The sequence below is a fragment of the Triticum aestivum genome, chromosome 7B (genome assembly GCF_018294505.1).
Source record: "Triticum aestivum cultivar Chinese Spring chromosome 7B, IWGSC CS RefSeq v2.1, whole genome shotgun sequence".
Classification (NCBI taxonomy): domain Eukaryota; kingdom Viridiplantae; phylum Streptophyta; class Magnoliopsida; order Poales; family Poaceae; genus Triticum; species Triticum aestivum.
The window spans coordinates 384,871,029-384,943,117 of NC_057813.1; the positions used below are offsets into that span (position 1 = coordinate 384,871,029).

At 44.2% G+C, this 72,089-nt stretch overlaps 1 long non-coding RNA gene across 1 annotated transcript; it reads left to right on the top strand.

Annotated features, from left to right (window-relative positions):
* Positions 1–11,389: 11,389 nt before the first annotated feature.
* LOC123157522 (uncharacterized) lies at positions 11,390–14,114 on the top strand. Its single transcript, XR_006479021.1, has 2 exons — positions 11,390–11,583; positions 12,137–14,114. It is a non-coding gene; the product is annotated as an uncharacterized lncRNA (long non-coding RNA).
* The last annotated feature ends 57,975 nt before the right edge of the window (positions 14,115–72,089 follow it).

Consider the following 72,089-nt stretch of genomic DNA (forward strand, 5'->3'; position numbering starts at 1 on the left):
GTTGTACTAGTACTTACTAGTACTAGTAGGAGTACTTTTTACCTTGGAGGACACGTATAGCTAGCTAGGCCCTTGAAGACTTGAACCCACTAGCTGCCACCATTTTTGTTTTTCCATGTCCTACTATCTCATCCATGTAGCCAAGAGTGGCTATATATAATAAGCCGGTTATTTTACTTCCTCTATACCGGAGTAGTACTATTTGCTGCACAGTATTACTGACCGCCATATTTGAGCACAACATTATTATGCATGGACCTTGACTATGTACGTCACCATGTGTCCAGATCTGAGATGCCGCGTGTACCAGATGAATGGCGCCGAGTTCAACCCCCGTGATGCTACATGGGTGCCGAGGAACACTCTTGGAGAGTACTCGCTTTTCATTGGGGACAGCTACCCCATTGTGAAGCGGATGCCACCTTCCGTGCATGACACGGAAGGCCTGCCGTTCATGAAGCATGGTTGTGTCTTCAGTGTGCACCATCGGATGAACGACATGCTGGGACACGCTATGCCTGATTTATGCCACTTCAGCTTGGATGAGTCTCCATCGTGTGGAACCGGACTAGAAAGCTGCGACAATGATTCCCGTTGCCCACCACTATGGATCGTGCCATCCATGAAGAACACCTGGGACTGGAACTTGGAGGAGGACATGTAGCCCATCTATAACGTATAAGTGGAGTACGGTAAATTGTGAACGGTAGCGCTGTGAATATATGTAGACTAGTCGTGCACAAATTTATCACATGAATTGAAGATGAACCTGTGTGTCATACTGGCATTTTTCCTTTAGAATTTATTACTAGTAAATGTGTTATATGTACGTGCAACTTGTGTGGTTGTTGCATGGGCTCCAACACGCTCTTTGAGAAAAAAAGGTGGCACAACTTTGGATATACATGACATGGCGGCATCATACAGTAGCATCGTTCGCTATAGTTGTAGTACACTCCTACTAGGACGACAACTCCTATAAAACCTTGCGCTTGGCTCTTTGCCTCTTCGGGAGGTTCAATAGTTCGTACTCGTGTGAACCTTGCACTTGGATCTTCGCCTCTTCAGAAGGTCCAACAATGATGATACTACAGTACAATATGCTTCTGGCAATCTGACACCGATTGAACTGCTGCACGTCCACTGCGAGGGCGAAGGAGAGGGAGAGGGAGAGGGTGCTGTAGTCAAAATCCTTTCCTCACCCTGCGAACCACCGCGCGCGTGGGCGAGGGAGAGGTGTAGTAAGCAAGCTTCTCCTCATTCGGCGAGTTGACGGGACACATCAAAGCAGTACTAGTACTAGTCCATACTGCGTCCTTTCCGGTTAATATGGCTTAATTTAAAATGAGAAAAATACACTGGAGGTCAACGTATGTAACAATACGCTCTTTATGGCACTATATATAGTTTTGTGGTGATTATATGATCACTAGCTCATCGTAAAGCACCGTATTGCACCCTACTGACCGACCACACAGTCGACGTGGCACATTGTTGACTGGTTAAATTGTCACCTGATTTTTGGGTCCCACATGTTAGTTGGCAAAGCAAAGAAATTAGTTAAACAAAACTTTACGCAGGTGCGACACGAGTCCAACCCTTGCGCACGAACCACCCTGGCTGTGTATGTGAGTGCATGCACGTGTACTCCCTCCGTCTTCCAACAAAGAGTGTACATCAACTAAAAAACAAAGAGTGTAGTACATGATGTACATCTACACTTCCAATGCATTTAGCCTTTAATCTAAATCGATATTGATTTACTAATGCACCAACTTGTGCTCTAGGTATAGGCTACATGTCTATCCTTAATTAAGCATGCAACGGCCTTCATTTAATCTTATTCTCTCAATGGTCGCATGCACACATAAGTCTACTACTTTTGGGCGTTAATTATGCCCTGGTCAATGTGTAAATCTTTAAATGTACAGTCTTTCTCGGACGTAGGGAGTAGGTTGAGCACTTGAGCGTGAGCGTGTGTGTTGCGTCGTGTGCTGTGTGCCGCATGGGTGCATGAGTGTTGCGTGTGTCCATGTATACGTGTGAGTGTTGCATGTTGCATGCATGCATGCATGCATGGGGCTTACTCCCTCCCATTGACATGTTCATATTTCAAGCTTCCTCTGTTCCCTCCATATGGTGGCACTCCCTCTATTCCCAAATACGAAGTAAAAGCCTCCATCTGTTTCCAAATACGGAGTATTTGTCTTTCTACAGATTTCAACAAGTGACTAGGTACGGAGCAAAATGAGTGAAGTGAGCGTAGAGGCATAGGGATACTGTAGAAAGGAAGTCTTCACAATCCATTATTCCCCATCTCGGTCAGAGAGAACTATTCAACTAGTCTTCGCAATGAAGTGACAATACACGTTGTAGCAGATGGGACACGTAATTAATAAGCTGAACCAGCGTGTTGGTGTTACTAAATCAGCCTTACCCAGTACTGCCATCATGTTTGCCAGTAGAGCACGCTTCCGCAAATACGCCTACGCACCTCTGTCCTCCATTAACTGACATATGGTCCCTCTTGTGATAGACCCACATGTCATCCATGTAACTATTTACACTCCGAAGGACGGTATATCCTGGTAGTAGTACTAGTAGAATTGAGGTTTAATGCACTTTCTTCCCCGTCTTCCACTCTTCTTCCTCCTCTCTTCTTCTTCCTCCTCTCTTCCCCATCGTCGGCCGCACACCATTTACCCCCGCTCACTGCTCGCCCACCTGTGCCATATTCCTTCGTAGCTCGTGTGTACCATATCCCCCCGCTCACTGCTCGGCCACGAGGAGAAGCTTCTTCGCTCGCCCGCCCGAATTCACTTCCCCGCTGGCTCGCAGGCACCAAAAACCCCAATGGCAGAACCGACTGACACGCAGAGCCATGATTAGAAATCCCTCCCCGATGTTCTCTTGGAGCAGATCTGTAATCGTGTGGACCTACTTAGCACCGTCCGTCTGGCCGCATGCTCGGTGTCTTTGTACCGTCTACTCATCTGCAACCGGCCGGCTCTTTTCAAGACACCTTGCTTGCTGATGCCCGATCCTTGCAGGTGGCCCAGACACCGATTTGACGATCCTACGGAGGTTGCCGTGGTGCCCCTCGACATGCTACCACTATCCGTCCACCTATCCTTCATGTGCGGCCACTACTGGGCGCGCATGAAGGCCAACTGGATCATATTCATCCATCGATCCGGTAGTCCATGGCGTCTCATGGATATCTACACCCAGCGAGAGATCAGCCTTCCATCGTTGGATACGGCCGCCATCGAGCCTCGCGGCCCGCCGGACACTCTTGCCTACTACGCACGAGACACGTCAAGCTTTTGGCTCGACCTCTATTTGCTGAAAGTTGTAATCTGTGAAGTGTCCACACCATCATAAGACTACATGGATTACAAGCGCATTGCCTTGTTCAACATGGGATTAGTCTATCTGGAATTCGGTCGCCATACATGGTTATGGCTCATCCTCAATCCTGTAGAGGCAACATTTCTGTCTGATGCTATAGTGCATGATGGCTTCGTTTACGTGGTCGACACACAGACTGGCTGCCTATACTGGTGGAATCTGTCGTCGTGTAATTGTTCTATCTATTCTCATCTTTACCTTATGAATACGACTGCCTGTTCATTGTTACAAATTTAGAATAGATAGTATGTCTATAACCACATCATTGCTATATGTTCCTCTCATTTCCTAGATTTTTATGACCACACATGTTATTTTTAGAGTTGATAAGAGAACAATTGGTATCTAATGATTGTTAGAATAGATATTATGAGCATAACATCATGATTGCTATATGTTCCTCTCATTTCCAAGATTTTTATAACAACGCATGTTATTGCTTAGAGTTGATATGAGAACAGTAGTAGTAAGTGCTATGGTAGAATATGAGTAGGCTCAGTCATAGCTGTTTTCCTCTCATTGTTACATGATGTTTGAACCATGACATATTGCTAGAATATGAAAGGCATTGGCTTATTTTTTTAACTTGGGGTATGATTATGACGACGACATTGCAATTCTCTGTCTATGATGTGTGTCACTATTATAATAATCTTAATTCCACACATACTCTGAACATGATTGTTTATTTTTGTCCATTTGGTCTCCAATTTGAATTGTTGCAGCAGACGCAAATGCGCTGGCCTTCATGATTCCAGGACCTGGAATCATACCAGCCGATAGGTGGTGGTTTATCGCTCGTTCAGCTGACGGCGGTCATTTGATGCTCATTCGCACGTATCAAATTGATCAAACCATTACATCAAACCACATGCAGTACAATGTGTGGGGCGTCCGTGACATTGGTGGCTATGGATGCTTCGTGTTCGGAAAGATCCCAGCTCCGTTGGGCCAGGCGTATTCAACTGGAGGCGGGTTTACAGCCTCGGCAACCACTCCTTGTTCCTCGGGCTCAATTATCCGATCATCCAACCAATCATCGATCATATAACCGGCGATGATTACCATGCTATACAACTTCCATTCTCCAGGGGGGACTGCGTTTACACATCATACCATGGGTTTCATGAATCACCATATCTAGAGTTTCGTCGACACAGCTTGTTGCTAGATAATCTTCAGTGTGTGAAAGGCATCAAGCTTCCATGCGATGGATGGCTTTTGCAAACCCGACATGCGGCGATGTGGTTCATGCGAACAGCAAATATGCACAACTTGATTCGTACTGATATCTGGACTGAGCCATGTATTCTACTATTGTAGCACGACCCTCTTTTGTTGGATATTATGTATTGTTGTTAGTTTGAAGCACTCCTCTGGTTTGAAGGATAGATACCTTCCTGGGATCAAGTGCATCCTAACTCACCTACGTAGGATGTACTGATAATGATGATGCAGATGATGTGCATACTTGTTAGTTAAACCTATGGTTAAAATGTGACACTAAATACGACTAGTAAGTAGTACAGCAGCAATACTAGTATACATAGGTCAAATTATTCATCATGTCCACACATTGAATTGACGTGACAACACGCTGCGCGTGAGGTGACACAAGAATCTCGGCGGCGTGTTCGGGTATTCTGGACTTCAGATTTGGAGTACCACTTATCTGTCGAAATCTTTCATCATTCACTTAAAACAGTCGATTGATCATACATTGAATACCATATAACTGGAATTAACCGATGCAAGTCAAAGAAGGATTGGCCGGTGCTGCCGGCCGGCGTCAAGTTCGATCCCACGAATCAGGAGCTGATCGAGCACCTTGAGGCCAAAGTGAGTGCTGATAGCGCGAGATCTCACCCTCTCATCGATTTGTTCATACCAACCATCGACAGTGAGCACGGCATATGCTACACCCAACCTAAGAAACTTCCAGGTAAGACACCGATCGACTGTCTACTTGCACAAATACATTCCTTTGTTTATAGCTCTATTTTTCTTTTTAGACGCAGACCTGGTGAAGCAATTACAATTTGACAGTTAATCAAAAGTGAAACAAGTGACTGCAACATGCCAAAGATGTTATGAAAATGCCAACTACGTTCACTAAAACCTGTATTCGACAATACTGCAGGTATCACACTGAGTGGCCTAAGGAAGCATTTTTTCCAGCACAATTCCAGGGTGTTCAAAAGGGGCACGTGGACGTGTCACAAGATATAGTCGGAGTGCGGCAAGCACGCGATGTGGCACAAGACTGTCAATACCTTGCCGGTGATGGTCAACGGCCGGCGGACGGATAGCAAAAAGGTTTTGGTGTTGCACACCAACAAGAACTTCGACCAGCAGAGGACCAACTGGGTGATGCACCAGTACCACCTCGGGGACCTGGAGCAAGAGAAGGAGCGGGAGCTGGTCCTCTGCAAGATTTTCTACCAGACGAACACTAGGGCCAGGAGTAAAAAGATTATAAGTTAGTTTGGTATTGGTACTTGTACTACCTTGTCGTCCGCAAGTTGGTATTGTTGTTAACGATCTTTTGGTATGAACTTGCATTTTCTTCCAACCATCATGCCGAGGGTCGACGTGGATATAAAGTTGAATCATTTGTTTCGAAACGAATTTTCAGGCACCTGATTTTTATTTGATGGGTAGCACAAGCACCTGCCATTCAAATTCCCAGTTCTCCAAATTTTTCGAAACAAATGCATGCACTTATTATCATGATGAAAAAACAATATCCCTGCTGCATCCCAGTTATCAGTTTGTACTTGCAGAATTCTCTCGTTTATTGAGCACGTATATTGTTTTTTCAGGTCGAGCGAGTTTCAACTGGGCTGTAGACTGCCCAGGCTTGGTTTTGTTTTTAACAGGCCCAGCCCATGACGACAACGGGGCACAAAGATCCAGTAGGTATCTACTGGCCTCTGGCCCGCTAGCGTTAGTTATATTTTGTCTTACAACATCCGTAGGCAGTTTTTTTACTGAATCAAACACACAACCTAGTTCTATTTTCCTCTTGAAACGCATGTCCTACATCCGTTTTCTAATCTCTACCTATAGTTTTACTAGTTCATATGCACATATCATTATATTGAAAATACATAAAATTCCATTTTCATATTTACATCCTTATTTTTGTTGTTTTTTCCCTTTCAGCGCTGATTTTTTTACCACTGGTTTTCCCTTAAACCAACTCAACTGTCCCACGTCTTATTTCCTTACAAAAACAAAATGATTTTTTTGGCAAATCAATAAGTTCTTAAAAATGTTTATCATTTCGGAATTACAACAGTTCAGACTCCACCGTAATATGAAAAATAAGGTTGAGCTTTTTGACCGTGGTCCTGGGCAGAAAATGGGCTGTAATAAATTACTTAAGAATTAGAAAATGGGATGCAAATTATTAATAAGTAGCAAATGGGCTCTATGTTGTCTGCCACGGATTTGGAGGCTGACTTGTGGGCCTACTAAGTTCATGCGTACACAAGGTTTCTCAAAAAATAACCTTAGTCAACAACCGACTCTACCAGCGTCAGACCGTTAGATGTCAATCTAACGGCAATCGTGCTTCTTCAGTCTCTGATCTTCCTACCCCAGCCGCCCAAACCAGCACCGTCGGAACCGCCTGCTCTCGCCTCCCGTGGTTGGATGTGCTGCCAAGAAGGCCTCACGGCCCCATCATACTCGCATCCCTGGCCTGTCTACCCCTCTACTCATCCACACCTCCTGTTATTTTCCGGCGACGGCAGTCGAATTAGTCAACCCTCGTACTCTCCACCACGTGGACAGCCACTGCCGTGTCTTCCCCGGCTCTGTGTCGATCCCTTCGTAGGCCTCACCATCGTCCACCGCCTTGGTGCTCTCAGCGAGGCGTGGTCAACGTGGTCAACGAATGACATCCATCGGAACTGGACTATACATGGGGAGGCTGACAGCTGGGTCCACGGTCGCACATAAGGAAATGCCTCCTTATCTGGGACCCGCCGGAAGGGCCTCTGTATTTCGTGAAAAAAATGTCCCTCCAATTACAGGTCGGACCCACCAACTATATCTTCGCACGCAAGGAAGTGCCTTCTTATTGCGCACAAAAAATCAATACCCCCTGCCAGCTAGGACCCACCATAGTGGGAGGCTGAGTTGTGGACCTACTAAGTTGACGGGGACGGAGGGCTTTTTCAACTTAGTCAATATATGAACGATTCTAGCTCCAGTGACCGTACGATATCCATCCAACGGCCGTAGTGCTTCTTCAACCTCTGGTCTTCTTGCTCCAGCCGCCCGAAGCAGCACCGGTCGTGCCGCCTGCTCCTGCCTCCCATGGCCGGCTGTGCTGCCGCGGAGACCTTACTGCCCCCTACTACTGCCATCGTTGGCCAGGCCATCCCTCCACTCACCCACACCCCCTGTTATTCTGCGGCGATGGCAACCTCACACCATAGCCGAACCAGTGAACCCTCGTACTCCTCTCCACGTGGGCATCCACTGCCGCGTCTTCCCCGGCTCCGTGTCGTCCCCTTCCCAGGCCTCGCCGTCGTCCACCGCCGTGGTGCTCTCGGTGCGGTGTGGTCAATATGGTCAACGAACGACTTCCATCGGAAGAGTACTGTACGTGGAGAGGCTGACAGTTGGGTCCACGACAGCCGCAAGGAAGTGCCTCCTTATTACGCGCAAAATAATTATTCCTCCACCTGATAGCAGGGACCCACCGGACGGGCCACCGTATTTCACAAAAAAAATCATTTCCCCCTGACTTCTGGGACCCACCGGACGGGCCACCGTATTTCGCAAAAAAATGTTCCCACCGTTGTCAGCTCGGACCCACCGGAAGTGCCTCCTTATTATGCACAAAAAAATGAATACTCCCCCTGCTAACTGGGACCCACCTTAGTGGGAGGCTGACTTGTGGGCCTACTAAGTTGACGGGGACGGAGGGCTTTGTCAACTTAGTCAATATGAACGATTCTAGCTCCAGTGACCGTACGATGTCCATCCAACGGTCGTAGTGCTTCTTCAACCTGTGGTCTTCTTGCTCTAGCCGCCCAAACCAGCGCTGGTCGTGCCGTATGCTCCTGCCTCCCGTGGCCGGCTGTGCTGCCACGGAGGCCTCACCGCCCCTACTATTCCCACCGCTGGCCAGGCCCTGCGGCGATGGCAGCCTCACACCATAGCCGAACCAGTGAACCCTCATACTCCTCTCCGCCCGGGCTTCCACTGCTGCGTCTTCCCCGGCTCCGCGCCGTTCCCTTCCTAGGCCTCGCCGTCGTCCACCGCCCTGGTGCTCTCGGTGCAGCGTGGTCAATGTGGTCAAGAACGACTTCATCGAACGTGGACTGTACGTGGAGAGGCTAACAGCTGGGTCCACGGCCGCAGCAAGGAAGTGCCTCCTTATTACACGGAAAATAATGATTCATCCACCTGACAACAGGGCCCACCGGATGGGCCATCGTATTTCGTGAAAAAACGTTTCCCCCCTGACTGCTGGGACCCACCAGCTACATCTTCGCACGCAAGGAAGTGCGTCCGGGAAAAAAACGATTCGTCCCCCTGACTGCTGGGACCCACCAGCTACATCTTCGCACGCAAGGAAGTGCGTTCGGGAAAAAAACGATTCGTCCCCCTGACTGCTGGGACCCACCAGCTACATCTTCGCACGCAAGGAAGTGCCTGACAGTCGGGACCCACCTGGTCGAAGCGTACGTAGCATTGTCATTCTGGCCGCGAACGTGTACGTACATATCGGTCGATGTAGAGGCGGGCACGTGTCGTAGTAGAGGCGTGCACGTGTCATAGTAGAGGCGCGCACGTAGCATGTACACGTATGTACAACGGCCAGGGTGCAAGAAAGTAAATACGGCCACATACGTACATATGGGCGGGGTCTCGAACGCCTACCTCGCGCATACGTACGACCAGGGCTCGTGTACATGGCTGGGTCGAAACAGAGAAACAACGTCGTCGTCGTGTTCATGGGGAGCCAACCGGCTGGGTCGGAATGGAATGCGTCATCGTGTTCATCAGGAGGGCTTGGACGGAACAGCCGATGGAAACGAGGCCTGGCGTACCGCAGAACGGAGGAAACGGCCTTGTGTTCGACCGACCATGTTCGAAATGGGATCTTGTTCATCGGGAGGGGTCTGGTGTACCGCAAAACGGAGGAAACAGACTTGTGTCGAACCTCCTACGGTCGAAACGGGGTCCTGTTGATCGGGAGGGGTGTGGCGTACCGCAAAATGGAGGAAACGAACTTGTGTTGGAGCGGTACGGTCGAAACGGGGGTCCTGTTCATCGGGAGGGGTGTGGCGTACCGCAAAATGGGACTCCACGAGATACTGTTCATCTCCATCGTCGACCTCCTCCAGCCTCCACGGGCTACTATTCATCCACCATCGACTTCCTCCAGTCTCCACCTGCGACTGTTCATCTACGGGCTCCTGTTCATCCAGCCTCCACCGTGCGCTACTCCACCGGCTACTGTTCAACCAGCCCTCTTCACGGGCTCTTGTTCAACCACCCCTACACGGGCTACTGTTCACCCACCCCTCCACCGTCTACTGTTCATCTAGCCCTCCACGGGGTCGTCATGTTCATCCAGCCCTCCACAGGGTCCTATTCATCCAGCCCCAGCCGGCTCGATCGATCAGGGTCCTGTTCATCCAGAGGCAACACCATGGGGTCATGTTCATACACCCCCACCGGGAACTGTTCATCGAAACCCCCTAACAACGCTCACTGTTCATCCAAAGGCAGCATCGATCGGCTTCAATTAGCAGCAGTAGCGAAGGAATCGCTCGATCGGGTTCAGTTAACAGCCATCGATCGATCGCTCGGGTTCAGTAACGCGTAGCGTGCAGTGCAATCGCTCGGGTTCAGTTAGAGCACAACGCCTCGCACACACGCGCGTACGTGTACGAGAGAAACGCGCATCGCTCGGCCCCCGACCACCCACCGTAATCGGGAACTCGCCGAAATTTTCCTCGCCCTTGCTTCTACCATGGTTTTTTCCGTCATGGACGACCCAAAGAATGTCATGCAGCTGCGTCTCCGGCCCGCCCAGGACGAAAAGCCCATTTTCTGTCATGATTTTTTGTCATAGAAGTAGGATCCCACCACATCTATGATGATACCGGGTTTTGTCACAATTATCTTCGTAGAAGTGTCATAAGTATGACAGAAAAAAAATTCATTCGACCCAAAATGTCACAGATGTGTCTTTTTCTTGTAGTGCTTCTAGCAGCACTACCACCCGGACCTGTGGTACTACCGCTTCGAGGGCGACTGGGGGGTGGTAAGTGCACGGAGGGGAGTTCTAACTCCCCATATGCTACGTCTTGAGCTTGCGTTGGTTTTCCTTAAAGAGGAAAGAGTGATGCAGTAATAGTAGCGTAAGTATTTTTTTCAGTTTTTGAGAACCAAGGTATCAATCCAGTAGGAGGCTCCTCAAAAGTCCCACGCACATACACAAACAAACAAAGAACTCGCAACCAACGCAATAAAGGGGTTGTCAATCCCTTCACGGCCACTTGTGAAAGTGAGATCTGATAGAGATAGTATGACAAGATAAATATATTTTTGGTATTTTATAATATAGATTGGAAAAGTAAAGATGCAAATAAAAGTAGATTAAAAGCTTAAATGATAAAAGATAGACCCGGGGGCCATAGGTTTCACTAGTGGCTTCTTTCAAGATAGCATTTAAGACAGTATAACCGCAACTAAACCGAGCTCTCTCGCGCCCCCAGCAATTACAACCGTCAGATTTTGCTTTTGATTCATTTCTGGTGGTCATATCATCATTTCGCACATTTTACCGCGCCTGGGCCGCCTGTCCTAAAGGGCCGCTGCTATCGGGACTTTTTTCAAGCCCTGTGGCTGATTGGGCTTGGTTGGGCTGGTATGGAAGCCCATTTGTCTAACCGATGAAGATACGGAACGATCTGTGCGGGCTCGCTTCACTCATAAATAAATATTAGCTCTAGTTATCCAGACGAGGCGTCGAGCCGTCGATACACGCAGGATTCGACGGAGCGGGCGGTCAGCGTCGATGCAGCCGAGGCGTCGATCCAGCAGAGGCGCGATTCGGGATGTAGCCGATGCGACGCTCGCGAGGTGATCCGGTGCGTGAGGGAGGCTAGGCGCTCTAGCGACAGAGATGCTGGAGATGGGGTAAGATCTGTGGCACGGCTTCGTCGATCTTGCTCCCCTTTCCTTTTGCGCACCAAGCAATGGCAAGAGGAGAAGTTGTTTCGGTGGTGGTGTATGGTAGCTGTGGCTGTGGTGTGGGTGATCGGATTGGGGCCACGAGTGACGGTTCCAGCACGAGGTACTACCTCCGTAACCCTGTGCACACCACACAATCGTAGGCCTCCCCTCGTCTCTCACATCCGCTAGGTGCACGAGGACAACAACAGGCACCTCCGGATTCTATCTCCCTTCCCTTGGCCGGATGGCAGGTGCCCGAAATCCAAATTTTTTGACACCTAGATAGGCGGCCATGGGAGCCGGCGCTCGAATTGAACTTGGGGATCCGGATGCTATCAGAGGTGCAGATAGAGACGACGAAGATGATAACCACCAGCGGCCGTTGATTGTTTTGGTTTTCCCTGGTCTGTTTGATTTATTTATTTCGTTAGCTTCGGCTCTTTCTTGATGCCATTACCCATTAGTACCGAGTGAAATGACTCTTGCCGGTGGTGATTTGTTGATTTGATTTTGCAAGGCCTGATGATGATGATGATGCCATTTTTTGGCTGGCGTGAACCTGGTGTTCTTGATGTGGATGATGCAGCAGGAAATGCCACACTGGCCAAGGGACAACAACATGAGCAAATGAACTGGACACTCCTATTGGGGATGGTTGAGCCGCTATAAGACATATATTCATATTTCAGCTGTTATAAGTACCACACGCCACATTTGACATCTTGTATTGCCAATACACAAGCAATTATAATATGCGTTCCAAACAGAATACGTGTGAAGAACATGAACAATACTCTTCCATTTTTAGTGATCTAAACACTCTTATATTTCTTTATAGAGGGAGCAGTAGATATGGGCGCTGTGTCCAAAGCACTGTCCATTTTATCGAAAACGAGTCCCTCAAGACTCTTCTGAAGATAATCTCTCTTCCTGTGTCAATGCCTTTCATACTGCTATCATAAGATAAAGTCTGTAGCTACGTTTGCTTAAGTACAACTCTTGTTTCAGTTATAGGCTTATGGTTTATGCATCTTGGTCATGTTCTGAACTTGAAGCGATGTAAAAACCAATCATCATAACCAAATGTCTCATCTATGAAAGCTAAGTTAAGCTATACTCGTGTGAGGTTCTCCACCTAATACTCTTAGTACTAAATTTGTAGGCGAGCAGTCATATACCCTAAAAGATAAAGAAACTAAGTTTATTCATGGTGCATTATAGCCATTTGTATGTAGTACAATAGTAGTATATTTGCATATGTTCTATCTGAAACCCAATTGGTGAAACCCAATTGGTCAGTATGTTTTCTTGTTATTACATCTCTGATTAGTTTACTTTCTTAAATAATTTAGCTCCTAATATTTATCACTTTTCCGAACAGACATGTTAACCAGGTATGTTGTCTTCGTGGTCATCTGTACATATGCTAATGTGAGCTTTAGCATTGTAAATTAACCTTCATATTTGTATGTTTTATTTGCAGTGCACTGTTTGTGATTTAATCATTCACCCAACTGGTAGGATCTGAATCTGGTGGACTCCATACGATGGCTATTTATGTGAGTAGATAGCTTCACCTTGGCTTGCTGTGAGTATGGCAACGTCGGTTATCACTCTCTTCTTCTTTGTTAAAATCTAGGCGCAGGTCTCTCTTCTTTGGTGAATCATTCCGTTGGGGCACTCCATCCCCTGTGAATGGGTACATTACCCATCTAACTTCAGCCATCAGCTTTGCTCTGGTAGAACCTATTTCTCACTCCACGATCTGATAGTACAGCATTTTGCTCACTCCATGATTTGATAGTACTACATTTTGCAGATACCAAGAAAACCTCCATATTCAGTTGTACTTGTAGACTTGTAGTGTAGTAGTCCATTGCTGAATTGTATTGCACTTTGCTTCTGGGTATAGAACTACATATCACATGGACCTTTCCCTGGAAGCAAGCAAACATTTTTGACTCGTGAGGTGTAACTTGTCATGTCTCTTTTAGAATTTTAGAAATGGTACCAAACTTACAGTACAAATGGAGTCAATGTTTAGTTAAAACTTGTTAAACATTTTTTGTCGCTAATGTATTTGTGTCTTATGTACTATATATTGTAGTGTTTTCATGCAATTAGGCTATTTTGTTGCAAAACAAAAATATATAGCTGTGTTAAGTTTTCTCATGGATGAGTGACCACCTGAAGGTGCTTTGCTATAGTATGCAGTTCTCTCAAACTAATCCATGATATATGGTATGTAGTTCTCTCATGGATGAGTGACCACCTGAAGGTGCTTTGCTATAGTTCTTGTTCCATTATTCAGTGACATATCACATTGACTTTCTATGGCCTTAAAGAAAAGGCTGCGGTTAATTTCTATGAATGAGATAGTAACTACCAAAGGTGTTGTTATTTTGGGCAGGTTGCAGATTTGGCTATTTATGTATGTTATTTTATTATAATCTGTATCTGGTGTATGCAAATAGTTGACGTGTTGACATTTTTTCCAAGACACTCATGATGTGGATTATTGAGCTCTTCAATTACTGTCCAAATTTAACTTTATTTTACATGAGTCCATGCATGTCTAGAAGTTCCTATCATCTTATCGGAAAAATAGACGGGCGCATCAACGTGCGCCATTAATGATCTAGTAAGTATTACGGTGGGTGAATAAATTGCTGTCGAGCAATTGATAGAAAAGCGAATAATTATGAGATTATCTAGGCATGATCATGTATATAGGCATCACGTCCGTGACAAGTAGACCGACTTCTGCCTGCATCTACTACTATTACTCCACATATCGACCGTTGTCCAGCATGCATCTAGAGTATTAAGTTCATAAAGAACAGAGTAACGCATTAAGAAAGATGACATGATGTAAAGGGATAAACTCATGCAATATGATATAAACCCTATCTTTTTATCCTCGATGGCAACAATACAATACGTGCCTTGCTGTCATTGGGAAAGGACACCGCAAGATTGAACCCAAAGCTAAGCACTTCTCTCATTGCAAGAAAGATCAATCTAGTAGGTCAAACTAAACTGATAATTCGAAGAGACTTGTAAAGATAACTTAATCACACATAAAAGAATTCAGAGGAGATTCAAATATTTCTCATAGATAAACTTGATCATAAACCCACAATTCATCGGATCTCAACAAACACACCGCAAAAAGAGTTACATCGAATGGATCTCCAAGAAGATCGAGGAGAACATGGTTTGAGATCCAAAAAGAGAGAACAAGCCATCTAGCTAATAACTGTGGACCCAAAGGTCTGTGGTAAACTACTCACAACTAATCGGAGGGGCTATGGTGTTGATGTAGAAGCCCTCCATGGTCGATTCCCCCTCCGGCGAAGTGCCGAAGAAGGCTCCAAGATGGGATCTCGCGGATACAGAAGGTTGCGATGGTGGAAATAGTTTTTCGTTGTCGCTTTTGATGTTCTCGGGGTACGTGGGTATATATAGGAGAAAGAAGTAGGTCGGTGGATGCCCTGAGGGGCCCACGAGATAGGGGGCGCGCCATGTAGGGGTGGGCGCGCCCTCCACCCTCGTGGCCGCCTCGACTGCTTCTTGACTTGCACTCTAAGTCCTCTGGATCACGTTCGTTCCAAAAATCACGCTCCTGAAGGTTTCATTTCGTTTGGACTCCGTTTGATATTCCTTTTCTTCGAAACACTGAAATAGGCAAAAAAAATAGCAATACGGGTTGGGCCTGCGGTTAGTAGGTTAGTCCCAAAAATGATATAAATGTGTAAAGTAAAGCCCATAAACATCCAAAACGGGTAATATAATAGCATGGAACAATCAAAAATTATAGATACGTTGGAGACGTATCAAGCATCCCCAAACTTAATTCCTGCTCGTCCTCGAGTAGGTAAATGATAAAAACAGAATTTTTGATGTGGAATGCTACCGAGCATAATTCTCGATGTAATTTTATTTATTGTGGCATGATTGTTCAGATCCAAATGATTCAAGATAAAAATTTATAAAATATAAAAATAATAATACTTCGAAGCATACTAACAAATAATCATGTCCTATCAAAATAGCATAGCAAAAGAAAGCTTATCCCTACAAAATCATATAGTTAGGCCATGCTTCATTTTCATTACACAAAATACTCACATCATGCACAATCCCGATTTCAGCCAAGCAATTGGTTCATACTTTTTAACGCACTTCAGCTTTTTCGACTCTTACGCAATACATGAGCGCAAACCATGGACATAGCAGTATGGTGGTATATGGTGGTGGTTGTGAAGAAAAAAGGGAGAAGATAGTCTCACATCAACTAGGCGTATCAACGGGCTATGGATATGCCCGTCAATAGATATCAATGTGAGTGAGCAGGGATTGCCATGCAACGGATGCACTAGAGCTATAAATATATGAAAGCTCAACAAAAGAAACTAAGTGGGTGTGCATCCAACTTGCTTGCTCACGAAACCTAGGGCATTTTGAGGAAGCCCATCATTGGAATATACAAGCCAAGTTCTTATAATGAAAAATTCCCACTAGTATATGAAAATGACAACACAAGAGGCTCTCTATCATGAAGATCATGGTGCTATTTTGAAGCACAAGTGTGGAAAAGAGATAGTAGCATTGTCCCTTCTCTCTTTTTCTCTCATTTTTTTCTTTTTTTCTTCTTTTTTCTTTTTTTTTTCTTTTTCATTTTTTTCTTTTTGGGTCTTTTCCCCTTTTTTATTTGGCCTTCCTTTTTCTTTCTCTTTTTTTTTCTTATAAAGTCCGAAGTCTCATCCCGACTTGTGGAGGGATCATAGTCTTCATCATTCTTTCCTCACTTGGGACAATGCTCTAATAATGAAGATCATCACACTTTTATTTACTTACAACTCAACACTTAGAACAAAATATGACTCTATATGAATGCCTCCGGCGGTGTACCGGGATATGCAATGAATCAGGAGTGACATGTATGAAAATTATGAGGGTGGCCTTGCCACAAATACGATGTCAACTACATGATCATGCAAAGAGCAATATGACAATGATGGAGCGTGTCATAATAACGAAACGGTGGAAAGTTGCATGGCAATATAGCTCGAAATGGCTATGGAAATGCCATAATAGGTAGGTATGGTGGTTGTTTTGAGGAAGGTAAATAATGGGTTCATGATACCGTCGAAAGTTGTGCGGCACAATAGAGGCTAGCAAAGTGGAAGGGTGAGTGTGCGTATATCCATGGACTCACATTAGTCATAAAGAACTCATATACTTATTGCAAAAGTTTACTTGCCCTTGAAGCAAAGTACTACTATGCATGCTCCTAGGGGGAGGGTTGGTAGGAGTTAACCATTGCGTGATCCCGACCTTCACTCATAAGGAATGCAATCAAAAGAGCACCTCATGCAACAAATTTGTTACACAACTTTTACCATACGTGCATGCTACGGGACTTGCCAACTTCAACACAAGTATTTCTCAATTTCATAATTATCCACTAGCATGACTCTAATATTACCACCTTTATATTTCAAAACAATTATCAAGCATCAAATTGATCCTAGTGTTTAATGCACTTTCTATGATAGTTTTTATTATACCTAACTTGGATGCTCATCATTCTAGGACCAAATTCGTAACCATGGCAAATATCATGCTATTCTAAGAGACTCTCAAAATAATACAAGTGAAGCATGAGATACTAACAATTTCTACAAAATTAAGCCACCGCCGTGCTCTAAAAGATATAAGTGAAGCACTAGAGCAAAAACTATCTAGCTCAAAAGATATAAGTGAAGCACATAGAGTATTCTAATAAATTATAATCAAGTGGGCTTCTCCCAAAAGGTGTGTACAGCAAGGATGATTATGGTAAACTAAAAAGCAAAGACTAATATAATACAAGATGCTCCAAGTAGAACACATATCATGTGGCGAATAAAAATATAGCTCCAAGTAAAGTTACCGATAAACGAAGACGAAAGAGGGGATGCCTTTCGGGGCCATCCCCAAGCTTAGGCTTTTGGCTATTCTTGAACATCTTGGGGTACCATGGGTATCCCCAAGCTTAGGCTCTTGCCACTTCTTATTCCATAGTCCATCAAATCTTTACCCAAAACTTGAAAACTTCACAACACAAAACTCAACAGGAAATCTCATAAGCTCCGTTAGTGAAAGAAAGCAAAACGACCACATAAGGTACTGTAATGAACTCATTCTTTATTTATATTGGTGTTAAACCTACTGTATTCCAAGTTCTATATGGTTCATACCACTTAATACTAGCCATAGATGCATCAAAATAAGCAAACAACACACGAAAAACAGAATCTGTCAAAAACAGAACAGTCTGTAGCAATCTGTAACTCTCGAATACTTCTAGAACTTTAAAACTCCTACCAAAATAGGAAGTCCTGTGAAATTTGTCTATTGATCTACAGCAAAAAGAATCAATGCAAAACCATGTTTATGTGAATTAACAAAACTAATTTCGTGCGCGCAAAGTTTCTGTTTTTCAGCAGAATCAAATTCACTATCACCATAGGTTATCCTATAGGTTCTACTTGGCACAAACACTAATTAAAACATAAAAACACATCTAAACAGAAGGTAGATGCAAAATTTATTACTAAACAGGAACAAAAACAAAAAACGTAAATAAAATTGGGTTGCCTCCCAACTAGCGCTATCGTTTAACGCCACTAGCTAGGCAATAAAGCAAGGATAGATCTAAGTAGTGCCATCTTTGGCACTCAATTCCTCAATAGAGCACTTATAATCTTTAGGGGTTTCTCCCTTTTTAGCAATGATTAAACCCTTAGGAAAGAATTCAAGAAATTCATTTGTAGCAAAAGGTTCCTTAATGATAGAGAGAAAATTGGGATGAACACTTATTGATTTGAGTTCCGCATTTCCCTTACTAGAAGGTTCACCCTTATTTTTAGGAACGTAGATAAATTTTGCAGTTTTGGTAGGAGGATTTGGAGTGTTTTTCACGAAAGAAAATGCCGACCCTAAGTTGGTAATGATATCCTCAAGTTTACCGATTCTCGTAGAATCTAGATCTATTCTTTCATTAACTATAGGTTCTTTCTCTTTAAAAAATTCAAAGTAACTCCAACCCTAGATCCATATTGGGAAATTTGATTATGAATCTTTTTATCCAAATTTTCAATCAACTCAACAGTGGCAACTTTATTTTCAATAATTTCAAGCCTTTGCATCACATGTTCCAAAGTTAAAACAGTTCCATTAACCAAAAGAGGTGGTGGGCCAAACAAATCTAATATAGCATTATAAGCATCAAACGTATGGGTACTCAAGAAATCCCCTACGGTAATGGTATCAAGAATGCATCTATTCCAAGGAGTAATGCCTACATAAAAATTGCGAAGAAGAACGGAAGTAGAAAGCTTCCTAGTAGATTTATTTTGAGCATTGCAAATTCTATGTCAAGCATCTTTTAAATTTTCTCCCTCCCTTTGCTAAAAATTAAGAATTTCATGTTCGGGAGTAATAACAAGGATAGGAGGACTAGCCATGACAACGAATAAACAAAAGACAAGCGAAAGAGAGCGAGCCGATTGGGAAAGAGAGGGCGAATAAAACAGCAAGGGTGAAGTGGGGGAGAGGAAAACGAGAGGCAAATGGCAAATAATGTAAATGCGAGGGAGATGAGTTTGTGATGGGTACTTGGTATGTCTTGACTTGAGCGAAGACCTCCCCGGCAACAGCGCCAGAAATCCTTCTTGCTATGTCTTGAGCTTGCATTGGTTTTCCTTGAAGAGGAAAGGGTGATGCAGCAATAGTAGCGTAAGTATTTCCCTCAGTTTTTGAGAACCAAGGTATCAATCCAGTAGGAGGCTCCTCAAAAGTCCCACGCACCTACACAAACAAACAAAGAACTCACAACCAACGCAATAAAGGGGTTGTCAATCCCTTCACGGCCACTTGCGAAAGTGAGATCTGATAGAGATAGTATGACAAGATAAATATATTTTTGGTATTTTATAATATAGATTGGAAAAGTAATGATGCAAATAAAAGTAGATTGAAAGCTTATATGATAAAAGATAGACCCGGGGGGCATAGGTTTCACTAGTGGCTTCTCTCAAGATAGCATAAGTATTACGGTGGGTGAACAAATTACAGTCGAGCAATTGATAGAAAAGCGAATAATTATGAGATTATCTAGGCATGATCATGTATATAGGCATCACGTCCGTGACAAGTAGACCGACTCCTGCCTGCATCTACTACTATTACTCCACACATCGACCGTTGTCCAGCATGCATCTAGAGTATTAAGTTCATAAAGAACAGAGTAACGCATTAAGAAAGATGACATGATGTAAAGGGATAAACTCATGCAATATGATGTAAACTCCATCTTTTTATCCTCGATGGAAACAATACAATACGTGCCTTGCTGCCCCTGCTGTCACTGGGAAAGGACACCGCAAGATTGAACCCAAAGCTAAGCACTTCTCCCATTGCAAGAAAGATCAATCTAGTAGGCCAAACCAAACTGATAATTCAAAGAGACTTGCAAAGATAACTTAATCATACATAAAAGAATTCAGAGGAGATTCAAATATTTCTCATAGATAAACTTGATCATAAACCCACAATTCATCGAATCTCGACAAACACACCGCAAAAGAGTTACATCGAATAGATCTCCAAGAAGATCGAGGAGAACATGGTATTGAGATCCAAAAAGAGAGAACAAGCCATCTAGCTAATAACTATGGAACCGAAGGTCTATGGTAAACTACTCACAACTCATCAGAGGGGCGATGGTGTTGATGTAGAAGCCCTCCGTGGTCGATTCCCTCTCTGGCGGAGCGCCGGCGAAGGCTCCAAGATGGGATCTCGCGGATACAGAAGGTTACGGTGGTGGAAATAGTTTTTCGTTGCCGCTTTTGATGTTCTTGGGGTACGTGGGTATATATAGGAGGAAGAAGTAGGTCGGTGGACGCCCGAGGGGCCCACGAGATAGGGGGTGCGCCATGTAGGGGTGGGCGCGCCCTCCACCCTCGTGGCCGCCTCGGCTGCTTCTTGACTTCCACTCTAAGTCCTCTGGATCACGTTCGTTCCAAAAATCACGCTCCTGAAGGTTTCATTTTGTTTGGACTCCGTTTGATATTCCTTTTCTTCGAACATTGAAATAGGCAAAAAAACAGCAATACGGGCTGGGCCTCCGGTTAGTAGGTTAGTCCCAAAAATGATATAAATGTGTAAAGTAAAGCCCATAAACATCCAAAACGGGTAATGTAATAGCATGGAACAATCAAAAAATATAGATACGTTGGAGAGGTTTCACCATACTAAGTCACTTCCTCTCCCCGACTCCTCCCTCTACACGCGACACAAACCGCCCCGGTGGCCGCTGATAACCCGCAAGTGTACGGGATAGTTGTAGCCTCTTTCGATAAGTAAGCATGTCGAACCCAACGAGGATCTAAAGGTAGAACAAATACTCTCTCAAGTCCTATCGGCCACTAATACGACTCTACGCACGCTTGATGTTCGCTTTACCTAGAACAAGTACGAAACTAGAAGTACTTTGTAGGTGTGATAGGATAGGTTTGCAAGATAATAAAGAGCACGTAAACATAAAGTAGGGGCTGCTTAGATAAAGATGCAATAAAGTAAATATTAGTAGAGAGCTTTTTGTTATGAGAAAGTTATTTGTCCAAGGCAATCGATAACTAGACCGGTAATCATTGTTGCAATTCTATTTAAGGGAGAGGCATAAGCTGCCATACTTTCTCTACTTGGATCATATGCACTTATGATTGGAACTCTAGCAAGCGTCCGCAACTACTAAAGATTCATTAAGGTAAAACCCAACCATAGCGTTAAAGTATCAAGTCCCCTTTTATCCCATACGCAAACAACCTACTTACTCGGGCTTGTGTTTCAGTCACTCACGCAACCCACCATAAGCAAATCATAAACATATTGCAAACCCTACAGCGGGAATCCCTCACACTTGAGCGACACAGAGGGCACAATAGGACAACACCAATAATAAAACATGCAACTCAAACCAATCACGATCATCAATTAACCCATAGGACAAAACGGATCTACTCAAACATCATAAAATAGCCATACATCATTGGGGAATAATATATAGCGTTGAGCACCATGTTTAAGTAGAGATTACAGCGGGTAAGAGAGAGGTTACACCACTCCATAGAGGGAGGAAGAGTTGGTGGAGATGTTGGTGAAGATGGCGGCGGTGTTGGTGAAGATCGCGGTGATGATGATGGCCCCCGGCGGCGATCCGGCGCCACCGAAAGCAAGGGGGAGAGAGCCCCCCTTATTCTTCTTCTTCCTTGACCTCCTCCCTAGATGGGATAAGGGTTTCCCCTCTGGTCCTTGGCTCCCATGGCATGGGAGGGGCGAGAGCCCCTCCGAGATTGGATCTATCTCTCTGTTTCTGTGTTCTCTTTGGCTCTGTTTCACCGTTTCATGTATATATGGAGATCCGTAACTCCGATTGGCCTGAAACCTTCGCCGTGATTTTTTTCCGAATATTAGCTTTCTTGCGGCAAATGAATAGCGTCAACCGCCTTACGGTGGGCTCACGAGGATAGGGGGAGAAACATCATAAGATCCAACTACAATAGCAAAGCTCGGGATACATCAAGATCGTGCCATAGAGGAAACACGAGAGAGAACACGAGAGAGAGATCAAACACATAGCTACTGGTACATACCCTCAGCCCCGAGGGTGAACTACTCCCTCCTCGTCATGGATAGCGCCGGGATGATGAAGATAGCCACCGGTGAAAGATCCCCCCTCCGGCAGGGTGCCGGGAAGGGCTCCCGAGAGGTTTTTGGTGGCTACAGAGGCTTGCGGCGGCGGAACTACCGATCTATCTTCTGTTTTGGAAGTTTTAGGGTACGTAGGTATATATGGGTGAAAGGAGTACGTCGGTGGAGCTACGGGGGCCCCACGAGGCAGGGGGGCGCCCTAGGGGGTGGGCGCGCCCCCACCCTCGTGAGCACCTCCCGTATCTTCTGACGTGGGGTCCAAGTCCATCAGGTGGGTTTCCTTCCAAAAATAACTTCTCCAGTTCATTTCGTTCTGTTTTGACTCCGTCTAATATTCCTTTTCCTCGAAACACTGAAATAGGCATAAAACAGCAAATCTGGGCTGGGCCTCCGGTTAATAGGTTAGTCCCAAAAGTAATATAAAAGTGGAAAATAAAGCCCAATATTGCCTAAAATAGTAGATAATATAGCATGGAGCAATCAAAAATTATAGATACATTGGAGACGTATCAAGCATCCCCAAGCTTAATTCCTGCTCGTCCTCGAGTAGGTAAATGATAAAAAAGAATTTTTGATGCGGAGTGCTACTTGGCATAATTTCAATGTAATTCTTCTTACTTGTGATATGAATATTCAGATCCGAAAGATTCAAGACAAAATTTTAATATTGACATAAAAATAATAATACTTCAAGCATACTAAGAAAGCAATTATGTCTTCTCAAAATAACATGGCCAAAGAAAGTTATCCCTACAAAATCATATAGTCTGGCTATGCTCTATCTTCACCACACAAAGTATTTAAATCATGCACAACCCTGATGACAAGCCAAGCAATTGTTTCATACTTTTGACATTTTCAAAACTTTTTCAATCTTCACGCAATACATGAGCGTGAGCCCTGGACATAGCACTATAGGTGGAATAGAATATGATGGTGGGGGTTATGTGGAGAAGACAAAAAAGGGAGAAAGTCTCACATCAAGTAGGCATATCAACGAGCTATGGAGATGCCCATCAATAGATATCAATGTGACTGAGTAGGGATTGCCATGCAACGGATGCACTAGAACTATAAGTGTATGAAAGCTCAAACTGAAAACTAAGTGGGTATGAAGACCTCGGGCATTTTAGGAAGCCCATCATCGGAATATACAAGCCAAGTTCTTTAATGAAAATTCCCACTAGTATATGAAAGTGAAAGCATAGGAGACTCTCTCTATCAAGAACATGGTGCTACTCTGAAGCACAAGTGTGGTAAAAGGATAGTAACATTGCCCCTTCTCTCTTTTTCTCTCATTTTTTTATTTTTATTTTTATTTTTTTATTTAGGCCTTTTCTCCTCTTTTTTATGGCCTCCTTTTTTCTCTCTCTTTTTTTATTTTTGTCCGGAGTCTCATCCCGACTTGTGGGGGAATCACAGTCTCCATCATCCTTTCCTCACCGGGACAATGCTCTAATAATGATGATCATCACACTTTTATTTACTTACAACTCAAGAATTATAACTCGATACTTAGAACAAAATATGACTCTATATGAATGCCTCCGGCGGTGTACCGGGATGTGCAATGACTCATGAGTGACATGTATGAAAGAATTATGAACGGTGGTTTTGCCACAAATACGATGTCAACTACATGATCATGCTAAGCAATATGACAATGATGGAGCGTGTCATAATAAACGGAACGGTGGAAAGTTGCATGGCAATATATCTCGTAATGGCTATGGAAATGCCATGATAGGTAGGTATGGTGGCTGTTTTGAGGAAGGTATATGGTGGGTGTATGATACCGGCGAAAAGTGCGCGGTATTAGAGAGGCTAGCAATGGTGGAAGGGTGAGAGTGCATATAATCCATGGACTCAACATTAGTCATAAAGAACTCATATACTTATTGAAAAAATCTACAAGTTATCAAAGCAAAGTATTACGCGCATGCTCCTAGGGGGATAGATTGGTAGGAAAAGACCATCGCTCGTCCCCGACCGCCACTCATAAGGAAGACAATCAATAAATAAATCATGCTCCGACTTCATCACATAACGGTTCACCATACATGCATGCTACGTGAATCACAAACTTTAACACAAGTATTTCTCAAATTCACAACTACTCAACTAGCATGACTCTAATATCACCATCTTCATATCTCAAAACAATTATCAAGCATCAAACTTCTCATAGTATTCAACACACTCATAAGAATTCTTACAAATCTTGTATGCTTAGCATATTAGGATTATTTAAGCAAATTACCATGCTATTTAAGACTCTCAAAATAATCTAAGTGAAGCATGAGAGATCAATAGTTTCTATAAAACAAATCCACCAACGTGCTCTAAAAGATATAAGTGAAGTACTAGAGCAAATGACAAACTACTCCAAAAGATATAAGTGAAGATCAATGAGTAGTCGAATAATTATGCAACTATGTGAAGACTCTCCCATTTAAGAATTTCAGGTCTTGGTATTTTATTCAAACAGCAAGCAAAGCTAAATAAAACTTCATTGCAAGGATAGCACAACTCATGTGAAGAAGCAAAAACTTAGGCTCAACCGATACTAACCGATAGTTGTTGAAGAAGAAAGGTGGGATGCCTACCGGGGCATCCCCAAGCTTAGATGCTTGAGACCTCTTGGAATATTATCTTGGGGTGCCTTGGGCATCCCCAAGCTTGAGCTTTTATGTCTCCTTAATTCCTCTCATATCATGGTTTCTCTTTTTATCAAAAGCTTCATCCACAACAAACTCAACAAGAACTCGTGAGATAGGTTAGTATAAACCAATGCAAAACCTTATCATTTTCTACTGTAACAAATCACTAAAATTATTATTCAACATTGAATACTAAATGCCGCTGCATATTTAATACTCGTATCTTCAAATAGAATCATTAAACAAGCAAACATATGCAAACAATGCAACCATAACAGCAATCTGCCAAAACAGTACAGTCTGTAAAGAATGCAAGATTCATCATACTTCCCTAACTCCAAAAATTATGAAATAAAATTCCCACTATAATAAATTTATCATAGCTCATCATTCAAAAGTTTTCTTCATTATATCATTCTCTGACTTTTCTAGGTAATTTTTTCAACAGCGGTAAACTTTCTATTTTCAAACAGCAACATGTATACTAGCAAAATAAGCATGGCAAAGGCTTTCCTTGACTTCTTTATTGAAAGTAAAGATGCAAAACATTATTCTAAATAACAGCAAGCAAAACTAACAAAAGAAAATGATGCTCCAAGCAAAACACATATCATGTGGTGAATAAAAATATAGCTCCAAGTAAAGTTACCGATGAACGAAGACGAAAGAGGGGATGCCTTCCGGGGCATCCCCAAGCTTAGGCTATTGGTTGTGCTTGAATGTTACCTTGGGGTGCCTTGGGCATCCCCAAGCTTAGGATCTTGCCACTTTTTATTCCATAGTCCATCGAATCTTTACCCAAAACTTGAAAACTCCACAACACAAAACTCAACAGAAAACTCGTAAGTTCCGTTAGTATAAGAAAATAAAACCACCACTTAGGTACTGTAATGAACTCATTCTAAATTCATATGGGTGTAATATCTACTGTACTCAAACTTATCTATGGTTCATACCCGCATATACTACTCATAGATTCATCAAAATAAGCAAACAACACAAAGAAAACAGAATCTGTCAAAAACAGAACAGTCTGTAGTAATCTGTATCAAACGTATACTTCTGGAACTCCAAAAATCCTAAAAAATTAGTAAGTCCTAAGCAATTAGTGTACCAATCCCGATCAAAAAGAATCATATCAGAAACATGTTCCGATGAATTAATGAAACTAATTTACTGGGTGCAAAAGTTTCTGATTTTCAGCAGGATCAACACAACTATCACCGTAAGCCATCCTAAAGGTCTTACTTGGCACTTTATTGAAACAAAAGCTATAAAACATGATTACTACAGTAGCATAATCATGTGGATACACAAAAACAGTAAGGATAAATATTGGGTTGCCTCTCAACAAACGCTTTTCTTTAATGCCTTTCTAGCTAGGCAAGATGATGACAATGATACTCACATAAAAGATAAGAATTGAAACATAACGGGAGCATCATGAAGCATATGACTAGCACATTTAAGCCTAACCCACTTCCTATGCATAGGAATTTTGTGAACAAACAACTTATGGGAACAATAATCAACAAGCATAGGAAGGTAAAACAAGCATAGCTTCAAGATTTTAAGCACATAGAGAGGAAACTTGGTATTATTGCAATTCCTACAAGCATATATTCCTCCCTCATAATAATGTTCAGTAGCATAATGAATGAATTCAACAATATAACCAGCACCTAAAGCATTCTTTTCATGATCTACTAGCATAGAAAATTTACTACTCTCCACATAAGCAAATTCCTTCTCATGAATAGTAGTGGGAGCAAACTCAACAAAATAATTATCATGTGAAGCATAATCCAATTGAAAACTAAAATCATGATGACAAGTTTCATGGATATCATTATTCGTAATAGCATGCAAGTCATCACAATAATCATCATAGATAGCAACTTTGTTCTCATAATCAATTGGAACCTCTTCCGAAATAGTGGAATCATCACTAAATAAAGTTGACACTCTTCCAAATCCACTTTCATATTCATCACAATAAAATTCAACATCCTGCAAAATAGTGGGATCACTACTTTCTAAAGTTGACACTCTTCCAAACCCACTTTCATCAATATAATCATCATAGGTAGGAGGCATGCTATCATCATAACAACTTTGCATATCAAAACTTGGGGTGCTAAAAATATCATCTTCATTAAACATAGCATCCCCAAGCTTGGGACAAACATTAATTCTATCAAATATATTCTCAAATATTTCATCCTCCTCAAACATAGCTTCCCCAAGCTTGGGCCCTTTCATATCATAAGCATAATCACTCTCATCATTAAAAATATGGATAGCACCAATAGTATAGCAATTATCATCATCACAAGTAGTAGTAGGAGCAACATCATTTGGGGGGGATACCTTTTTACCTTTGTTGCTTCTTCTTTTCTTTTTCTTCTTCACATTATGTGTAGGTTCAACCTTCCTCTTTGAGCTCCTTATTGATGAGATTGGTTGAATAGAATGCTCCTCCTCATTACCTGATTCATCATAAGAAATAATAGGAGGAGATTGTGAAGTCTCTTCCATTTCATTAGTATTCTCATCATCCTCTATTTGTTTTCTTTTCTTTATGTAATTGGCAATATAAGGATTTTCAATGCACTTCTCCGCACAATACATATAAATCTTCTCTAGATCAAAGTCAAGAAATTTATCAAGATTAAATTTTGGAATATCCTCAGTTATACGTTTCATTTCTTCATAACCCAAAAGAAGACTAAGCTCTTTATGATGCTCAAGGGTAATCAAGTTATCACAACATTTGGACACGACTTGATCATGAAACAAATAGCATTGGAGCTTTAAATGACCATGTTAATTGCAAAGTTCACAAGGGGCGCGAAAAATATTGAATGTTTCAGCACATTCATCTAGCTCTTCTTGCAACAATTTGGTTTCTAAGTACTTATACCTCTTGCAATAAATATCTTCTCTATTTGGTGTGTTCATGCAAACATTCACTCCACAAAAGTTGACATGCTCATAAGAGATACTTTCATCATAACTAGTGCACTCGTCATTAGCATCATGGATATTCAAAGAATTCGTACTAACAACATTTCAATCATGCTCATCATTCAAAGATTTAGTGCCAAACAATTTAATGCATTCTTCTTCTAACACTTTGGCACAATTTTCTTTTCCATCATACTCACGAAAGATATTAAAAAGATGAAGCGTATGAGACAAGCTTAACTCCATTTTATTTGTAGTTTTCTTTTATAAAATAAACTAGTGCTAAAACAAGAAACAAAAAGATTCGATTGCAAGATCTAAAGATATACCTTCACTTACCTAGCCTCCCCGGCAACGGCACCAGAAAAAGGTCTTGATAACCCGCAAGTATACTTTATAGTTATAGCCTCTTTCGATAAGTAAGAGTGTCGAACCCAACGAGGAGCTAAAGGTAGAACAAATACTCTCTCAAGTCCTATCGGCCACTGATATGACTCTACGCACGCTTGACGTTTGCTTTACCTAGAACAAGTATGAAACTAGAAGTACTTTGTAGGTGTGATAGGATAGGTTTGCAAGATAATAAAGAGGACGTAAACATAAACTAGGGGCTGTTTAGATAAAGATGCAATAAAGTAAATATTAGTAGAGAGCTTTTTGTTACGAGAAAGTTATTTGTCCAAGGCAATCGATAACTAGACCGGTAATCATTGTTGCAATTCTATTTGAGGGAGAGGCATAAGCTAACATACTTTCTCTACTTGGATCATATGCACTTATGATTGGAACTCTAGCAAGCGTCCGCAACTACTAAAGATTCATTAAGGTAAAACCCAACCATAGCGTTAAAGTATCAAGTCCCCTTTTATCCCATACGCAAACAACCTACTTACTCGGGTTTGTGTTTCAGTCAATCACGCAACCCACCATAAGCAAATCATAAACATATTGCAAACCCTACAGCAGGAATCCCTCACGCTTGCGCAACACGGAGGGCACAATAGGACAGCACCAATAATAAAACATGCAACTCAAACCAATCACGATCATCAATTAACCCATTGGACAAAACGGATCTACTCAAACATCATAAGATAGCCATACATCATTGGGGAATAATATATAGCGTTGAGCACCATGTTTAAGTAGAGATTACAGCGGGTAAGAGAGAGGTTACACCTCTGCATAGAGGGAGGAAGAGTTGGTGGAGATGTTGGTGAAGATGGCGGCGGTGTTGGTGAAGATCGCGGTGATGATGATGGCCCCCGACGGCGATCTGGCGCCACTGGAAGCAAGGGGGAGAGAGCCCCCCTTCTTCTTCTTCTTCCTTGACCTTGTCCCTAAATGGGAGAAGGGTTTCCCCTCTGGTCCTTGGCTCCCATGGCATGGGAGGGGCGAGAGCCCCTCCGAGATTGGATCTATCTCTCTGTATCTGCGTTCTCTCTGGCTCTGTTTCTCCGTGTAGTGTATATATGGAGATCCGTAACTCCGATTGGCCTGAAACCTTCATCGTGATTTTTTTTTCCGAATATTAGCTTTCTTGCGGCAAAAGAATAGCATCGACCGCCTTACGGTGGGATCACGAGGGTAGGGGGAGAAACATCATAAGATCCAACAATAATAGCAAAGCTCGGGATACATCAAGATCGTGCCATAGAGGAAACACGAGAGAAAGAGATCATACACGTAGCTACTGGTACATACCCTCAGCCCCGAGGGTGAACTACTCCCTCCTCATCATGGATAGCGCCGGGATGATGAAGATAGCCACCGGTGAAAGATCCCCCCTCCGGCAGGGTGCTAGGAAGGGCTCCTGAGAGGTTTTTGGTGGCTACAGAGGCTTGCGGCGGCGGAACTCCTGATCTATCTTCTGTTCTGGAAGTTTTAGGGTACGTAGGTATATATGGGTGAAAGGAGTATGTCGGTGGAGCTACGGGGGCCCCACGAGGCAGTGGGCGTGCCCCCCACCCTCGTGAGAACCTCCCGTATCTTCTGACGTGGGGTCCAAGTCCATCAGGTGGGTTTCCTTCCAAAAATAACTTCTCCAGTTGATTTCGTTCCGTTTTGACTTCGTCTGATATTCCTTTTCCTCGAAACACTGAAATAGGCATAAAACAGCAAATCTGGGCTGGGCCTCCGGTTAATAGGTTAGTCCCAAAAGTAATATAAAAGTGGAAAATAAAGCCCAATATTGCCTAAAACAGTAGATAATATAGCATGGAGCAACCAAAAATTATAGATACGTTGGAGACGTATCAGCCGCCCTCGACTCGTCGAATCCATGTCGTCTTGTGCGACTCCGTCTGGCGGGATCGATCCCCATCATCTCCTGTCACCCATGGAACCCGGTATTGCCCCCGTTCATCTCTCACGTGGTTCTATCTTTTGAATCTAGGTTTCTTAGGGAAATGCATGGTGTTTTTTTTGACTTTTTGCCAAATCGGGGCATGAGTAGGATGTGCAATGACTGCTAGATAGGAGGGTAGGAATTCTTTGCGGTATTTTTGAAAGTTGGGGTCTCCGGTACTATTAGATCTCAGCCACGGTTGTGCGCCTACGAACATAAGCGGTACTACCGTTGAGTTTGGACAATACTACCTCTTCAGGCTGGACTACCACTCCGGATTCATGGTACTACCACTTGAGTCTCAGACGGTACTACCATTGGTACTCCAGTGCAGAGTGGCTCCAAGCAGAAGATCACTTCTGAGAAAGAGTGGATCTCCAAGAATAACCGGCGGACTGATTTTGATGATTCCAATGCCGCCACATCAACTCTTGATGCTACTACAGATGATGAGGAGGATATTGTTGAGGAGGATCGCGAGGATGACCACGAAGAGTCTGAGGAGGAGTCCATGGATGTGGACTTGGAGTAGTGCTACCACCTTGGGTTGTTAGTCACTCTTTGCCCTTTTGGTGTCTTGATGCCAAAGGGGGGGAGAGTTTGGACCGGGGATTTTCTTTTCTAGGGTGTTGCCGAGTCACAAGCTTGTTTTATTTGCCTCGATTTCTCGTGTGTGAACTCTTTTATCTTATTTGCTTTCGTGTGAGACTTGAGACTATGTGTGTATGGCATGAGACATACATTATCCCTTATCTATCTTATTATGTCGTTATCTTAGTATGTGTTGCTATGCTTATTGTGCCCTCTTATCTTTATGCTCACATGTTCATACTTGCTTCTATGCTTAGGTTCATATTACTTTTGTTGCAAGTATTAACTAGTCTATAAAATATAGGGGGGCGTTGATCCTAGTATGTGTCACTGGTACGCGTCGGTCCTAAACAAACGGTTTTTAACCCCTTCCTGCGATGGTATTTGGAATCGTCGCCAAGTGGGTGTGTGTGATAGGGTGTCCTTCCCACACGACCCAGAAAGCGTCGGGGATAGGCCCTCCTGGGACCCAGGCTGGGGCCGTGTGTGATCTGGCGAGGCATCGAAACCTAATCATTTCCGTAGGTATGTACATCCCACACGGTAATCCGAGAAAATCATTTCCGTAGGTATGTACATCCCACACGGTGAATCCCAGAAAAACATTTCCGTCCGTATGTATATCACACACAGCCAATCCAAGTAATACATGTCCGTTCTTATGTACATCCCAAACAGTCAATCCAGGGAAAACGTTTCCGTTCGGATGTACATCCCACACAGTTTTATGTATACGCTTGTGTGTGAAAGGTGTAACTATCACACACACGCTCTGCCTTGGTTAACTGTTTGCTTTCATTAACTACATCACACACGATTTGCTATAGAAAATTGTGTGGCATTGGGCTATCCATCACAAGCGCTTTTACTGCGAGAACCGTTTGCAACGTTCCATGATCGTCTGTTCTCTTTTTATTTTTGCCTATAATTTATTATTCTAATTGGAAATTTTGAAATATGAAACGTGCAATTCAAATTATCAGCACAATGGTTCAACAATGAATCCATAAATAAAATTGCCAGTACAATATGTTTAGTAATTACAGGATTAGGCAGCAATTAACTATGATGAACCACAGTTTAAAGGCGGTAAAGGTGAAGAGACAAGTGTAAATCATTTTGACTGTCGACGGTGTTGAAGAAGCGGAATGCCCATAATGTGCCTTCCTGCATGCCATAGGCATGAACCACTTTTGTCCAACCCCTTGTGAAGACCGGCCGCCCATCCTTCACCGCCTTTAGGAAGACTTCTAGAGCATTATCATGGTAGCATGAATTATACTTCAACCTTAGTTGCCTCCACTCCGGTCATGTAGTTTGCAAGGTAATCATTAGTAAATAGCTTCGGAAACCACTGAAAAGAGAAAAGTATCAGATATTGAGGTCTAAAAGAGTAACTTGTTGTGGGCAGGGGAAAAGGCAACACATTACTTACCATCCTAAAGTTCACTGTTGTCTTTGACAAAGTGTAAATAAATAGCTTAATTCCAATCACCCGTTTCTTTCGCCTAAAAAACTTTCTTAGTTTCCTCACTTGACGCTTGTTCATGAATATCTCATTGCCCCATATGCAAAAGGGATCGAAGCGTGGATCAGTACCGCTCATATATGTACCTACAAGCAACCAGTAAATGTTAGAAGCTAAACTGAGATTGCACAAATGATGTAAAATACAACTACCTATGTTCCTAAGTATAAGTATTTTTTTTTTGAGATTTCAATATGAACTACATACGGATGTATATAGAATTATAGATATATTTTAGATTAGAATCTAGATTCACTCATTTTGCTCTTTAAGTAGTCTATATTGGAATCTCTAAAAATACTTATATTTAGGAATAGATGGTGTATAAGACATGGGATGCAGCTAACCTCGACGGCAAACAACAACATCGCCCATTGTAGCCCTATGTAAGTACATGGAAAGCCAATGTTAACTACAACAGGGTTAACATCCACCAAAAATAGCAAATGGTAATAAAACTGCAGCATCTGTACTAATATCTTCATTTCGAAAGAGTAGCACGATAGCAAAGGGACGGATTAAAAAATGGATACAACTGTTAATTGCAATAGGCTTAACAACATCCTAATTCATGTTTTGTAAGTTTGTAGCCATTGAAATACAACTCTTTAAAAATGGATACAACTGTTAATTGCAATAGGCTTAATGACCATTGAAACCGGTACTGATAAAAATGCAATTGGCAGAGTTAAACATCACAGGGCAGGTGCTGCCAGAGCAGATAATGGCCCAGTTGTCTATAAAAAGGTAGGGGAAATAGCTCAAACGTGTTAGGCATGTTTACTACAACATGCTTAATACATTGACAATACAAAATATAGCCATTAATTGCAACTGGTATTGGTAAGATTGAACTGGTGGGTACATACTTGGTAAGTCCTGAGAGGTAGTTGTTGGAGCACTTCATCTTGGCCAGAGCCCGCCCAAAGCCAGCGGTGGCGGAGGCGAGCTGTTCCTCCGGGTTGAAGCGTGGATTAGTGCCACTGACATGTGTACCTACAGGCAACCAGTAAATGGTAGAAGTTAAACTGCAATTGCACAAATGATGTGAAATACTGTAAGACATGGGATGCAGCTAACCTCGATGGCAAACAACAGCATTGGCTGTTATGACCCTACGTAAGTACATGGACAAGCATGTTAAGTACAATAGGGTTAGCATCCACCAAAAATAGCAAATGGGGCGGCATCTCTAGTATATCTTCATTGCGGAGAGTAGCATGGTAGCAAGTGGGCAGATTAAAAAATGGATACAACTGTTAATTGCAACAGGGTTAACAGCATCCTAAGTCATGTTTTGTAAGTTTGTAGCCATTGAAATACAATTGTTTAAAATTGGATTCAACTGTTAATTGCAACATGCTTAATAGACATTGAAACCGGTACTGATAAAAATGCAATTGGCATAGTTAAACTTCAGAAGGCAGGTGTTGCCAGAGCAGAGAATGGCCCAGATGTCTATAAAAAGGTAGGGAAAGTAGCAAAAACATGTTAGGCATGTTTACTAGAACATGCTTAATACATTGACCATACAGAACATAGCCATTAATTGCAACTGGTATTGGTAAGATTGAACTAGTGAGTACACACTTGGTAAGTCCTGAGAGGTAGTTGCTGGGGCACTTCATCTTGGCTAGAGCTTGCCCAAAGTCAGCGGCGATGGAGGCGAGCTGTTCCTTTGGGTCGAAGCATGGATCAGTGCCACTGACATGTGTACCTACAAGCAACCAGTAAATGGTAGAAGTTAAACTGCAATTGCACAAATTCTGTGAAATACTGTAAGACATGGGATGCAGCTCACCTCGACGACAAACAAAAGCATCGGCCATTATGACCCTGCGTAAGTACATGGACAGGCATGTTAAGTACAACAGGGTTAGCATCCACTAAAAATAGCAAATGGGCAGCATCTCTAGTGATATCCTGAGTCGTGTATTGTAAGTTTGTTGCTGGTATTGGTGAAATTGAGCTGGATACAGTAATATTTGAACATCACATAGTGTGCAGTACTGAAATAAACAAGGCACGAACATGCTTAATACATCAACCGTACAAATCATAGCCTTTTCAAGTGGTATTGGGAAGATTTAGATGGTCAGATCTTACATGTTAGGTCCTGGGGGGTGATGAACCACAAGTGTAGTGGATCTATCGTAGTCCTTTCGATAAGTAAGAGTGTTGAACCCAACGAGGAGCAAAAGAAAATGACAAGCTGTTTTCAGTAAGGTATTCTCTGCAAGCACTGAAATTATAGGTAACAGATAGTTTTGTGATAAGGTAATTTGTAACGGGTAACAAGCAATGAAAGTAAATAAGGTGCAGCAAGGTGGCCCAATCCTTTTTGTAGCAAAGGACAAGACTGGACAAATTCTTATATGAAGGAAAACGCTCCCGAGGACACATGGGAATTATCGTCAAGCAAGTTTTCATCACGCTCATATGATTTGCGTTCATTACTTTGATAATTTGATATGTGGGTGGACCGGTGCTTGGGTGCTGCCCTTTCTTGGACAAGCATCCCACTTATGAACCCCTATTGCAAGCATCCGCAACTACAAAGGAAGTATTAAGGTAAACCTAACCATAGCATGAAACATGTGGAACCAAATCAGCCCCTTACGAAGCAACGCATAAACTAGGGTTTAAGCTTCTGTCACTCTAGCAACCCATCATCTACTTATTACTTCCCAATGCCTTCCTCTAGGCCCGAACAATGGTGAAGTGTCATGTAGTCGACGTTCACATAACACCACCAGAGGAGAGACAACATACATCTCACCAAAATATCGAACGAATACCAAATTCACATGACCACTTATAGCAAGACTTCACCCATGTCCTCAGGAACAAACGTAACTAATCACAAATCATATTCATGTTCATAATCATAGGGGTATTAATATGTATTAAGGATCTGAACAAATGATCTTCCACCGAATAAACCAACTAGCATCAACTACAAGGAGTAATCAACACTACTAGCAACCTACAGGTACCAATCTGAGGTTTTGGGACAAAGATTGAATACAAGAGATGAACTAGGGTTTGAGAGGAGATGGTGCTGGTGAAGATGTTCATGGAGATTGACCCCCTCCTGATGAGATGATCATTGGTGATGACGATGGTGATGAATTTCCCCTCCCGAAGGGATGTTTCCCCGGCAGAACAGCTCCGCTAGAGCCCTAGATTGGTTCCGCCTCGTGGCGGCGGCGTTTTGTCCCGAAAGCTTGCTTATGATTTTTTTTCCTGGGTAAAAGACTTCATATAGCATAAGATGGCCACCGGAGGACTGCCAGGGGGCCCATGAGGCAGGGGGGCGTGCCCAGGGGGGTATGGCATGCCCCCCACCCTCGTGGACGGTGGGTGGCCCCCCTCTGGTATTTCCTCCGCTCAGTACTTTTTATTAATTCCATAAATGACTTCCGTGGAGTTTCAGGATTTTTGGAGTTGTGTAGAATAGGTCTCTAATATTTACTCCTTTTCCAGCCCAGAATTCCAGCTGCCGGCATTCTCCCTCTTCATGTAAACCTTGTAAAATCAAAGAGAATAGGCATAAGTATTGTGACATAACATGTAATAACAGCCCATAATGCAATAAATATCGATATAAAAGCATGATGCAAAATGGACATATCAACTCCCCCAAGCTTAGACCTCGCTTGTCCTCAAGCGAAAGCCATATGTCCACATGTTTAGAGATAGAGGTGTCGATAAAGTAAAATACGGAGATGAGGGCATCATGATCATTCCTATAACATCAACATATATATTTTGTCATATGATTTTTTATGCTCAAGTAATAATCTATTCACAATGTTAAGTATGAATCAGAAACTTCATTGAAAACTAACAAACTATGATCTTGGTCATTGAAGCAATTGCAATTTATCATAACATCAGAAGGAGTCAATATAAGAGCTTTTCAGCAAGTCCACATACTCAACTATCATTTAGTCTTTCACAATTGCTAACACTCACACAATACTTATGGGTATGGAGTTTTAATCGGACATAGAGAAAGATAGGGGCTTATAGTGTTGCCTCCCAACCTTTTACCTCAAGGGTAATGTCAACAATAATAGTTCATGTTAACTTACATCCAATTGGATATATATATATATATATATATATATATATATATATATATATATATATCAGGATCTTTCCAACACAAGGTGCTTGCCAAAGGATAAAATGTAAAAAGGAAAGGTGAAGATCACCATGACTCTTGCGGAATGTATAACACAAAAGTAAAAGATAGGCCCTTCGCATAGGGAAGCAGAGGTTGTCATGTGCTTTTATGGTTGGATGCATGAAATCTTAATGCAAAAGAACGTCACTTTATATTGCCACTTGTGATATGGACCTTTATTATGCAGTCCGTCGCTTTTATTGCTTCCATATCACAAGATCGTATAAAGCTTATTTTCTCCACACTAATAAGTCATACATATTTAGAGAGCAATTTTTATTGCATGCAACATGACAACTTACTTGAAGGATCTTACTTAATCCATAGGTAGATATGGTGGACTCTCATGGCAAAAACTGGGTTTAAGGATATTTGGAAGCACAGGTAGTATCTCTACTTGGTGCAAGGAATTTGGCTAGCATGAGGGGGAAAGGCAAGCTCAACATGTTGGATGATCCATGACAATATACTTTGTTTCGGATATAAGAAAACATAACCCATTATGTTGTCTTCCTTGTCCAACATCAACTCTTTAGCATGGCATATTTTAATGAGTGCTCACACTCATAAAAGATGTCCAAGATAGTATATTTATATGTGAGAACCTCTCTTTCTTTATTACTTCCTATTAATTGTAACAATGACCAAAACTATGTTTGCCAACTCTCAACAACTTTTATTCATCATACTTTTTATGTGAAGTCATTACTCTCCATAAGATCAATATGATCTCTTTATTTATATTTATACTTTCTTTTATTCCCTCAAGATCATAGCAAGATAGCAAAGCCCTTGACTCAACACTAATCTTTATTATATATAGCTCATGGACTAGATTACATGAAGGGATCATAAAGCAAAACTCAAAACTAAATCATACTAAAACTTTATTCTACTAGATCAAGATATTACTAAAAGGATCGAAGTAAGTAAACAGTAAAGATAGGAGTGTGATGGTGATACGATACCGGGGCACCTCCCCCAAGCTTGGCAGTTGCCAAGGGGAGTGCCCATACCCATGTGTTCAGTTCTTCGGAGGTGGTGATGATGGAGTTGTTGATGATGTAGGCTTGTCATCCGTCTTCCAAGGCATAGGCTCACCATCATAGAAGGATGATCGAGTCTCCGGGATCCTCAAATCTACAGCCAAACTCATCCTCTTGAATCTATATTCATACTCACAGTTTTGGTTTTGCAGGTCATAGATCTGGGTTTGGAGGTGCTCGGTTTTCTCATGAAGCTTGAAGATGGTCTCCCTAATGTTCTTCGTGTCCAGCTTGTGGTTGTTGGTGAACTCCGCGATCATCATCTGGTTGGCGTTGAGTCCACATTCCACCATCCCTTGGCACTTGAAAACTAGTTGTTCCATTGCTTCGAGTCTTGTCTCCACGCTTCCGGTCCTCCTTGGTCCCTCAACATCACGGATGTGCAGCACCCCCTCACGCATCTCAATGGTTTGAGGGTGTTGCAGCACCTCCACGAGGTAGGGGTTGATGACCTTCTCAAAAAAATTATCCTTGGGGGCCCTTGGAGACGTCATGGTGATCTAGATGTGTCAGAAAAACAGCTCGAAACAAAGACATAGGATATTTGCGTGATATTGTGGTCAAAACCTTCAGGAGATTATATAATGAATTTTTACCGACAAAAAGAAGTATCGTGCAAGAAAACGGAGTCCGAAGAGCACACGAGGTGCCCACGAGGCAGGGGGCGTGCCCTCCACCCTCATGGACACCTCGTGTCCTTCCCGGACTACTTCTTATTTTCCTATTTTCTTAAATATTCCAAAACGGAGAAAAATTGCTACTAGGACTGTTTTGGAGTCGGTTTACTTACCGTAACACACACTGCTACCTCTTGAGCACTGCGTTGGTTTTCCCTCGAAGAGGAAATGGTGATGCAGCAAAGTAGCGTAAGTATTTCCCTCAGTTTTTGAGAACCAAGGTATCAATCCAGTAGGAAGCTCCTCAAAATTCCCACGCACCTACACAAACAAACAAGAACCTCGCAACCAACGCGATAAAGGGGTTGTCAATCCCTTCACGGTAACTTGCGAAAGTGAGATCTGATAGAGATAATAAGATAAGATAAATATTTTTGGTATTTTTGTGATATGGATTGGAAAATAAAAGATGCAAATAAAAGTATATTGGAAACTTATATGATAAAAGATAGATCCGGGGGCCATAGGTTTCACTAGTGGCTTCTCTCAAGATAGCATAAGTATTACGGTGGGTGAACAAATTACTATCGAGCAATTGATAGAAAAGCGCATAATTATGAGAATATCTAGGCATGATCATGTATATAGGCATCACGTCCGTGACAAGTAGATCATAACGATTCTGCATCTACTACTATTACTCCACACATCGACCGACTCCTGCCTGCATCTAGAGTATTAAGTTCATAAGAATAGAGTAACGCATTAAGAAAGATGACATGATGTAGAGGGATAAACTCATGCAATATGATATAAACCCCATCTTTTTAGCCTCGATGGCAACAATACTATATGTGCCTTGCTGCCCCTGCTGTCACTAGAAAGGACACTGCAAGATTGAACCCAAAGCTAAGCACTTCTCCCATTGCAAGAAAGATCAATCTAGTAGGCCAAACCAAACTGATAATTCGAAGAGACTTGCAAAGATAACCAACCACACATAAAAGAATTCAGAGAAGATTCAATTATTTCTCATAGATAAACTTGATCATAAACCCACAATTCATCGGATCTTGACAAACACACCGTAAAAAGAGTTACATCGAATAGATCTCCAAGAAGATCGAGGAGAACTTGGTATTGAGATTCAAAGAGAGAGAAGAATCCATCTAGCTAATAACTATGGACCCGAAGGTCTGTAGTAAACTACTCAAAACTCATCGGAGAGGCCTTGGAGATGATGTAGAGGCCCTCCATGGTCGATTCCCCCTCCGGCGGAGTGCCGGCAAGGCTCCAAGATGGGATCTCGTGGATACAGAAGGTTGCGGCGGTGGAATTAGGTTTTCGTGGTGATCTCCGATGTTTTCAGGGTACGGGAGTATATATAGGCGAAAGAAGTACGTTGGTTGAGCCTCGAGGGGCCCACGAGGGTGGGGGGCGTGCCCACCCCCTTAGGGCGCGCTGGTCACCCTCGTGGCCGCCTCGTTTGTTGCTTGACATCCACTCGAAGTCTCCTGGTGTGACGCCCGGATAATTAGGCTACAGTAATTCCACGTTAATGATGCCACATCACCACTCTTATTGTTGCTAACCTCGCAATGATTCGAAACCTTTTCAAATTCAAATTCAAATTAATGTCAAGCGACAAAGTTTTCAAAATATTAAACTAAAATGTTCAGAGTGTGCAGTTAAATGCCTAGGTGATTATAGTGCAACAAACACCCTTTTTGAAAATGTCTAAATATATTAAAATGAAATAAAATAGAAAAATGAAATAAATAAAAGGAAAAGACAAATCTAACTAAAAATAAAAAAAGAGGCACCCCCCACTGGGCCATCTGTGGCCCAGCTGGCCAGCCCAACTGGGCAAAGGCCCAGCCGACTGGCCCAGCCGGCCGACCCACCCCGCTCCCACCTTATCCCCCCACCCGACAGAAACCCTAACCGCTACCCCCCACTCCCCTCGATCCCCCACGTCTCGCTCCCTCCCCCTCCCCTCCCGATCCAGATCGGGGGCAGCTAACACCGGCGACCGCGCCGCCTCACGCCTCGCCGCGGCGCCCCGACGATGCCACCGCCCGACGTCGTCTCACCGCCTCGACCACGCCTCCTCGCCGGACCGTCACGCCGTCGTCCTCCCCTGCGTCGCCGTCATCGCCACGTCGCCCATGCCGCCGCCCGACGCCGCAAGACACCGCCGCCACCCGAGGACCGCTCCGCCGCCTCAACAACGCCGCCTCGCCGGACCGCCTCCCCAACGTCGCCGCCGACCCCGACCTTCATCGAGCCCATGGCCCCGTCCCCTACACTCCCTCGGTGAGGCCCCGGCCTCCTCTTCTCTCTCCCGGCACCGTTCCGTCGCGCCGTTTGGATCGCCGAACGGCACCACGGCCACCGCACCGCCTCCCCCCTCCTCCCGCTCGCTCGCGCGCCCACGGTCGCGCGCTCGCGCCGACCGCAGCTGCGGCTGCCCTTCCCCGTGCCCTGGTGTGCCGCGCCCCCCTCGCTGCGGCTCCCCTCACTGCCGACCCGCGCCCACCCAGGCCATCCCAGGCCACCGCCCCCCCCTCTTCTCCGGCGCTCTGCCGTGGTCGCCGGCGCCCCGGGTGGGTTGCCCTTGCCGGTCGCGCCCGCAGCGCCCATACGGGCTGCGCCTGTGCCCGACGCCCGCTCGCCCGCCTGCCCGCTATGGCCCCTGTGCCTATGGCACGTGGGGCCCGACCCAGAACGTTTAAAAAAGGAAAAGAAAAAAAGGAATTAAAAAATAATAAAAAATGAAATAAAAATAAATATATTAAATAAATAAATAACAACTAAAATAATTAAAATATTAATTAATTAATTAATTAATTAAGTTAATTAATCCTGATTAGATTAACCTAATCACTAATTAAATTAACTAATCTGTAATTAAACTAAACAGAGTATGACAGGTGGGTCCCACTGGACCCACACGTCAGGTTGACCAGGTCAATGGTCAACGTTGACCTGCTGACATCACTCTGATGTCATGCTGACGTCATAAATTCATTTTCAAATTAAATAATTAATTAATTAAATTCCAGAAATTAATATAATCTTTAGAAAATCATATATTTTAATCCGTAACTCGGATGAAAATACTTTCTACATGAAAGTTGCTCAGAACGACGAGACGAATCCGGATACGCAGCCCGTTCGTCCGCCACACACCCCTAACCTATCGAACTCGCAACTTTTCCCCTCCGGTTCATCTGTCCGAAAACGCGAAACACCGGGAATACTTTCCCGGATGTTTCCCCCCTTCGTCGGTATCACCTACTACCGCGATTGGGCACACCTAGCATCGTTACTTGTCATGTCATGCATCGATATGCATTTGTTTGCATTGTATTCATTGTTTCTTCCCCCTCTTCTCTCCGGTAGACTACGAGACCGACGCTGCTGCTGCCCAGTTCGACTACGGAGTTGACGACCCCTCCTTCTTGCTAGAGCAATCAGGCAAGCCCCCCCCCCCTTGATCACCAGATATCGCCTATTCTCCTCTATACTGCTTGCATTAGAGTAGTGTAGCATGTTACTGCTTTCGTTAATCCTATTCTGATGCATAGCCTGACATTGTCGCTACATCTGTTGATACCTTACCTGCAATCCTAAATGCTTAGTATAGGATGCTAGTTTATCATCATTGGCCCTACATTCTTGTCAGTCTGCCTTGCTATACTATCGGGCCGTGATCACTTGGGAGGTGATCACGGGTATATACTATACATACATACATACTATACAGATGGTGACTAAAGTCGGGTCAGCTCGAAGAGTACCCGCGAGTGATTCACGGATTGGGGGCTGAAAGGACCTTTGTCCCGACGGCCCTCTGTGTGGATCTTTGTGGCGGAGCGACAGGGCAGGTTGAGACCGCCTAGGAGAGAGGTGGGCCTGGCCCTGTTCAGCGTTCGCGGATACTTAACACGCTTAACGAGATCTTGGTATTTGATCTGAGTTGGCTACGAGCCTATACGCACTAACCATCTACGTGGGAGTAGTTATGGGTATCCCGACGTCGTGGTATCAGCCGAAGCACTTCAGACGTCAGCGACGGAGCGGCGCGCGCCGAATTGGACTGGAACGCCACTAGGCTAGGTCTGCTTTCGGCCGCCCTCGCAACGTGCAGGTGTGCTATGGGCGATGGGCCCAGACCCCTGTGCGCTTAGGTTTAGACCGGCGTGCTGGCCTCTCTGTTGTGCCTAGGTGGGGCTGCGACGTGTTGATCTTCCGCGGCCGGGCATGACCCAGGAAAGTGTGTCCGGCCAAATGGGATCAAGCGTGCTGGGTAAGTTGGTGCACCCCTGCAGGGAAGTTAATCTATTCGAATAGCCGTGATCTTCGGTAACAGGACGACTTGGAGTTGTACCTTGACCTTATGACAACTAGAACCGGATACTTAATAAAACACACCCTTCCAAGTGCCAGATACAACCGGTGGTCGCTCTCCTCAGGGATACGAGGAGGGGATCGCCGGGTAGGATTATGCTATGAGATGCTATTTGGAGATGCTACTTGGAGATGCTACTTGGAGGACTTCAATCTACTCTCTTCTACTTGATGCAAGACGGTGGCTGCGAGAAGCGTAGTCTTCGATAGGACTAGTTATCCCCCTCTTATTCTGGCATTCTGCAGTTCAGTCCACTGATATGGCCTCCTTACACATATACCCATGCATATGTAGTTTAGTTCCTTGCTTGCGAGTACTTTGGATGAGTACTCACGGTTGCTTTCTCCCCCCTTTTCCCCCTTTCCTTTCTTTCTGGTTGTCGCAACCAGATGCTGGAGTCCAGGAGCCAGACGCCACCGTCGACGACGACCCCTACTACACCGGAGGTGCCTACTACTACGTGCTGCCCGCTGACGACGACCTGGAGTAGTTAGGAGGATCCCAGGCAGGAGGCCTGCGCCTCTTTCGATCTGTATCCCAGTTTGTGCTAGCCTTCTTAAGGCAACTTGTTTAACTTATGTCTGTACTCAGATATTGTTGCTTCCGCTGACTCGTCTATGATCGAGCACTTGTATTCGAGCCCTCGTGGCCCCTGGCTTGTATTATGATGCTTGTATAACTTATTTGTGTTTTAGAGTTGTGTTGTGATATCTTCCCGTGAGTCCCTGATCTTGATCGTACACATTTGCGTGCATGATTAGTGTACGATTGAATCGGGGGCGTCACAAGTTGGTATCAGAGCCGACTGCCTGTAGGAATCCCCCTTTCCAACTCCTTGGCCGAAGTTGAGTCTAGTCATTGCAAAACTTTTACTAACTTGGCTGTGTGCCTTACGGGCCCACGTCGCCATTGGGTGGTAGTAGGATCTTTTATTCCTCGACCTATGCTCTGGGACACTGACATCTCTTCTATTCGGGTTAAACGATTTTTACTAAAATCTGACTTTAGGTTCTCGAAAATACTTTCTCCCGGAGAGCCCCTTCAGTCCAGGTGATCGCCGGCTACACCAGAAGATTTCGAAGTTACTCGCCGAAACTCTTTTGAGACTTTGTGCCCGTTGCCTTTGCAATTCCCTACCATCGAAATATCCCTATGGATAAATACATACACTTGACGTTCTTACTTTTATTCTCAGTTGATCTTGTTATTACAAGATACCCCGAAATTCTCTCTATTGATCCGAGAATATCTTGTGCCTACTGTCTTGCAATTCCTTGTCACCTGAATACCCCTATGGATAATTCTCGCACTTGTCGAGTAACCGCTTATCCCCAGTTGTTCATGTGTTTCACGAAAGTCTTCAAAATAATATTCGATCTTCCGAAAATCCTCTGGAGCCTTTGGCTCTTGAAATTCTTGCTTGCTTGCATTATGGTTAATCCCATAAGTCTCGTAGTCTTAATGACATTCCTTGTCATTATCATTTTGAGTCTGTTGACTCAATATTCTGCGAATACACGCAATCATCATTGATCCTTATAAATTACCTTTCCGGCTGAGCTTCCATTCTTTTAACTGGAATTGGTTCTCGACCAATCCAATTGTCATTGATTGTACCCTAAGGCTATTCAACTTATCCATCCCTACTCAGAGCATTGCTTCTGATCCCTTGATTTGGAAATCATAATTCCTTTGCATTTGACAATTGAGTTAGTCAGTTGTTTCTATAATCTGATCTCCTTGCAATCTTCTTCCTCTAGTTGAGTACCGATGCTCACGTCAGATCCCTTGTGGACCACCAGATCCTTTGTTGGATTTTATCTGACAACGCCCTTCATATTCAATAACCTTGTGAGCCTTTCCTCTGATACATAATGCCTTTGGTAAATTGTATCCTCTGCTTTCTTAACCATGCTCTGTCTTCGAGCTTGAGTTAATTACTTCTAAAGATTCTGGTATATGATTCTAAGATGCCCCGATGGGTTGAACCTATGCCTTCCTTAATAGGTGTGAACTCGAAAGTTTTCACGAGTCGTACTCTTCTGGTATTTTGCCAGATAAAATTTCAAAACTACAACTTCATTGAGCGCGAGAAGTGAATGAAAGGTTGTGCATTGGAGAAGTGGGAGTCGACCTTGAACTTTGCGTTCATGCCCATGGACACGATGTACATCTTCTCATCGAAGCTTCTTTTAAAATCAATTATTCCCTTGGTATAAGTTCATCTTATATCTGAGATCTGGCCTTTTTGCAATCGTGGTTCTGACCATGTTCTCCTTTAAATATCATGTCCTGTGCAAGTTTAAGCACTTGTCTTCTATAGAGCAATACCCCAGTTCAACTTCTAGTTTGATCTGTCGTCGAGTATTACCACCTGGTATCTCGAGATTATCTTGGAACTGCATAATTTCTTATGAGTTCTTCATCAAGTACTACATACTCACCGATTACAATTTTTCATGGGCTCGGAGTTATTGAACACTCAAAGACACCGATAACTGAACCGAGTCCGCTCTATGGTTCAACAACTCTTCAGTAAGCTTCTATAAGTACGAGTTTGTACCCGATCACGCCATTCCTAGCCTGTTTGGCTATATCATTGTCGTGACGATTCTAACGGTGCTACCTGGTCCTTATTCTCGGAGCACCAATTTTCGACGATGAACTAACCTTACGTCGATTTTCCTCGTCATACCCTTTCACCTTAAACAACAAGCTTGAGTTCGAGTTTGTGTCGTACCCATGGTTCCAATAACCTCTTGCTTCATCATTCTTTTGACTTGATGTGATCGCGGATCGATTACATCTTCAGGTAATCTCTCGACAAATGTGTCGTGATCATTATCAACTTTCTGAGCTATTCCAGAATAACAATCAAATTCATGATAAGAATTACCATCCTTGCCCCTCGATGAATTGTGTGTCATCGACTACTTCCTTGCCTTCTTTCCAACACAAACTTGTTTGTGTTGTGGCTATACCTTGAGTTCACCAGACACCTCCTTGTCCTCTCCTTGGTTTAATGGTGAACTATTGCTTCAGAAACCCGCTCCCATAGTTCATTTCTCGAGGATCTTGCAATGCCATTTCGACGATTTGTGTTGCACCTTTTTCCTCTCGGACCCCCTGAGTCTGAGGTTTCATGACACCAATTGGATATGAATCTCGGTCAGATATGATGGTTGGGGACAACTTTCCAAGAGTTATGATGTTGATCCTTTGATGACCCGGTAACATGATGTCATGCCTAGCACCCCCCCCCCCCGGCTGGAGGACCTATCATTATAGATTCCTTTTCAGCAAGGTTATCCATTCATCCATGAGGAAATTGTAAGACTTATTCTACAAGTTATTCCTGATGGATCCTTCGTGTTTTCCAAAGTCTGATCTTCACCTGATGACCATGTCAATGCTATCTCGAAGCATGTCTATGGTACTCCGATTTTCAACAAGAACATTTGAAGCCCAATGCCAAATGTTTCTTGCTCAATTATCCAAACACCGTTGTATGGGTAATGGCAAGAAATTTCTCTCCCCTTTCCTAAAGGGTTTTCTACGTTATATCCCGTCATGGATATCATGCTCTGCTTGCCCTTGGGAAGGATATACCCCTGAAATATGTGTTTAAACACATTTTCCTTTACATTGTTCTGTTTAATCTGATGATCACCTTTTCCTTTCCATTTGTTTTGTTAATCTTTCTTGCGATCTATATGATCTAAGCAGTAATAATTCACTGCTTATGTAAACACCTCGGTGTACAACTCTGTCAGTGAGACCCTGTTACTTTTGTTGGTGACATTTCGGTAACCACCGATGGACGAGAACTTTGCCTATTGGTCCGCCTCGTTTCAACGAGCAGGAAAATGGTTCTCCTTGTCCCTCGCCTTGGTACCGATGTAGTTGCTGACATATAACTGACAGGATAACCTCTGACATGCCTTACTTGCATGATCGTGCAAGACATTACCGCCTTCCTACTTTTAACCCACATGGTGGGCCCATAACCCACAGTTCCACAGGATCGAAACCTGACTCTCCTGTACAACCTGATGTCAAAGTTATTCCTCGTGCTTGACTTTGTATGTAATTCACGGGCCACTTGCCTGTTGATCTATTCTGGTATCGGACACAATACTTATTCCCGTTGCTCTGAACCCCTTTCGCACTCTGCTTCAGGCAATGAATGATTGCCTATCCGCTTGAAACTTCTTATTACACCGTCTTACTTTGCTCTCGATGTGTGTCATTTGTTCAACTCGAGAGATACTCATATGTTCATTCTTGGGATACCCCCAGATGAATTTCCCTTATGACATCCTATCATTGTAGAGCTGCCCCTTACCTATTCGTAAGTACGATGGAGTTCCCCGAAGAAAGGACGACAACTTCATCATGACGCTTTGGAATAAAGGATTGAAGACATCAACGAAAGGGATTAACTTCTTCGAGAAGATCCATTAGAATAACCAGAACTTTCCCCCTTACTCCACCTCTTAAATCTCGGGATGAGATTTCTTGTAGTGGAGGAGAATTGTGACGCCCGGATAATTAGGCTACAGGAATTCCACGTTAATGATGCCACATCACCACTCTTATTGTTGCTAACCTCGCAATGATTCGAAACCTTTTCAAATTCAAATTCAAATTAATGTCAAGCGACAAAGTTTTCAAAATATTAAACTAAAATGTTCGGAGTGTGCAGTTAAATGCCTAGGTGATTATAGTGCAACAAACACCCTTTTTGAAAATGTCTAAATATATTAAAATGAAATAAAATAGAAAAATGAAATAAATAAAAGGAAAAGACAAATCTAACTAAAAATAAAAAAAGAGGCACCCCCACTGGGCCATCTGTGGCCCAGCTGGCCAGCCCAACTGGGCAAAGGCCCAGCCGACTGGCCCAGCCGGCCGACCCACCCCGCTCCCACCTTATCCCCCCACCCGACAGAAACCCTAACCGCTACCCCCCACTCCCCTCGATCCCCCACGTCTCGCTCCCTCCCCCTCCCCCCCGATCCAGATCGGGGGCAGCTAACACCGGCGACCGCGCCGCCTCACGCCTCGCCGCGGCGCCCCGACGATGCCACCGCCCGACGTCGCCTCACCGCCTCGACCACGCCTCCTCGCCGGACCGTCACGCCGTCGTCCTCCCCTGCGTCGCCGTCATCGCCACGTCGCCCATGCCGCCGCCCGACGCCGCAAGACACCGCCGCCACCCGAGGACCGCTCCGCCGCCTCAACAACGCCGCCTCGCCGGACCGCCTCCCCAACGTCGCCGCCGACCCCGACCTTCATCGAGCCCATGGCCCCGTCCCCTACACTCCCTCGGTGAGGCCCCGGCCTCCTCTTCTCTCTCCCGGCACCGTTCCGTCGCGCCGTTTGGATCGCCGAACGGCACCACGGCCACCGCACCGCCTCCCCCCTCCTCCCGCTCGCTCGCGCGCCCACGGTCGCGCGCTCGCGCCGACCGCAGCTGCGGCTGCCCTTCCCCGTGCCCTGGTGTGCCGCGCCCCCTCGCTGCGGCTCCCCTCACTGCCGACCCGCGCCCACCCAGGCCATCCCAGGCCACCGCCCCCCCCTCTTCTCCGGCGCTCTGCCGTGGTCGCCGGCGCCCCGGGTGGGTTGCCCTTGCCGGTCGCGCCCGCAGCGCCCATACGGGCTGCGCCTGTGCCCGACGCCCGCTCGCCCGCCTGCCCGCTATGGCCCCTGTGCCTATGGCACGTGGGGCCCGACCCAGAACGTTTAAAAAAGGAAAAGAAAAAAAGGAATTAAAAAAATAAAAAAATAAAATAAAAATAAATATATTAAATAAATAAATAACAACTAAAATAATTAAAATATTAATTAATTAATTAATTAAGTAATTAATTAAGTTAATTAATCCTGATTAGATTAACCTAATCACTAATTAAATTAACTAATCTGTAATTAAACTAAACAGAGTATGACAGGTGGGTCCCACTGGACCCACACGTCAGGTTGACCAGGTCAATGGTCAACGTTGACCTGCTGACATCACTCTGATGTCATGCTGACATCATAAATTCATTTTCGAATTAAATAATTAATTAATTAAATTCCAGAAATTAATATAATCTTTAGAAAATCATATCTTTTAATCCGTAACTCGGATGAAAATACTTTCTACATGAAAGTTGCTCAGAACGACGAGACGAATCCGGATACGCAGCCCGTTCGTCCGCCACACACCCCTAACCTATCGAACTCGCAACTTTTCCCCTCCGGTTCATCTGTCCGAAAACGCGAAACACCGGGAATACTTTCCCGGATGTTTCCCCCCTTCGTCGGTATCACCTACTACCGCGATTGGGCACACCTAGCATCGTTACTTGTCATGTCATGCATCGATATGCATTTGTTTGCATTGTATTCATTGTTTCTTCCCCCTCTTCTCTCCGGTAGACTACGAGACCGACGCTGCTGCTGCCCAGTTCGACTACGGAGTTGACGACCCCTCCTTCTTGCCAGAGCAATCAGGCAAGCCCCCCCCCCCCCTTGATCACCAGATATCGCCTATTCTCCTCTATACTGCTTGCATTAGAGTAGTGTAGCATGTTACTGCTTTCGTTAATCCTATTCTGATGCATAGCCTGACATTGTCGCTACATCTGTTGATACCTTACCTGCAGTCCTAAATGCTTAGTATAGGATGCTAGTTTATCATCATTGGCCCTACATTCTTGTCAGTCTGCCTTGCTATACTATCGGGCCGTGATCACTTGGGAGGTGATCACGGGTATATACTATACATACATACATACTATACAGATGGTGACTAAAGTCGGGTCAGCTCGAAGAGTACCCGCGAGTGATTCACGGATTGGGGGCTGAAAGGACCTTTGTTCCGACGGCCCTCTGTGTGGATCTTTGTGGCGGAGCGACAGGGCAGGTTGAGACCGCCTAGGAAAGAGGTGGGCCTGGCCCTGTTCAGCGTTCGCGGATACTTAACACGCTTAACGAGATCTTGGTATTTGATCTGAGTTGGCTACGAGCCTATACGCACTAACCATCTACGTGGGAGTAGTTATGGGTATCCCGACGTCGTGGTATCAGCCGAAGCACTTCAGACGTCAGCGACGGAGCGGCGCGCGCCGAATTGGACTGGAACGCCATTAGGCTAGGTCTGCTTTCGGCCGCCCTCACAACGTGTAGGTGTGCTATGGGCGATGGGCCCAGACCCCTGTGCGCTTAGGTTTAGACCGGCGGGCTGGCCTCTCTGTTGTGCCTAGGTGGGGCTGCGACGTGTTGATCTTCTGCGGCCGGGCATGACCCAGGAAAGTGTGTCCGGCCAAATGGGATCAAGCGTGCTGGGTAAGTTGGTGCACCCCTGCAGGGAAGTTAATCTATTCGAATAGCCGTGATCTTCGGTAACAGGACGACTTGGAGTTGTACCTTGACCTTATGACAACTAGAACCGGATACTTAATAAAACACACCCTTCCAAGTGCCAGATACAACCGGTGGTCGCTCTCCCTCAGGGATACGAGAGGAGGATCGCCGGGTAGGATTATGCTATGAGATGCTATTTGGAGATGCTACTTGGAGATGCTACTTGGAGGACTTCAATCTACTCTCTTCTACTTGATGCAAGACGGTGGGTGCGAGAAGCGTAGTCTTCGATAGGACTAGTTATCCCCCTCTTATTCTGGCATTCTGCAGTTCAGTCCACTGATATGGCCTCCTTACACATATACCCATGCATATGTAGTTTAGTTCCTTGCTTGCGAGTACTTTGGATGAGTACTCACGGTTGCTTTCTCTCCCCTTTTTCCCCCTTTCCTTTCTTTCTGGTTGTCGCAACCAGATGCTGGAGTCCAGGAGCCAGACGCCACCGTCGACGACGACCCCTACTACACCGGAGGTGCCTACTACTACGTGCTGCCCGCTGACGACGACCTGGAGTAGTTTAGGAGGATCCCAGGCAGGAGGCCTGCGCCTCTTTCGATCTGTATCCCAGTTTGTGCTAGCCTTCTTAAGGCAACTTGTTTAACTTATGTCTGTACTCAGATATTGTTGCTTCCGCTGACTCGTCTATGATCGAGCACCTGTATTCGAGCCCTCGAGGCCCCTGGCTTGTATTATGCTGCTTGTATGACTTATTTATGTTTTAGAGTTGTGTTGTGATATCTTCCCGTGAGTCCCTGATCTTGATCGTACACATTTGCGTGCATGATTAGTGTACGATTGTATCGGGGGCGTCACACCTGGTTTGCATTTCTTCCAAAAATATCGCTCCCGAAGGTTTCATCCCGGTTGGACTCTGTTTGATATTTCTTTTCTTCGAAACACTGAAATAGGCAAAAAACAGCAATTCGGGTTGGGCCTCCGGTTAGTAGGTTAGTCCAAAAATGATATAAAAGTGTAAAGTAAAGCCCATAAACATCCAAAACAGGTAATATAATAGCATGGAACAATCAAAAATTATAGATACGTTGGAGACGTATCACATACCTATTCCTTTTCGGAGTCTGAAACATTATGGAAAGTGTCCCTTATGTATTCCTCCGGGGTTACGGTTGCAATAACATTAGTTTCAATATCTATGGGATTACCTAAGATATAATGTTTGATTCTTCGACTGTTCACCACCTTTGGACTTATGCCTTCTAAGTTGTTGATTTTTATGGCACCGGACTGATAGACCTCCTCGATAACGTAAGGGCCTTCCCATTTAGAGAGAAGTTTTCCTGCAAAAAATCTTAAATGAGAGTTGTATAGCAACACATAATCACCTACATTAAACTCACGCTTTTGTATCCTTTTGTCATGCCATCTTTCAACTTTTTCTTTAAAGAGTTTGTCATTCTCATAGGCTTGAGTTCTCCATTCATCAAGTGAGCTAATGTCAAATAACCTTTTCTCACCGGCAAGTTTGAAATCATAGTTGAGCTCTTTGATGGCCCAATATGCCTTATGTTCCAGTTCGAGAGGTAAGTGACATGCTTTTCCATGAACCATTTTATATGGAGACATACCCATAGGATTTTTATATGCAGTTCTATAAGCCCATAATGCATCATCAAGTTTCTTGGACCAATTCTTTCTAGATCTATTAACAGTCTTTTGCAAAATTAATTTAAGCTCTCTATTACTCAATTCTACTTGACCATTAGACTGTGGGTGATATGGAGATGCAATTCTATGATTAACATCATACTTAGCAAGCATTTTACGAAAAGCACCATGAATAAAATGTGAACCACCATCAGTCATTAGGTATATAGGGACTCCAAACCTCAGAAAAATAACTTCTTTAAGCACCTTAATAGAGGTGTTATGATCAGCACTACTAGTTGGAATAGCTTCTACCCACTTAGTAACGTAATCAACAGCAACTAAAATATGTGTATACCCAGTAGAGGAAGGAAACGGTCCCATATAATCAAAGCCCCAAACATCAAATGGTTCAATAACAAGAGAATAATTCATAGGCATTTCTTGATGTCTACTAATATTACCAATTCTTTGACATTCATCGCAGGACAAGACAAACTTACAAGCATCCTTGAAGAGAGTACGCCAATAAAAACCAGATTGCAATACCTTATGTGCAGTTCTATCTCCAGCGTGGTGTCCTCCATAAGCCTCGAAGTGACACTTGCATAGGACATGTTCCTGTTCATGCTCAGGTACACAACGTCTAATAACACCATCTAATCCTTCTTTATAGAGGTGTGGGTCATCCCAGAAGTAATGTCTTAAATCCTAGAAAAACTTTTTCTTTTGCTGGTATGTGAAACTAGATGGTATAAATTTAGCAACAATGTAATTAGCATAATCAGCATACCATGGAGCAGTACGAGAAGCATTTATGATAGCTAATTGTTCATCAGGAAAGCTACCATCAATAGGTAGTGGGTCATCAAGAACATTCTCTAACCTAGACAAGTTGTCTGCAATGGGGTTCTTAGCTCCCTTTCTATCAATAATATGCAAATCAAATTCTTGTAGTAGGAGAACCCATCTAATAAGTCTAGGTTTAGCATCTTTCTTTTTCATAAGATATTTAATAGCAGCATGATCAGTGTGAACAATTACTTTAGAGTCAACAATATAAGGTCTGAACTTATCACAAGCAAATACAATTGCTAAAAATTCTTTTTCAGTAGTAGCATAATTTCTCTGGGCACTGTCTAGAGTTTTACTAGCATATTGAATAACATTTAGTTTATTATCAACTCTTTGTCCTAGAACAACACCTACAGCATAATCACTAGCATCACACATAATTTAAAAGGGTAAATTCCAATCGGGTGGCTGAACAATAGGTGCAGAAATCAAAGCTTTCTTAAGTATTTCAAATGCTTCTACACAATCATCATCGAAGACAAAAGGAATATCTTTTCGTAATAGATTAGTCAGAGGCCTAGAAATTTTAGAGAAGTCTTTAATAAACCTCCTATAAAAACTGGCATGACCAAGGAAACTTCTTATACCTTTAATGTCCTTGGGACACGACATCTTTTCAATAGCATCAACTTTAGCTTTATCAACTTCAATACCTCTTTCAGAAATTTGATGCCCCAAGACAATGCATCCATTAACCATAAAGTGGCACTTCTCCCAATTCAAGACAAGACTAGTATCTTCGTATCTCTGCAAAAATTGATTAAGGTTGCTCAAGCAATCATCAAAAGAAGATCCATAAACAGAGAAATCGTCCATGAAAACCTCAACAATCTTTTCACATAAGTCAGAGAATATAGCCATCATGCATCTTTGAAAGGTAGCAGGTGCATTATATAAACCAAAAGGCATACGTCTATAAGCAAAAGTACCAAAAAGGGCAAGTAAAAGTGATCTTTTCTTGATCCTCTGCTGACACAGGTATTTGAGAGAAACCAGAGTAACCATCTAGAAAGCAAAAAATGTGTGTGTTTGGATAATCTTTCTAGCATTTGATCAATAAAAGGCAAGGGGTAATGATCCTTTTTAGTAGCTTTATTTAATTTGCGGAAATAAATTACCATCCTATAACCTGTAATAATTCTTTGCGGGATCAATTCATCTTTATCATTAGGAACGACAGTAATACCTCCCTTCTTAGGGACATAATGGACAAGACTTACCCACTGACTATCAGCAACGGGATAAATTATACCTGCCTCCAGGAGCTTTAGTATTTCCTTTCTTACCACTTCTTTCATCTTAGGATTCAATCGTCATTGGTGATCAATAACTGGTTTGGCGTCTTTCTCCAATTTTAGTTTGTGTTGGCATAGAGTGGGACTAATGCCCTTAAGATCATCAAGAGTATATCCAATAGCAGCACGGTGCTTCTTCAGAATTTTCAATAATTTCTCCTCTTCCTACTCTGAAAGGTTAGCACTAATAATAACAAGATATATCTTCTTTTCATGAAGATAAGCATATTTAAGAGTATTAGGTAACAGTTTAAGCTCAAACACGGGATCACCCTTGGGTGGTGGAGGATCCCCTAGGATTTCAACAGGCAAGTTGTGTTTCAAAATAGGTCCCTATTTAAAGAATAATTCATCTATCTCGCTTCTTTCATTCATAAACATGTCATTTTTATGGTCTAGCAAATATTGTTCTAAAGGATCGTTAGGAGGCATGACAATAGAAGCAAGACCAATAATTTCATCCTTACTAGACAATTCTTTATCATGGGGTTGTCTTCGAAATTTAGCAAAATTAAACTCATGAGACATATCCCTCAAACCAATAGTAACAACATCCTTTTCGCAATCTATCTTAGCATTAACAGTATTCAAGAAGGGTCTACCAAATATAATGGGACAAAAGCTATCCTGTGGGGAACCAAGAACAAGAAAATCAGCAGGATATTTAACTTTCCCACACAAGACTTCAACATCTCTAACAATCCCAACTGGTGAAATAGTATCCCTATTGGCAAGCTTAATTGTAACATCTATTTCTTCTATCTCAGCAGGTGCAATATCATGCATAATTTCTTTGTATAAGGAATGAGGTATTGCACTAGCACTATCACCCATATCACATAAGCCATGATAACAATGATCTCCTATTTTAACAAAAATAACAGGCATGCCAACAACAGGTCTATGTTTATTCTTAGTATCAGGTCTAGCAATTCTAGCAGCATCATCATAGAAGTAAATAACATGCCCATCAATATTATCAGCTAAGAGATATTTAACCATACCAATACTAGGTTCAACTTTAATTTGATCAGGTGGTGTAGGTGTTTTAGTATTACTCTTACGAACCACAGTTGAAGCTTTAGCGTGATCCTTTATCCTAACAGGGAAAGGTGGTTTCTCAATATAGGTAGTAGGAACAATAGGATCATTATAAGTGATAGTCTTTTCTTCAACTTTAATAGGTGCAACTACTTTTACTTCAGTGGGACGATTATATTTAAACCACTTCTCCTTAGGGAGGTCAACATAAGTATCAAATGATTCACAGAAAGAAGCTACTATCTCAGAGTCAAGTCCATATTTAGTGTTAAATTCATGAAAAGCATCGGTATCCATAAAAGATTTAACACAATCAAACTTAGGAGTCATACCTGACTCCTTACCTTCGTCGAGATCCCAATCTTCAGAGTTACGTTTAATTCTTTCCAATAAATCCCATCTGAATTCAATAGTCTTCATCATAAAAGAACCAGTACAAGAAGTATCGAGCATGGAGCGATTGTTGAGAGAAAGCCGAGCATAATTTTTTTAATAATCATTTCTCTTGAGAGCTCATGATTGGGGCATGAATATAACATTGACTTAAGCCTCCCCAAGCTTGAGCGATGCTTTCTCCTTCACGAGGCCAAAAATTATATATATAATTACGATCACGATGAACAAGATGCATAGGATAAAATTTCTGATGAAATTCCAATTTCAATCGGTTGTAGTTCCATGATCCCATATCATCACATAGCTTAAACCATGTCAATGCCTATCCCTTAAAAGATAAAGGGAAGACCCAACGAGTGTAGGGGATCTATCATAGTCCTTTCGATAAGTAAGAGTGTCGAACCCAACGAGGAGCAGAAGGAAATGACAAGCGGTTTTCAGTAAGGTATTCTCTGCAAGCACTGAAATTATCGGTAACAGATAGTTTTGTGATAATGTAATTTGTAACGGGTAACAAGCAATGAAAGTAAATAAGGTGCAGCAAGGTGGCCCAATCCTTTTTGTAGCAAAGGAGAAGCCCGGACAAATTCTTATATGAAGGAAAACGCTCCCGAGGACACATGGGAATTATCGTCAAGCTAGTTTTTATCACGCACATATGATTCACGTTCGTTACTTTGATAATTTGATATGTGGGTGGACCGGTGCTTGGGTACTACCCTTTCTTGGACAAGCATTCCACTTATGATTAACCCCTATTGCAAGCATCTGCAACTACAAAAGAAGTATTAAGGTAAACCTAACCATAACATGTAACATGTGGATCCAAATCAGCCCCTTACGAAGCAACGCATAAACTAGGGTTTAAGCTTTTGTCACTCTAGCAACCCATCATCTACTTATTACTTCCCAATGCCTTCCTCTAGGCCCAAACAATGGTGAAGTGTCATGTAGTCAACGTTCACATAACACCACTAGAGGAGAGACAACATACATCTCATCAAAATATCGAACGAATACCAAATTCACATGACTACTTATAGCAAGACTTCACCCTTGTCCTCAGGAACAAACGTAACTACTCACAAATCATATTCATGTTCATAATCAGAGGGGTATTAATATGCATTAACGATATGAACAAATGATCTTCCATTGAATAACTAGCATCAACTACAAGGAGTAATCAACACTACTAGCAACCTACAGGTACCAATCCGAGGTTTTGGGACAAAGATTGAATACAAGAGATGAACTAGGGTTTGAGAGGAGATGGTGTTGGTGAAGATGTTCATGGATATTGACCCCCTCCCGATGAGAGGGTCGTTGGTGATGATGATGGTCATGAATTCCCCCTCCCGGAGGGATGTTTCCCCGACAAAACAGCTCCGCCGGAGCCCTAGATTGGTTCTGCCAAGGTTCCACCTCGTGGCGGCGGTGTTTCGTCCCGAAAGCTTGCTTATGATTATTTCCAGGGTAAAAGACTCCAGATAGCAGAAGATGGCCACCGGAGGACTGCCAAGGGGGGCCATGAGGCAGCGGGGCGCGCCCAGGGGGGTAGGGCGCGCCCCCCACCCTCGTGGACGGTGGGTGGCCCCCCTCTGGTATTTCTTCCGCTTAGTATTTTTTTATTAATTCCATAAATGACTTTCGTGGAGTTTCAGGACTTTTGGAGTTATGTAGAATAGGTCTCTAATATTTACTCCTTTTCCAGCCTAGAATTACAGCTGCCGGAATTCTCCCTCTTCACGTAAACCTTGTAAAATAAGAGAGAATAGGCATAAGTATTGTGACATAACGTGTAATAACAGCCCATAATGCAATAAATATCGATATAAAAGCATGATGCAAAATGGACGTGTCAGGGGGTAGTTGTTGGGGGACTTCATCTGGGCCAGAGCCTGCACCATGTCGTCGGAGGCGGCGGAGGCAAGGTGTTCCTCCAGGTGAACAGGCACAGCGGCCATCGCGCCATGGACCGCCATCAGCTCCTGGCAGGGGGATTTGGAGGCATGAGGATGTTTTGTAGGCGCCATTTAAGCAATCAGGCCGAGGACGTGATAGTGATCGGTGGGTTACCTGACTGGATCCGAGCAGAACGTAGATGTGGTTGAAGCTGTGGTTACGGCGGCGGCTGAGGGTGTCCTGGATTTGGGGGTATCCGGACAGCCGGACTATGTACTTTGACCGGACTGTCGTCCCTGTCCGGATGGGACTCTCCTTTGCGTGGAAGACAAGCTTGGTGATTTGGATGATAGATCTCCTTCTTTGTAACCGACTCCGTGTAACCCTAGCCCCCTCTGGTGTCTATATAAACCGGAGGGTTTAGTCTGTAGGACAAGAACAATCAAAATCATAGGCAAGCTCCTAGGGTTTAGCCTCTACGATCTCGTGGTAGATCAACTCTTGTAATACTCATATCATCAAGATCAATCAAGCAGGAAGTAGGGTATTACCTCCATCGAGAGGGCCCAAACCTGGGTAAAACATTGTGTCCCCTGCCTCCTATTACAATTAGCCTTAGACGCACAGTTCGGGACCCCCTACCCAAGATCCGCTGGTTTTGACACCGACATTGGTGCTTTCATTGAGAGTTCCTCTGTGTCGTCGCCGCAAGGCTCGATGGCTCCTTCAATCATCAACAACAACACGGTCCAGGGTGAGATTTTTCTCCCCAGACAGATCTTCGTGTTCGGCGGCTTCGCACTACGGGCCAATTCGCTTGGCCATCTGGAGCAGATCGACAGCTACGCCCCTGGCCATCAGGTCAGATTCGGAAACTTGAACTACACGGCCAATATCCGCGGAGACTTGATCTTCGACGGATTCAAGCCTATGCCAGGAGCGTCGAACAGTCACGACGAGCACGGCTTAGATCTGCTGTCAGACAATATCCGGGATATCGCATCTACAGTAGCTCCGGACCTAAATCCGGGGCAGATCGCGTCGTCCGAGGACGGGTGGATGGACCCTGCCCCGGAGGCCGCATACTCATCGGTGTTAGAGCCGAACACAGACTCCACCTCCAAGGAAATCTGTGTCACCGGACCCTCGGACTTGTGTCCGGCTGTAGGCTCTGGACCGTATGCCCCCGGGCCCATCGAATCCAATCGGGCTCCGGTAATGGAATTCACCGTTGCGAATATCTTTTAGCACTCGCCCTTCGGCGACATGCTGAATTCATTAAGGTCTCTCTTTGTGACAGAGGACTCTTGGCCGAACTATGTCCGGCTCGAGGGGGACTCGGATGACGAAGAAAATCTCCGCCCACCCACCACCCACTTAATAGCCACTGTCGACAATGTAACAAACATGCTTGACTTTGAATCCGACGACACCGACGGTATGGACTTCGGCGCAGGGGACGATTTGGAACCACCGCCCACGGGGCACTGGACTGCCACCTCATCATATGATATATACATGGTGGACACGCCTAAGAATGACAACGGCAACAAAAAGGACACAACGAAGGATAAAACCCCCGGACAAAGGCCAAAACGACGGCACAGACGCCGCTCTAAGTCCAGCCACAGTAAAAATAGCGCTAACAGTGCCAGAAAAATCGACACCCCAGTCAACTCCGAAGGCAACAACGACCATACGGACCCAGCGATGGAGCAGGATGAGCCAGGTCACGTCGAACACAGCCCAGAGCAGACGCCCGATCACAGTGATCCCGAGGGCCGAACTCATCAACCCGCCTCGGGAGAAGAGCACAGTGCGGACGACGATGCATTCATCATCCCGGAAAAATGTTTGGAACGAGATAACCTCCACAAAAGGCTTATGGCCACTGTGAGAAGCCTAAAAAAGCAGAAGCAAAGGCTTAAGGCCGCGCAAGAAATGCTCAACCGCAGATGGAATAAAGTGCTAGACACTGAAGAAAAATATGGCGACGAACGCCACACTAAGAGCTACCGAAAGCGCAAGCTGCTGCCAGAATTGGACGATGAGGCCATTCCGCCGAAGAACAATATGGCCAATAGGCCGGACCAACCACTTCATGATTGCAACAGAGCAACTACTGACGCCGCACACGATTTACGTGAGATCCTGGACGAAAAGGCCGGCGCGACCAGGTCCATCTATGGATCAAGAAGACAGGCTCCGGCGCAGGACTACGGTCACCAAAACGATCAGACTGATTGCATACCAGTTCGGAATCAACACCGGACACAACAACAGCCGACATCATGCCACAACGTATCCGGATACAGAGGGGCTGTGCACCCTCTGTGCTTCACCGAAGAGGTACTGGATCACGAATTTCCACAGGGATTCAAACCCGTGAACATAGAGGCATATGACGGAACTACAGACCTTGGGGTCTGGATTGAGGATTTTATCCTTCATATCCACATGGCTCGTGGGGACGACCTCCACGCCATCAAATACCTTCCCCTCAAGTTGAAGGGGCCAGCTCGGCACTGGTTGAAAAGCCTCCCCAAAAATACAATTGGAAGTTGGGAAGAACTTGAGGACGCTTTCTGGGCCAATTTCCAAGGGACCTATGTCCGACCTCCGGACGCTGACGATCTAAGTCACATAATACAACAGCCCGGAGAGTCCGCTCGTAAGCTTTGGAATAGATTCCTCACTAAGAAGAATCAAATTGTCGATTGCCCGGATGCCGAAGCCCTAGCGGCCTTCAAGCACCGTATCCGAGACGAGTGGCTTGCCAGGCACCTCGGCCAAGAAAATCCGAGGACAATGGCAGCCTTAACAAGCCTTATGACCCGCTTATGCGCAGGTGAAGACAACTGGTTGGCCCGTAGAGGCACCAGCGACCCGGGCACATCCGAAATTAGGGATGGCAACAGGAAGCCACGGCGCAATAAAAACAAGCGTCGAAACAAGGAAGAAAGCCCGGACAACATGGTGGTCAACACCGGATTCAGGGGCTCTCGACCCGGTCAACAAAAGAAGCCATTTAAAGGCAGCAAAGAGGGACCGTCCGGTCTGAACAAAGTCCTGGACAGATTGTGCCAAATTCATGGCACCCCCGAAAAACCTGCGAACCACACTCACAGAGAATGTTGGGACTTCAAGAAGGCCGGCAAATTGAATGCCAAACACAAGGGAAGGGAAACACCAAGTGAAGACGAGGATGAGCCTCGCCAGCCAAACACTGGGGCACAGAAAAAATTCCCACCAGAGGTAAAAATAGTAAGCATGATCTACGCGACTCACATACGAAAGAGAAGGCACAAACACGCGCTCAGAGACGCATACGCTGTAGAGCCCGTCGCCCCCAAAACTCAACCCCTGGTCGACCTGACCGACCACCTTTGATCACAGGGACTACCCGATTAGTATACGGCATGGAGGATCGGTTGCCTTGGTGCTTGACCCAATAATCGATGGATACCATCTCACTCGTGTCCTCATGGACGGCGGCAGTAGTCTCAATCTAATATATCAGGACACTGATGTCTACTACACAACCTTCTTCTTGTAGACGTTGTTGGGCCTCCAAGTGCAGAGGTTTGTAGAACAGTAGCAAATTTCCCTCAAGTGGATGACCTAAGGTTTATCAATCCGTGGGAGGCGTAGGATGAAGATGGTCTTTCTCAAACAACCCTGCAACCAAACAACAAAAAGTCTCTTGTGTCCCCAACACACCTAATACAATGGTAAATTGTATAGGTGCACTAGTTCGGCGAAGAGATGGTGATACAAGTGCAATATGGATGGTAGATATAGGTTTTTGTAATCTCAAAATATAAAAACAGCAAGGTAACTAATGATAAAAGTGAGTGTAAACGGTATTGCAATTGTAGGAAACAAGGCCTAGGGTTCATACTTTCACTAGTGCAAGTTCTCTCAACAATAATAACATAGATAGATCATATAACAATCCCTCAACATGCAACAAAGAGTCACTCCAAAGCCACTAATAGCGGAGAACAAACGAAGAGATTATGATAGGGTACGAAACCACCTCAAAGTTATTCTTTTGGGTCGATCTATAAAAGAGTTTGTACTAGAATAACACCTTAAGACACAAATCAACCAAAACCCTAATGTCACCTAGATACTCCATTGTCACCTCAAGTATCCATGGGCATGATTATACGATATGCATCACACAATCTCAGATTCATCTATTCAACCAACACAAAGTACTTCAAAGAGTGCCCCAAAGTTTCTACCGGAGAGTCAAGACGAAAACGTGTGCCAACCCCTATGCATAGGTTCATGGGCGGAACCCGCAAGTTGATCACCAAAACATACATCAAGTGGCACGTGATATCCCATTGTCACCACAGATAAACACGACAAGACATACATCAAGTGTTCTCAAATCCTTAAAGACTCAATCCGATAAGATAACTTCAAGAGGAAAACTCAATTCATCACAAGAGAGTAGAGGGGGAGAAACATCATAAGATCCAACTATAATAGCAAAGCTCGCGATACATCAAGATCGTGCCATAGAGAGAACACGAGAGAGAGAGAGATCAAACACATAGCTACTGGTACATACCCTTAGTCCCGAGGGTGAACTACTCCCTCCTCGTCATGGAGAGCGCCGGGATGATGAAGATGGCCACCGGTGATGGGTTCTCCCTCCGGCAGGGTGCCGGAACAGGCTCCCGAGAGGTTTTTGGTGGCTACAGAGGCTTGCAACAGAACTCCTGATCTATCTTCTGTTTCAATGTTTTTAGGGTATATGGGAATATATAGGCGAAAGAAGTCGGTCGGGGGAGCCTTGAGGGGCCCACGAGAGGGTAGGGCGCGCCCAGGGGGCTAGGCACGCCCCCCTGTCTCGTGGCTCCCTCGATGATCCCCTGGCTTGCACTCCAAGTCTCCTGGGTCATAATCTTCCAAAAAATCACGCTGCCAAAGGTTTCATTCCGTTTGGACTCCGTTTGATATTCTTTTTCTTTGAAATACTGAAACAGGCAATAAAACAGCAATATGGGCTGGGCCTCCGGTTAGTAGGTTAGTCCCAAAAGTAATATAAAAGTGTATAATAAAGCCCGTAATCATTCAAAACAGATAATAAAATAGCATGAATGCTTCATAAATTATAGATACGTTGGAGACGTATCAGACACCGTCCGCAAGATGGGGATAGACCCATCCAGAATCAGCCAAAGTAACACCACATTTAAGGGGATGATACCAGGCGTTGCGGCCCACTGCAGGGGCTCCCTCGTATTAGAGGTGACATTCGGTTCTCCAGACAACTTCAGAAGCGAAGAATTACTCTTCACCATCGCTCCCATCCGAAGTGGTTGTCATGCATTGCTCGGAAGAACGGCCTTCGCTCGCTTCAACGCAGCACCGCACTACGCTTACCTTAAACTCAAGATGTCCGGCCCACGTGGCATCATCACCGTTAGCGGAAATACAGAGCGTTCCTTACATACGAAAGAGTATGCGGCGGCTCTAGCAGTCAAACACTAAGCTGCCTCTCCCATCAGAACGCATGATCGAGCGTTAAGACCATGGACACGGTTAGACGAGTCCGGTGCATCACCGTCTGTAACAGCGCAGATAAACCTGAGCTGGGTGCTATACACGTAATCCCATAAGAGGGCATCAGGGGCTGCAAACATGCAATAAAGCCCACCTTTTTGGCTTGACCTTGTTAACAGGCCAATGCCTTACACTTCCACTATCCATTGATAATAACCAACTCTTCGCACGCTTAGGCCATACTCTTTTACATGAGTTTTCCTTTTTATAGACAACATTCGTGCGACACCCTACCAGGACACGGCACAACGGAGACAAATGCACAGACGTGTAGCAGGGCCCCGCTCAAAGGTTTCTCTTTAGATTAAGCCCCTGTGTAAACCTTCTTTATTGTCTCTTGTTGCTTGACATCCCATGGTATTCAATACACCCACAGGGGATACTGGCGTTATTCGCATTTTGCCACGACAGACTACCGCATGTACCTGGAAATACAGGGTTCATAATCAAGGGCGCTACTCAGCCCGGTATACGTTACAAAGTCCGAATAACCTCGGGAGTGTTCGTCGTCGCGAGTTTGGCCTTATATGCATGAGCTCCGAATCATGTCTTTGGTCAAATGTTGGGTTTGCCCGGCTCCTGGGTTTGGTGCCTTACGTTCCGCTTCTATCGGCTAAGGCGACCAAAGGAGAACTACTGCGATTGTGCCCTGGTTATTCTGGATGAGCACCTCAGTAGAGAAAGCCGAAAACTGACTGTCATGATATAGCGAGAGACTGGTCAACCACTCAAGGACTCATCGGAATCTTTAGGATTCCTCCGCATTAACGAAGGGCCGTTCCCCGGTCATGTACACACGTGCCCGGATCCGGATGCACGCGAAGGTACCAGGGGCTACATAGTAGTCCCACCGTCAAACTCCTATGGCTAAGTGAAAGTGTTAAAGCTATATAGTACGGTTGCCTAGTTCGACATGCGATCACCTCCTTAACGGACCAAGACATTGGATCAAGTGTGATTACGCATATTTTTGCGAACACCCCCGCATTGTATGCGTGGGGGCTGAAGCCAACGACTGCTAACTTTCAGGTTATATATACATCAAACGGCCGCACAGGAGGCACAATAACACTTTCGGACGAAAGTATAAACATAGCCTCTATAATTAAAATACAATTGTTTTTACAACGGAACGATTTGTCACTCGAACATGACACTCTTCGAGCACTGAGCCTTTATCAAACGAGCACCTTCTGTTACCTGCTCGAAATAATGCTCGGCTGGATCCTGGCTTCCCGCCGGATTTTGGGTTGCAATGATGGTGGCCTCCATATCTGCCCAATATGTTTTAACATGGGCAAGAGCCATCCGCACACCCTCTATGCACGCCGACCTCTTCATGGCATCAATTCGTGATACGGCACCAAGGAATTGTTGCACTAAACCAAAATAACTGTCTGGCTTCGGTCCCTTCGGCCATAGATGGTCTATTACAGACCTCATTGCAAGATCGGACAACCTATGGAGCTCGGCCACAGCGGCCATCCTTTCACTCAATGGCAACGGGCGCGTTGGAGAACTGAATTGCGACCAGAACAACCTTTCTACTTCACTATCTTTCTGGTCCTTGAAAAACTTGGTCGCATCAGCCGTACTTTTTGCCAGATCCGCATACGCGTCTGCAGCGCTCCAGAGCCAATCTAGGGGAGCATACTTCGGATCCAAGAACTTCATCCACAACAAATAGGGGTTTCCAGCCGCGATTTCTCCGGCCTGTCGAAGCTCCTCCCGCGCATCCCTAATTTCGGAACGCGTCTCCTTGGCCGCATCAAGGGCCTTCTTCAAGTCAGCCGAATTCGCCTGATTCTCCTTTTCAAGGAGCTCATACCGGCCGGCGGCATCTCTCAGCTCCACAGCCATCTCGGCTATTTTATCTTCGCTTCAGCGATGCGCGGCCTGTTCGGCTCTCAAACCTTTGGCCGCCTTTAGGGCAACCGCATTGCTAACCCGGGATTGTTCCTTGGCTATGGCAAGTTCTGCCCTCAGGGCCTCCACGGCAGCAGCTCCGCCTGCAGCCAAAGCATATCACATTACATTATGCTCCTACTAATATTTCCTATAACAAATAAGGAAAACAGAGCACATACTCTGTGACTCGTTAAGCCGCTCGTTCACAAGCGTGATGTCGGCGTCCACAACTTCAATCTGTCGCCTCAGTTCGGCAAATTCAGCGGTCCGGTCTACCACCGGACCCTTAGCCACCTGCGCATGAATGCAGTACGATCATTACTTAAGAGTGTGATCCTCCGTTTGCCGCCTAGGGCTGGCAACCAGAGTCTCAGGGGCTACTATCTATACGGAGCACACCTAGCGCGTGCGGTACAACAAAAATTACGTATTTCATTATGTACCTTAAAGCCTTTGAGCAGGCTCGTAAAAGCTTCATTCAACCCGCTTGTAGCAGATGAAATCTTCTCAAGCACCATGCCCATTAATGAACGATGATCCTCCAAGAGAGCAACTTGCTCCAGAAGGCCCGTCAGCATGTCCGGCCGGTCATCAGACTATGTCGGACCCTTCTTATTGCCCCCCGTGGGAGCCGAACGCTCCGGGCTCAGGGCGGCCAAAGTATTAGCTTCTGGCCTCGGCAGATCTGGACTCCTCCATGACGACACCTCGGGGTCACCCGCCCCATGAGGCGAAGAGGCAGGTGGGGTTTCACTCTCCATCATCTCCGGAAGAAGATCCCCCGAAGATGAACTCTGTCGTGAAGAGCTGCTAGCCGGACTACAAAGAATGGATCATGGTTATTGTTCTCGGAGAAGGAAGCAGTAGCTTTGTATTTACGATTAACTTACAGCTCGGCGAAGGGTTGGCCCATTTGCGGGCATGGCACGGTGAGGGCGCCCTCCGGGGTAGGGCCTCCTGGTGGAGTTTTCTTCCCTTGTTTAGGCACCTCCATCTCCAAGTCTTCGAAGGCGGCCCTCTTCTTCCCGCGGGGGGAGGAGACCTTAGATCCCCCTCCCCGACTATCCTCCTTCATGGAGACAGTAATTCCCCCGGTTTGGATGTGCAACGTGTGAAGCTCGGCTTCTCTGTTCTTCCCTTCATCTTTCCCTGAGGGCACTTGACTTAACACACGTCTAAGCATCCTGGCTATTGCAGGACTAGGCAAGCCTTCGGGAAGTGGTGTTGGACACCTGATTCTCTCTGCCTTGCTGAGCCAATCCTGGCCACGGACGGTTTTCAGAATAATGTTGTGATAAATGAAGTGATCGGTTTCAGGGTTACTTACTTGGGTATCTGGGCGGTTGAAGCTCAGGTCCGCATCCTCGATGGTGTCCAGATACTTTACTTGTGGTCCGAAGAATAACTTATACATCCCTTCGAGCGTCAGGCCGAAGAAGTGCTGAATAGTCCGCGGGCCTTTTGGCTTGAACTCCCACATCTGGAGAGGCCGACGTTTGCACGACAAGATCCGTCGGACTAACATTACCTGAATTATGCTGACAAGACTGATGTCCCTCTCAAGAAGCTCCTGAATGCGGCTCTACAATGTTGGTACGTCATTAGCAGGCCCCCAATCCAGTCCCACGTTGGCCCATGATGCTAGTTGAGGCGGAGGGCCCGAGCGGAAGTCGGGGGCAGCCACCCACTTTGTGCCTCTCGGAGCCGTGACGTAGAACCACCTCCGCCGCCACAGATTGGACACCTCCGGGAAAAAGCCCTCGGGCCATGGGGCATCGGTGCTTCTGCTTATTGCAGCGCCTCCGCACTCCGCGTGTCGCCCCTCGATCACCTTCGGCTTTACATTGAAGGTCTTGAGCCATAAGCCGAAGTGCGGGGTAATGTGGAGGAAGGCTTCACACACGACGATAAACGACGGTTCATCTCCTTCGCTTCCGGAAACAGTGTGCGTAGTGTGTTGCATTATGATTGGCCGGAACCCCAGCCACGCGGATCGCGTGTGTGCATCGTTGGATGCACCGTGATCGAACGACAATCCACGTCCCTCACATCACACCCGTGCACCTGTAGATGGATTGGATTTATATGTGCTAAATGCCTAAAAAATGCACATAATCCCCTAAATATGGTAAATGAGCCCGAAAAAATGCCAAAATTGAACACGGTGATTTGCAGGGTGTATGTTCGTCGTAGAAAAAAACTCCAGGGCAAAGAACGAAGAAAATTTGGATTCCCCTTCAATCTTGGGGATTTCCCTCTCAAAAGCATCGAACTTTCTCGGTGATGGTTCGATTTATGAAGGGCATGCATGACGACATAAGCCAAACCTTCTCAAATTTTTACCAGGGCATGGTGTGGTCATACCATGGCACCATGCCAGACATCATGTTTTTAAGCATTTATTTCATTTTTCTATAGTTGAAAACCCAACAAACAAACATTTGTGGTTGACTATTGCCACCCATTTCATCGAAGTATCTGTCCATTCCTTGTAAAAGGCATGAGAATTTACTAAATGGCACGAGCATGGTTTTATAGGCCGTTCTTGTGGACCCTTTCATGCATCGATTGTTTGAACTTGAATTATGCGCATTAATGCCTAGGAAATGCACATAATCCCCTAAATATGGCAAATGAACCCGGAAAAGTGCCAAATTTGAACACGGTGATTTGCAGGTTGTATGTTCATCGTAGAAAAAAACTCGTGGACAAAGGACAAAGGAAATTTGGACCCCCCCCTTCAATCTTGGTGATTTCCCCTCGAAACCATGAAACTTCCTCGGTGATGGTTCGATTTATGAAAGGCGCGCATCACGACATAAGGAAAAACATTCTCCAATTTTTACGCAGGCATGGTGAGGCCATACCATGGCACCACGCCAGGCGTCATGTTTTCCAACCATGTGTTTCATTTTTTGTATAGTTGTTAACCGAGTAAACGACGTGTTTATGGTTGACTATTGCCACACATTTCCTTGAAATATCTGCCCATTCCTTGTAAAAGGCATGAGAATATACTAAATAACACGAGCATGGTTTTCTAGACCGTTCTTGTGCACCTTTTCATGCACTGATTATTCGAATTTTAATTATGTCCATTAATGCCTAGAAAATGCACATAATCCCCTAAATATGGTAAATGAGCTCGGGAAATGTCAAATTTGAACACGTTGCATTTGAGGTGATATGTTAATCGTTGGAAAAAACTGAATGACAAACTAGGATGGAAATTTGGATTCCCCTTCAATCTTGGGGATTTTCCCTCTCGAAAGCATGCAACTTCCTCCATGATGGTTCGATTTATGAAGGGCGTGCATGATGACATAAGCCAAACCTTCTCAAATTTTTACCAGGGCATGGTGAGGTCATACCATGGCACCATGCCAGGCGTCATGTTTTTAAGCATTTATTTCATTTTTTTCTATAGTTGAAAACCCAACAAACAAACATTTGTGGTTGACAATTGCCACACATTTCATCGAAATATCTATCCATTATTCCTTGTAAAAGGCATGAGAATTTACTAAATGGCACGAGCATGGTTTTCCAGGCCGTTCTTGTGGATCCTTTCATGCACCGATTGTTTGAACTTGAATTATGTGCATTAATGCCTAGGAAATGCACATAATCCCCTAAATATGGCAAATGAACCCGGAAAAGTGCCAAATTTGAACAGGGTGATTTGCAGGTTGTATGTTCATCATAGAAAAAAAATCATGGACAAAGGACAAAGGAAATTTGGATCCCCCTTCAATCTTGGTGATTTCCCCATCAAAACCATGAAACTTCCTCGGTGATGGTTCGTTTTATGAAAGGCTTGACATTTTTACCAGGGCACGGTGAGGTCATACCATGGCACCACACCAGGCGTCATGTTTTTCCAAGCATGTATTTCATTTTTGTATAGTTGTTAACCTAGTAAACGACGCGTTTATGCTTGACTATTGCCACACATTTCCTTGAAATATCTGTCCATTCCTTGTAAAAGGCATGAGAATATACTAAATAGCACGGGCATGGTTTTTCAGACCGTTCTTGTGCACATTTTTATGCACCGATTGTTTGAATTTGAATTATGTGCATAATTAATGCCTAGAAAATGCACATAATCCCCTAAATATGATAAATGAGTTCGGAAAAATGTCAAATTTGAACACATTGCATTTGAGGCGGTATGTTGATCGTTGGAAAAAAAAAACTGAATGACAAACTAGGACGGAAATTTGGATTCCCCTTCAATCTTGGTGATTTCCCTATCAAAAGCATTGAACTTCCTCGGTGATGGTTCAATTTATGAAGGGCGTGCATGACGACATAAATCAAACCTTCTCAGCTTTTAACCAGGGCACGGTGAGGCCATACCATGGCACCGTGCCAGCCGTCATGTTTTTCAAGCACATATTTCATTGTTCTATAGTTGATAACCTAGTAAATGACGCGTTTGTGGTTGACTATTGCCACACATTCCATTGAAATCTCTGCCCATTCCTTGTAAAAGGCTTGAGAAATTACTAAATACCACGAGTATGGTTTTTCCAGACCGTTATTGTGCACCCCTTCATGCATCGATTGTTTGAATTTGAATTACGTGCAATAATGCCTACAAAATGCACGTAATCCCCTAAATATTGTAAATGAACCTAGAAAAGTGTCAAAATTGAACACGGTGATTAGCAGGGTTTATGTTCATCGTAGAAAAAAACTCATGGATGAAGGACAAAGGAAATTTGGATTCCCATTCAATCTCAGTGATTTAATATCGCACACGATTCATCTCCATCGCCTCTGCGAACCATGTGTGTTCACTCACACATGCAAAAGGAAAAGAAAACCCTCGCCCACTTCGTCCCCACTCACTCGTCGCAGACTCCTATGCAACTCTGCACCCTAAGCTCGACGGCTGTTGGTGGCGGGCATAGGTCGCACTCCAAACGGCACCGGATTTCGCCTCCACCGCATTCCGCCGCCTATCTACGCCGACATTCTAGACTCTGGTCGACTGGGGTTTTCTGCGGGATTAGGCCGGGGATTTTTCTCATGGAGAAGTTAATCAACTTAATTAGCGAAATATTCACTCATCTCTTATCGCAGTCCGTCCGTCGCTGTTAATCAACCGGCGGAAATCACCGTGGAATCATTTTTGTTCTAGCTGATTCGTGGGTGTTCATTCATGTGTCCATAGTGCAAGCACAAATCAGGCAACTATGGTCGTGGCCAGTCAGAAATGAAGTTCTATCTCACCATTCTGGATGACTTCAGGGAGCGCTCGGTATGTTCAATCTCAACCTACCACGGCCGGCATGGCCTAAATTTGTGAACATATATCGTCTATTGCTACATTATCTATATATTTGCATCAAATCTTTGTTACATTATCTATTTTTAATTCTATTTTTGTACTTTTCTTTCATCTATATATATGGATCTGTTCTATCAGTTACTCCCATATTTGCATCTTGCTCTGTTATTTCAATATATCTAATTTACGATCTTAATTTTCATTTCAAGCAGGACATCCCTTGCTTTGAAAGAACGGGAGTAGAAGGAAATCTTGGGCTTTACTTTGCTGATGACTCCCAGGATGTCATTTGACAACCCAGCATGGATTTACAATGACGGTTAGTGTAAAACTTGATAAAGATGGTCACTTCTATTTTAATGCGGACCTTTGGAGAAAAATGTCTAAGTGTTATGAACTGAAAGCTGGCAATAAAATTCTAGTGTGTGCACCACAGCCTGGTCTAATTAACATGGATGTTTACTTCCCCAACGTCATCTGCCGATCAAAGTCTAATCGAGGTTAGTGTCCTTTCAACTTTCTCCTTGTTGTCATATTACTATTTAAGTAACCAATTGATCACTATTTAAGCAACCAATTGTGATATCATACTCTGACTCCGTTCCTAGGCAGTAACAAATTCTATTTACCAATTTATGCGCACTATATATTCTTCTGCCATGTTCTGAATAAATAATACCTTTCCACCTTTTAAGCACGATATGTTGGATGCATAGTGAACGATCTGTATGTTACTAAGCGTACCAAATTTCATTGGAAGGACTTGAATCATGTCATAAACTTTGTTGATATCTGACAGAGATAGCACAGCGTATGAACGCTGGATTTTGGATGGGATTAATTAGACCTATGATGCACACACTGAACAAGACCAACTGTGTGCACAAAACACTGGTAAAAAGTCTTATTTTAATGTTGATGCTCATAAACTATATATATCTTCAATGATATATTACAATTGTTTTTTATTCTACATGTCAACAGAAATTTCCCATGTAGCAATTCCTGGATCGATTTTCCGGCGTGGTCGAATTACAGTTGTGCCTGCTAATAACGCCAAAGTGATTGCAAGGTACTGCATTTTCTGCAGAAATGGAACCATTCAAATTAACAAGTTCTCGCTTCTCGTGGCAATGCATCCATATTGGAAAATTGGAGACACTGTTCTACTCATGATCTACCAAGGCACAAGAGGGCTCTTCCTTTTTATTGATGAGATGTCGAGTCCCCGTGATCAAGCTGCTTCCAGTGGATAGTTGTGGTTGTTGGCTCTCAGCCTCTTAAAATGTGCTAGCTGTTACTATATATGTTAATTATGTAGATATGGACCATATGGTTGTTGGCCCTTAGCCTCTTAAAAATGTGATAGTTGTTACTATGTTAAGTATGTAGATATGGACCTATGGTTGTGTTACAAAGATCCTCCTTTTGTCGAATAGTGTAACTGCTATATATATGTTACTCAAATGTTGTTACCCAAGTTCGTAAATTTTCATGGAAAGTATTAGTATCGTAATAGTTCATTGAGTTCAAGCGTGTGCCCAATGACCAGAAGGCATTTGCATATTAACTATCCACATTGCAAATTCACACACATGTTAACATAAGGAAACGTATGTGTAACATACTAATCATCACATACGAGTACTCGCAGACACATCGTGTGCGATACTCCGCCACCGCAAGCAACTAGTTTGCATTTTTCAAAGTTTTTTGTACACATAGAATCGCACACGAAGTAACTGCATTGACCGTCTGTGTTGTAATTTCTCATCGCAAATAGTTCATCCGAGTCAGCTATTTGCCATGTATCACACTCATCTTGTTTACACGACTCGTTTGTGTTCTTTTGTCTCATCGCAAACAGTTCATCCATGTGAACTGTATGCCGCATATCACACACATCTTGTTAAGTTGAACCGTTTCTGTTGTGTTCCCTAATCAAAAATAGTTCGTCCAAGTTAACCGTATGCCGTATATCGCACACACATTGATATGGCCGCCCATTTATGTTGTTCTACCTCATCACAAACAGTTCGAATGGATT